The sequence below is a fragment of the Hibiscus syriacus genome, unplaced genomic scaffold, assembly GCF_006381635.1.
Source record: "Hibiscus syriacus cultivar Baekdansim isolate YM2019G1 unplaced genomic scaffold, ASM638163v2 tig00007099_pilon, whole genome shotgun sequence".
In the NCBI taxonomy this organism is placed as follows: domain Eukaryota; kingdom Viridiplantae; phylum Streptophyta; class Magnoliopsida; order Malvales; family Malvaceae; genus Hibiscus; species Hibiscus syriacus.
The window spans coordinates 73,125-131,965 of NW_024062127.1; the positions used below are offsets into that span (position 1 = coordinate 73,125).

General features: G+C 37.3%; 9 protein-coding genes and 2 pseudogenes across 11 annotated transcripts; 4 read left to right on the top strand and 7 right to left on the bottom strand.

Moving 5' to 3' along the window:
- Positions 1–33: 33 nt before the first annotated feature.
- Positions 34–1,270, bottom strand: LOC120201261 (transcription factor MYB16-like). The gene is made up of 3 exons (XM_039201901.1): positions 985–1,270; positions 762–891; positions 34–688 (listed from the first exon to the last, which is right to left on the bottom strand). The coding sequence occupies exons 1-3, from the start codon at positions 1,130–1,132 to the stop codon at positions 34–36; spliced, it is 933 nt and encodes a 310-aa protein (XP_039057832.1). The 5' UTR covers positions 1,133–1,270.
- A 1,823-nt stretch (positions 1,271–3,093) lies between these two features.
- LOC120201262 lies at positions 3,094–5,014 on the bottom strand (annotated as a pseudogene).
- Positions 5,015–5,946: 932 nt separating this feature from the next.
- LOC120201272 (anaphase-promoting complex subunit 2-like) lies at positions 5,947–18,585 on the top strand. Its single transcript, XM_039201913.1, has 15 exons — positions 5,947–6,352; positions 6,425–6,737; positions 6,832–7,121; positions 7,317–7,388; positions 7,505–7,749; positions 8,175–8,591; positions 8,702–8,903; positions 8,989–9,103; positions 9,203–9,285; positions 10,018–10,137; positions 17,023–17,111; positions 17,186–17,267; positions 17,718–17,909; positions 17,987–18,055; positions 18,139–18,585. The coding sequence occupies exons 1-15, from the start codon at positions 6,116–6,118 to the stop codon at positions 18,259–18,261; spliced, it is 2,649 nt and encodes an 882-aa protein (XP_039057844.1). The 5' UTR covers positions 5,947–6,115; the 3' UTR covers positions 18,262–18,585.
- Positions 18,586–19,693: 1,108 nt separating this feature from the next.
- LOC120201263 (ribosome-inactivating protein cucurmosin-like) lies at positions 19,694–20,680 on the bottom strand. The gene has a single exon (XM_039201902.1). It carries the CDS (start codon positions 20,678–20,680, stop codon positions 19,694–19,696), a length of 987 nt encoding a protein of 328 aa, XP_039057833.1.
- A 6,514-nt stretch (positions 20,681–27,194) lies between these two features.
- LOC120201264 (ribosome-inactivating protein alpha-trichosanthin-like) lies at positions 27,195–27,929 on the bottom strand. The gene is made up of 2 exons (XM_039201904.1): positions 27,481–27,929; positions 27,195–27,435 (listed from the first exon to the last, which is right to left on the bottom strand). Exons 1-2 carry the CDS (start codon positions 27,927–27,929, stop codon positions 27,195–27,197), a joined length of 690 nt encoding a protein of 229 aa, XP_039057835.1.
- A 2,309-nt stretch (positions 27,930–30,238) lies between these two features.
- On the bottom strand, positions 30,239–30,775 carry LOC120201265 (ribosome-inactivating protein SNAI-like). The gene has a single exon (XM_039201905.1). The coding sequence runs from the start codon at positions 30,773–30,775 to the stop codon at positions 30,239–30,241; it is 537 nt and encodes a 178-aa protein (XP_039057836.1).
- A 1,591-nt stretch (positions 30,776–32,366) lies between these two features.
- Positions 32,367–33,338, bottom strand: LOC120201266 (ribosome-inactivating protein cucurmosin-like). Its single transcript, XM_039201906.1, has 2 exons — positions 32,890–33,338; positions 32,367–32,844 (listed from the first exon to the last, which is right to left on the bottom strand). Exons 1-2 carry the CDS (start codon positions 33,336–33,338, stop codon positions 32,367–32,369), a joined length of 927 nt encoding a protein of 308 aa, XP_039057837.1.
- Positions 33,339–38,515: 5,177 nt separating this feature from the next.
- LOC120201255 lies at positions 38,516–39,285 on the top strand (annotated as a pseudogene).
- Positions 39,286–41,494: 2,209 nt separating this feature from the next.
- On the bottom strand, positions 41,495–44,913 carry LOC120201273 (RNA-binding KH domain-containing protein RCF3-like). Of its 2 annotated transcripts, none has more exons than XM_039201915.1 (8): positions 44,822–44,913; positions 43,962–44,603; positions 43,140–43,502; positions 42,791–43,045; positions 42,420–42,683; positions 42,165–42,214; positions 42,003–42,070; positions 41,495–41,922 (listed from the first exon to the last, which is right to left on the bottom strand). In XM_039201915.1, exons 2-7 carry the CDS (start codon positions 44,550–44,552, stop codon positions 42,025–42,027), a joined length of 1,569 nt encoding a protein of 522 aa, XP_039057846.1. In that variant the 5' UTR covers positions 44,553–44,603; positions 44,822–44,913; the 3' UTR covers positions 41,495–41,922; positions 42,003–42,024. The 2 variants fall into 2 exon arrangements, with proteins under 2 accessions (XP_039057846.1, XP_039057845.1); XM_039201914.1 differs by having other exon boundaries at positions 41,495–41,930.
- A 6,885-nt stretch (positions 44,914–51,798) lies between these two features.
- LOC120201277 (methyltransferase-like protein 7B) lies at positions 51,799–53,357 on the top strand. The gene is given in 7 exon segments (XM_039201918.1): positions 51,799–52,101; positions 52,191–52,286; positions 52,387–52,605; positions 52,698–52,794; positions 52,876–52,938; positions 53,047–53,181; positions 53,184–53,357. Coding segments are annotated over 7 exon segments (963 nt in total). The 5' UTR covers positions 51,799–51,810; the 3' UTR covers positions 53,246–53,357.
- A 409-nt stretch (positions 53,358–53,766) lies between these two features.
- LOC120201276 lies at positions 53,767–56,559 on the top strand. Of its 2 annotated transcripts, XM_039201917.1 has the most exons (5): positions 53,767–53,847; positions 54,428–54,941; positions 55,029–55,098; positions 55,431–55,471; positions 55,557–56,559. In XM_039201917.1, exons 2-5 carry the CDS (start codon positions 54,777–54,779, stop codon positions 56,349–56,351), a joined length of 1,071 nt encoding a protein of 356 aa, XP_039057848.1. In that variant the 5' UTR covers positions 53,767–53,847; positions 54,428–54,776; the 3' UTR covers positions 56,352–56,559. The 2 variants fall into 2 exon arrangements, with proteins under 2 accessions (XP_039057848.1, XP_039057847.1); XM_039201916.1 differs by having other exon boundaries at positions 53,774–53,847; positions 54,428–55,098.
- The last annotated feature ends 2,282 nt before the right edge of the window (positions 56,560–58,841 follow it).

The window sequence follows — 58,841 nt, forward strand, 5'->3', positions numbered from 1 at the left end:
ACCCCATAAATATAACTACTCGACCTCATTAGATTACGAGCAAAATACAGATATATCAGATGATAAAGAGTTCACCAGATCATGCACGTTATCCCAAACCATCGGTACATCCAAAGCCGAACCTTCGGCATTTTCATAATTTTCAACCCTAAATGAGTCCTCAAACCATGCGTCGATATCGCTAATCGTTTCCTCAATTTCATGCAGTTGGTTCGATCCATCAACGCATTTCAATGCATCAAACCCCAATTCACCATCCGTGTAGCTAGTGGCAGTATGTCCAACGGCGGAGAAACCGAACCCCCGGTTGGGGAAGGCGAGCATGCCTGCAACTACACCTTGCCATGCTTGGAGTACGTCGAGGCACCTAGGTCGACCGATCCAATTCGGATCGAGCGCAGGGTGCTTGTTCTTCGGGTGAATCGGATTCGGGTTCGGGATGACCTGTTTCGAGTCACGGACCATCCTAGCCTCGGCCTCGAGCCGAACACTCTCCCACTGAGTCATGTGGCTTAGATTCGAACTGTTCTTGATCAAACCAGAGGGAGTGGCCGATGCCTCTACGCGGGGCTTGTGAGTCATTGGATCGATCCCTAGCTTTACCAGCCTTTTCTTGATGTGCGTATTCCAATGGTTCTTGATCTCGTTGTCGGTCCTGTTCGGCAAGTGAGCTACCATGGCCGACCACCTAAGTAAATTCGGACAAACCAAAAAACATGAACATCGAATGTTAATAACAATAAGCGAACTGCTATAATTACCTGTTTCCAAGAAGGGCATGGAGTTGAATGATGGTTTGTTCTTCTCGTAAACTAAAGTTTCCTCTTTTAATATCAGGTCTTAGGTAATTAATCCACCTCAACCGACAACTCTTCCCACATCGTTGAAGTCCTGTATACATAAACCAAATCGAAAACCATGCAAATTTTAAACAAGATATTACATATAAAGACTGACAAAATGATTATAAGGCTAAACAATTACCAGCTTTCTGAGGCAAGGCACACCAGTTACCATGGCCGTGTTTTTTAATGTAAGCCCTTAGTATTTCGTCTTCTTCAGCTGTCCATGGACCTCTATTCAAGCCGGCCACCTTCTTATTGTCATTGTTCAGAGACGACCGCCACCGCATTTTGGCCGTAAACCGAAGCGAAACTAAATAACAGGCTGCCTGAGAATTGGGAGTTGAGTGAATGAATTTTGATTTTCTTGTACTGAATGGTTAAAAGAAGTGATTTGTTGAGAAGAAGAACAAAAAGGACAGGATATGAAAAAGAGAGGAGAATTGATTGGAAGTGAAGAGTAAAATAGTGATAGGAGGCAAATATATAAGAGACGATAATCAACTGGGGTGGAATTCCAAATAAATTAGTTCAACTACTTGATGAAATATTGACGATCTAGATAAGTACAAGCGATATATATTCAAAAATAAATTCTCAATTTTTCAATATTAAACATTCATACCTCTAATATTTATAATACTCGAATCCGGATCAAAGATACATGTTCAAAATATTTTTAATTAATTGATAATGAGCACACGCTCTATAGAACAACTGTGGACCTTCTTATCCATATTTGTTTCCGTGTTCGTTGTCGGCCGGTTCATCAAGCCAAGCTGTAGCTGTTTAAGATATAGAGCTCCTCTTTTCAGGAAGAAGGTTCACAATCCAAAACAACGATTAAAAATGGCTGTCCCTTTTTTCCCATATGTATGGGGTAAGGGGGAGGTAAGATAGTAGGCTGCCTCCAACACCAGGTTGAGAGCAGCTTCCGTAGGAGACCTCCAAATTATGAAATGCCCTCCGTGGGACTTGATCCCACGACCTCAAGGTTTAGAACCTTGTGCTCTACCAACTGAACTGGATGGTCATTTCCCAAAACAACGATTAAAGTATGTACTAATTGAGGTCGAAACGTAGCGATAGTATCACTTAATATTGAAATTCGAGCCAATATATGTCCGAATCGGTGTTGATATGTAATGAAGAATACCCCAAATCTTGAAAATCGAGCTTAAAATATAGGTCTGAATTGAGATTGAAACGTAACGGAGAATATCCCTAATCTTGAAATTCGAGCCTAAAATGTATGACCAAATTGAGGTGGACCAATCTATACTAGGGAGGGACCTTAATTATCATAAGGTGCAATAATGGAATATTGGAAGGAACGCATATATTGTCTTGATCACTTATCTACCGAAATCATAGCAGCTGCAACTTAAGCATATCTCAAAAAGGTTAAAGACATGTGTTATAGTCGATGATGAAATTATAAAATATCTAAATTTATCGTATTATGATTTTTTTTTTTATAAAATAGAAAATTTTCGAACATATGAAATTAAATATTCTTTGTTGAATTTTCTTCACACTTCCGTATAATAGGAAAAATATATTTTTTGGATCAATGTGTTATTTTTAAAGTGTGTGATCCTAAATTTTGAGATCATATGACGTATCACAAATTACACTTATTAATGGACGAGTCTGATAGCCCGTGTGATACAAATAGACTCACCAGGAAATCTGTGTTGAAAATAATTAGCATCATATATATAAGTTTCAAGATTTATTGATCTAGGTTTCTCTTGTGCATGAAACGTTCGAAATGATCATTAATCGTTACATTGACGTTCAAAAATAATTAGCAGTCTGGTTCAGAATTATGTTCGAAATGAAATGATTAATCATTGCATGCATGCATAAACTATGCCGATTCGCAGTGATTGACAAAACAAAACGGCCATCGTACTGCACAGTATTACAAAATGGTGATACATTATTACTCTAACATCCAGCCACTATGGCTACCATTATCGGCTATTGTGTAGCTTCCATTTGATGCTTCAACTTCCATTGATGAAAACGAAACTGGAATACCAATCAAAGCATCTGATTCTGATGAGACCTCCTTAAAATCTGCAGCTGCCGCCGCTACGTTATCGGTAGACCATGCATTTTCTGATGCGTACGTCGTCAACACTTGCGTTAATGCCATCGACGACAACGTAGACTCATCCATCCAGTCTTCTAGTTCTTGCATTTGATTAGTACGTTTCCATTCATCCACGTAAACCAATTCATTTCATGTATATAAATGATCGGCGGCATTACAATCCGCGACGGTTTCGCCAATCGAAACTTGAATCGGAGCACTCGAGGAGTTCAACATCGAGGTTGGAGAGCCAATGTTGTCTTGGTTTGGGAAGTTAAACAATCCGGTAACCATACCTTGCCATGCTTTGAGCACATCGAGACACTTCTGTCTCGGCTTGCTTATAGGTAAGGGATCACCGGATCAGTCCCGGAGTGGATCTTCGGTTGGGTTCGGCCGAGATTCGGCAAATCACGTGGCATATGGTTTACATTCGCATCGTGACATCCGTGGCCGAACGAGCCGAGTGCATCGACCCGAGGCTTGTGGGTCACGGGATCAATCCCCATCTTGATTAGCCTCTTCTTCAGATGAGTGTTCCAGTGGTTCTTGATCTCATTATCAGTTCTCTTCGACAAATGAACTGCTATAGCTGACCATCTAAAATTATAAAACCAAAACAAAAAAACACAATTCAAAGCTCCACGTGTTTCTTTTTAAGATCAAACAAGAAAAAAAGACTGGAATCTTAATGATCACCTGTTGCCAAGAAAAGCATGGAGCTGAATAATGGTTTGTTCTTCCTGGACTCTGAACATTCCTCTCTTGATATCAGGTCGTAGATAGTTAATCCATCTCAACCTACAACTCTTACCACAACGCTTTAACCCTAAAAACAAAATAACCAAAAGATTAAACGTGATAAAAAGAAGATAAAATTTAAGCTCATAAATCAAATCACCTGCTTTCTCAGGCAAGGAGCTCCAGCTTCCAAGTTCCATGGCCATGTTGTTGGATATAAGAGGTGAGTCTTTGGTCTTCTTCAGCAGTCCATGGCCCTCTTTTCAACCCTTACTTTTCATGGGATGAAGTAGAGCGACCCCTTATCAGGAAACCCGATGAGTGGAAGACGATCGAGACTGAGATGAGCTTGATTTTAAGCCTGGTTTGATCAAGTTTTGGCCATGCATGGATTGTGAAAAGATACGTTTATTGTAACACCCTTATCTCGTATATGTCTCGTAATAAATATATCATATCAACTCAACTGACATTGACTGAACTTAAGTTGTTTAAAATTTTTGTTTCATTTAATAATTTCCTTTTTATTTTTAAAAAAGTTTTTTCCTTAATCATATAAATTTATAAAAATATTGTTTGATCATTGAAACTAATCCGATTTCAGTCAGTAATTAGGTAGTTCAGTGTTGTTTCATATCCAAATACAACTGCCTAATACCGCTCAATTTTAAACCATTTAAAATATAACATTTATATTATTCTCTCACAAACTCTTTTAAAATAAATATGATAAAGCAACCCAACAGATATAATATACATGTCACTAATAAGTCAAAGTTAGGATGTCTAACTGATACTGTCACTAGGTTTGATTTTCCATAAGATGCTAACAAACTCATCACTTCACATCCACTACTTTATTCGAAAATACGCATGAAAATCATCACACGTTAAGTAAAACTTAACGAGGCAGAAATATAGCTAAAACATAAAATCCATAAAATATAAATAATAAATTGGAAATTTAAATAAAAAACAATTAAAACTTCAAACCGAACTAGTCAGACCATTTTCCTTATGAAAACGTTAAAATCATCATCTCATGATTGTATCAAAAATCATGTAATTCATCATTAAATATCATAAATAGTTTTTTTTTCTTTTCATTCGAACATATTTCATAACTTTCTTTTCAATTATATGTTATTTTCTTTTATATATTGTCATAACATTCACACTTATTGTTATAGCTCAATGTATATGTAAGAGAATACAATGTATGTAAGTATAAGTAGCACACTCGACACAACACGATGTCAAATCATAACTGAAACTGCGATATGATGCACTTCAGTGCTTTTATAACCTGAGCACTAACAGTGCTAAACATTGATACGCGAATGTAGTAGATCTGATAACTGATAATTGATAAGCACTCACTTAATGGCATGTCAAATGTACATACGACTCTCAATGCAACATACAATGAACTTATATTTATCATCATAAAATAATTTATTAATCTACGTTTGATAACTGTAAAACATTTGATAACTGAAAATTATCTAATAACTATAAATATCTGATAACTGAAAATCATATAATAACTGTAAATATTTAGAATTCATCATCATAAATATCATACTTGGGCAATCCATACCCAAAATCATTCATAAAACTGGATGAAAAATAAAATATTATAAGAGGGTAAAAAATGTTATTAATCCATTGATTTATGTCAAATTAGTTTGAGGAACGTGGATGGATTAAAATCACAATTGGAATAAAAGTGATTCGATTGAAAGAAATCAGAATTCCATATATTTTTGAAAAAATATCAATGTACGCTTTATATTATTTTTTTCTCAATATGACCCTCCAACTCAGAAAACAAATCCAATGTAGCCCTTTGACTAACTTTTTTTTTTGTAGTTGACCGCTATGGTGCTGGCGTGACAGTTCACAGTGCTGACATGACGGTCTATGATGCTGATGTGGCAGTTAATCTGCCATATTTGAGTTACCATTTTAGTTAATTTGTCATATCATCCGTCACATTATCAACCACAGTGGACTGCCATGTCAGCATCATGAACCGCCATGTCAGTACAGTGAACTGCCATGTCAGCACTATATTAGTCAACAACGAAAGAACATCGGTCAAAAGGTTAAATTGGATTTATTTTCTAAGTTGAAGGGTCACATTGACAGAAAAATAATTTGAAGGCCACATTGGTTTTTTTTTTCAAAGTGCTGGAACCTATGATGCATTTTGCCATTCGATTTTAAAACACAAAACGACACATTCCATGCGTCGTTTTGGTGGAAGTAGAGCAACGCGTTTCATGGGCAGTGGCGGTAAAGAAGAATTCTAAAAGGAAAATGGAACTAAAAATTCCAGCGTTCAGTTCCAAGCTGAGGCAGTAAGGCTTAAGCTAGTGTTTTCGAAGCAAGGAGAAAACATTGAGTTATTTTATCATAATTATCGTCAATGATGGAGGCATTAACTTCTTCTCCAGTGGGCAATCTAGGGACTTTGATGAGTCCCAATGACGACACCCTCCAAGAAATCCTCCAAAGCTACGACGGTTTCTGCGCTGCTGCTAAATCTCTCCTCAACGGCTCGAGCGATCTCTCCGTCGAACACGACTTCGTTTCCCACGTTCAAACTCTCTGCAAAAACGGCCTCCGTAGTCTCGCTCTGGACTATTTTCTTAGGTCACTCGAGGTAATAATCGATTAAGCTATATAAGTCTCTTTCCATATCAGTTTTTGTTGATTGTATTTTCTTTAATTATAGGAAGCGTTTGAGAAAAATGGGGCGTCGAGATTTTGGCTACATTTTGAGAACTATAGCAAAATTGAAGAAGATTTAGATAAGATTGATGAGGATGAGATTCAAACAGTGCTTTGCAATGCTCTGGAGGAGATTTGTTTAGAAAAAGAAAATAAAGAGAAATGCTTGTTAATGTTAGTTCATGCTTTACAGTCCTATGTGGATAATTCATCTGATGAAAAGCCCAACTTTGATGTGGGAAAAGATTATCTTTTTTCAAAGTATCAATTAATTGTTTCTTCCATGCTTATGGCCAACCTTCCTCGACATTTCCCCAGTAAGAAATTACAAGCTTTTTAGTAAAAAAAAGTTTTATGCATAACTGGGTTTATTATTTGATTATTAGCTGATAATTTCATTGATTTTGTTAGAGGTGCTTCACTTTTATTTTAAGGGAAGGCTTGATGAGTTGAATACCATAATGGATGGAGAATTGAATGAGGAAAATGAGCAACGAGATAGAGATGAGATGGATTTGGATGAAAAGATTAAGTATCGAACTGGTGAAATGGACATCGACAAGTGCTATTCCCATGACAAGTTTCCCGAGAACAATAAATTGGTGAAGAACATTGGGAAGGTTGTTCGTGATCTTCGAAATCTTGGATTCACATCCATGACTGAAGATGCCTATGCTTCTGCTATCTTCATGCTTCTGAAGGTGGGCTTGTTATTTATTTTAAAATATGTAATGCACAGCTTATCTCATTGAGCTCAATATAGTAATCTGATCATTTGCTATGGAAATTTGTATGTCTTTTTTTAATTATTCTTTTTAAGAAAATGTTATGTTATGTCATGTTTCAAGCTTTATAAATTTATATTATTTGAAATAGCATTCCTTATTTGCATACAGGCTAAAGTACATGATCTGGCTGGTGATGATTACCGGAGTTCTGTTTTGGATTCCATTAAGGGTTGGATACAGGTTGTTTTTGATGTTTATGAATCCTTCACATTTTCCCTTTTCATTGAAAACAACTGTAAGAAGTCATGGTTAAGTTACTGGGAGATTATTTCTTACATTTGGAGAATATTGCACAGGTTGTTCCTCTGCAATTCCTGAATGCATTGCTTGCCTATCTTGGTGATTCTACTGGTTTTGCCCAACATTCACCTGGTAGCAAATCACCTCTGGCTTCACAGCTATCTTCATGCTATTTTGGAGCAAATACTCCATCAGAAGGACTTATTAGATGGAAATTGCGGCTAGAGTATTTTGCTTATGAAACATTGCAAGACTTAAGGATTGCCAAACTGTTTGAGATTATTGTTGACTATCCTGAGAGGTAACACTTTTTCTATTCAGTTTTCATTTTTCCTGCAGTTCAACCAGGTGAATCTTGATGAGTTTGAATAGTTCTCTTTCCAAGGAAGATATAGTTCTGACTTTTGCGGGCAGGGTGAGGTTTGATAGGGACACAGTTACATCTCGTTATGTAGCTCAAATCCTTTTGCACCGAAGGGGGTAAAGAGAGAATTTTTGCATTGATTTGTAACATTCTTAAAAGAATTTCCCCCTAGAGGGGTTGTCCCCTCCCCCACCCTTTCTCCTCCCTCTGGATTTGGGGTGAAAGAAGACAGAGGGAGTTATATATAACTTACGGTACTGCCTTTTTGTTTTATTTGTTCATTGCTTGAATGGATGTTGGTGATGCTATATAAAATATTAGTAGAAATTCCTCAATGTTTAAATTATTCCGGACTATTACAGTTCTCCTGCAATTGAGGACTTGAAGCAGTGTCTTGAATATACTGGACAGCACTCTAAGCTGGTTGAATCTTTTATTTCTGCTCTAAGATACCGCTTACTTACTGCGGGTGCCTCAACCAATGACATATTACATCAATATGTTTCAACAATCAAGGCACTCCGGACCATAGACCCAGCTGGTGTTTTTCTTGAAGCTGTTGGTGAACCAATAAGGGACTACTTGAGGGGAAGAAAAGACACCATAAAGTGCATTGTGACCATGCTTACAGATGGCACTAGCGGTAATCCAAATGGATCTGGAAACAGTGGAGATAGCCTTCTTGAGGAATTAAATAGAGATGAAGAAAATCAAGAAAATGTTGTAATCGACGATGATTTTAATACAGATGACAAGCAAGCTTGGATTGATGCACAACGGTATGTATACGGCTATAGCTGTTATTGACAACTATAATTTACATGTATGTGAGCTATGCTGTCATATTTGTCATGTTGACTTGCGACTCTGAGAGTTCTTTCTTGTTCAGCTGGGAACCCGACCCTGTTGAGGCTGACCCATTAAAAGGTAGCCGAAATAGAAGGAAGATTGACATACTTGGAATGATTGTTGGCATAATTGGTTCAAAGGACCAACTTGTTAATGAATACCGTGTTATGCTTGCTGAAAAACTTCTGAACAAATCGGATTATGACATTGACTCGGAGATACGGACTGTAGAACTCCTCAAGGTTGTTATTGTAATCATTCTATTCTATTTTCCCCTGTTCAATGTTTCTTTTAAAACTTGCTCTTTTGCATATTCTTGTTTTTCAGATACATTTTGGTGAGAGTAGCATGCAGAAATGTGAAATCATGCTTAATGATTTGATTGATTCCAAGAGGACAAATACCAACATTAAAGCAACCATTAATAAAACATCTCAAATAGGTATTCCCTGGTTTTGTAGAAGTTTTAGATATGGATAGCTTGGGAGCTACTTATTCTACCTTCTATCCTAATCTGTTTAACTTTTGTTGAAATTCTAAGATCCACATTCATCAGAGGCTGGTATTTCCTTGGATAATCTTGATGCTACAATCATATCTTCAAATTTCTGGCCTCCAATCCAGGCATGTGCTTCTTTGATATTGGTTATTTTTTGCATTCAATTATTAAAAGTTATTTTGCACTTTGTTATTGGTGGTAGGAAAAGGTTTAAAACATCTCAAAATAACATTTACAATATGCTTTTTCCCTTTCGCCTTTCGGCTTTAAGTTTATTATTTGCCAAAGCCTAAGTGCTCTTTTGGCGAAGATATTATTTGATCAGAGGAAGGGCTAATACATGATAGTTAGAGCTCTGTTTGATTTGTGCTTTTACTTTTTGGTATTGCTCCCTTATATTCAATTCATGCTATTTAGAGAAGTAAAAGCATTAAGAAGAGCACCAACAAAAAACAGCCTAGGGAATCAATTATACCAAAGAAATTGAGAGAATTGAATTTTTAATCAATCTTCTTAACGTGTAATCTATCATGCCACCTTTTGTTTCATATTTTCCTCTTTTTCATTTCTCCTTTGATGTTCATAAAGACCATATCTGTGAAGAGAACATAAATTGATGGCCTGAAATGGGGTATAATTTTAATGACTTTGTAAAAATATGCAAGAGAAACCTGTGGAGGATGGTGTTTGTCCAAAGAAGGCAATTCAGATGTAGAATATGGTTGTGTCCAAGAAACTTGTAGTTTCCTTGTTGCCCATGCTTATGTAACTTACCAAAATCCATTTTTTTTGTTGAAGTAATCTAGTATTTCAAATTATTTTGGTATACTTTTCATTAATGTTCTGAAAATTTTCAGGAAGAAGCCCTTATCATTCCTGATTCCGTTGATCAACTGCTCTCTGATTATGCAAGAAGGTTTCATGAAATCAAAACTCCTAGAAAGCTACTTTGGAAGAAAAATCTTGGAACGGTCAAGGTTAGGTCTCTTAAAGTGTAATTTGTATAACTTAAAATCCATAAAAAAACAATGAGTGAGAAAAGTAGAGAGAGAAAAAGAGCGAGTTTGTTTGGTAGTTCGTCCTCTGGTGAGGAATGGACTGTCTTTGTTGACAATCTTAGTACGAGAGTTACTAGATTTGAGTTAAGAGAGATTTTTAACCATTATGGAAAAATAGTGAGGGTTTATATTCCAAGTTTTATGTCTAAACCAAATTATAAGTCATCCACATTTGCCTTTGTGCAATTTGCGAAGGAGGTAGGTTGCAGAAGAGCAGTTCATAATGTAAACGGTACGCTGATTGATGGGAAGAGAGTCTTAGTGGGGATTGCAAAGTACAAGAGGGGCAGAAAAAGAGAAGCATAGGTAAAAAGAAATCAGTTGCATGGTTTTAAGCTGGGTAGAGAGGTTAATGGTGAACTGCAGGCTGAGTTGGAGAAACCGAGAAGTTTGAGAGATGAAAGATCGTATAAGGAGGTTGTGAATGTGGTCAACAGTAGGAGCGTGGATCCAGGTAATATGGTGAATAAGGGAGGTCAGAAGAATGCAAATGGAATAAGAAATGTTTGGGATATGCATATCCCATCAGATGATTTTTGCTGGGTGAAAAACTCCTTAACAGGGGTTATCAAAGATCCCTTTCAGCCTGATATGGTGAAGAGAGCTTTGGCAAAGGAGGGATTCCAGGTTAAGATAATAAGGTGGGGATATATCAGGAATGCCAGCATTATTATGTACAACACAAATGAAGAGTTTTTAGAGGCATGGTCGAGTCTCCGAGAGAAACTATACTGCTGGTTTGATTGGGTAGATCCGTTGTTGAGTGAAGATGGAGTTCCTTTGGCTTATTGCTTGGTCGAGTTGGTTGGTTTACCGCTTCTTAGTTGGAGTGTTCCTTTTTTGGAGAATCTTGGTGAAAAATGGGGAAAGGTTGTGAGTATCCTGGAGGAAACAAGAAATAGAGATGATCTTTCTTCGGCTAAAATGTTGTTAAGGGTTGCAAGCCCTTTTGATGTACAAGAATCGGTTATTGTGGGTTCTTATGGCAGATCCTTTAAAGTTAAAATTAATGTGGGTACCAGGTGTAATCCTATCTCTGAAGATTTTGGAGTCGTGAGGCAGAATTTTTCATATAACAGCTGCAATAACGATGTGTCAAAGGGGGACGATGGTAGAAACTTAGAGAAGGAAGAAGACAACAGGGAAAATTTAGAAGAAGGATTTCGGTCAAAGGTAGACATGTGGCTTCAGACCAGTCTAGAAAGGAGGATGTCAGAAGAAGATGGGGAACATTATTTGAAAAAGAAGTCTGTCACTCTGCCCAATGTTAATGGGGTGTCAGACAAATTTGAATTTGATTTTAACTATTGTGGGGACTATGCAGGAATTGGGCTGCGAGAGGCTGTGGACCAGAGTATCCAAGCCCATTCTGATTCAAATGGGGAGTATCTTTCTCCTATAACAAAAATTTTCCCAACGGGCCCTGCTGTGAAGTTGAATTGGGCCAGGGCAGTAAATAAAAAAAATGATCAGCCTTTGTCTGATTTTCAAGAGCAAGATACAGATGTAGTGAGGGATGAAGCTATAGATAACAATAGAACTGTTCAAAAGAAGTTGAGAATGGTTAAGGATGTCAATCAAGTGATTCTCAATGCGGGTAGTGATTCTTCTTTTTGTGAGAAGAAGAGAAATTCAATGAATTTTGAGGACTGTGAAGAAATTGAGCCTTTAAATCCTAATTTAATGCAGTCAGCTCCTAATCAGGAATCCTCACAGTTTTCTTCAAGAGGCAGAACGTTGATTCAGCATAGAAGATTTCTTTCTTCTAAAAGTGTGCCAATAGAGAGGAGGAGAATGGCCAGCTATAGAAGATTTTATAGTAGATCGAGGGTGAGAAATCACTGGGTTGGAAATGAACAGAAAGAACTCTTGTCTAGAAAAGAAGACTTTCAGCAGTTTTCTTCAGATAAAATGGGAAGTGGGTTGGAAAAGGCTATTAATTCTGCTAATAATCAGAACTCTTCTGTGGTACCATTTATTAGGAATAGCTCCTCAGAGGTTGTGGAAGTAGGTATTATTCCCGCTACAGGGACAAAAAGAACTAAAAGAAGGGCGAGAAGAGTTTTAACTAGGGAAGCAGTGGATCTGGTTAATTCACCTATTGTCTTTTCACCTCAATTCTCGAAGGTGGTGGAGGAAGCAATGGTTACTTGGGAAGTTTGTCAGGTGTTAGGCCTTTCGTTCAAGGAAGGTAAGAAGACTTTCATAGAAAAAATTTTAAGCCTGGAAGATGGGTCTGACTCAGCAAGGGATGGATGATTTGCAGAGTCTCACTTTTTTGCTGTTTGGAGAGTTGGTTTTTGGTTGTGGGAGTGTTGTTTTTTGATGAATAGATTAAACATTTTATCTTGGAACATTAGAGGGTTAGGGAGGAGAGAAATATATTGCTGTTGCAAGGCTAGTAAAGAAGGTTAGACCAGTTCTGCTTTTTATCCAAGAATCAAAGTTAGAAAAATGTCATGTATCGATTACTAGGAAGATTGGAGGAAATTTCCTAAAGGAGGTGATGGTGTCTCCAGCACAGGGGTCAAAGGGTGGTTTGATTTCTATGTGGAATGAAAATGTGTTCAAAGTTACAAATAAGCATGTGCACAATAGGTTCTTGGCACTGGTGGGAAATTATATGAATGACCAAGAGGAATTCGCTTTTATTAATGTCTATGGTCCTGTTATTGAATCTGAAAAAGATGAATTTTATGGGGAGTTGTTAGATTTTGTTCGTTTGTTGGATCTACCGGTTTGTATAGGGGGTGATTTTAATGCGTATCTTGATCCGCAAGAAAAAAATGGGAAATCACAGAATTGACATACAATTGATATTTTCAGATCTTTTGTGCAACAGGCAAATCTTATTGATTTGCCGATGTCAGGAGGGACTTTCACATGGTGTAGCAATAGAGAAGATTCTACATGGGTTAGACTAGACCGCTTCCTAATTAGTGGTAGTTTCCTAAACAATTTTCCTAAGATCTCACAGTCCCTTCTATCAAATTCTATTTCTGATCACAATCCAATTTTGTTGGAAGATGTTAGTATCAATTGGGGCCCTAAACCTTTTAGATTTTTTAATTACCTTTTAGAGGAAAAAGGTTTTGGTGGATGGGTAGAAGACTTGGTGTTTGTTGAGAAGAAGAAGAGGAATAATGGGGGGATTTTTAGGATGCTACAGGCTGCTAAAAAACAGATTAAAAGATGGCCTGGAGGTAATCAATTTGGGTTGTCAGATTCAATTTCGATGCTTGAAGGGAAGATACATGAATTGGAAAGAAAGTCTCAATGTCGAATCTTATCTAAGGGTGAATGGGATCAGTGGGTTGACTGCAAAAATGAGCTGTGGAGGTTGTTTAGGATCAAGGAGAGCATTTGGTATCAAAAGTCCAGAAGTAGGTGGATTAAGGGTGGAGACAGAAATACTAAGTTCTTTCATCTAAGTGCTATGAGAAGGAATAGAGTAAACTCCATTCATTCATTGAAAATTGATGGAGTTTTAATTTCGGATGCGGGAAAAATAAAAGAAAGTGTGTATAATTTTTTTCAAGTCTGCATACAACTCCAATTCGGCCTTGGAGGCAGAGGACTTGAATTTGGATTTTGCACAGTTAACAACATCTCAATGCGCATATTTGGAGGAATTTTCGGAACAAGAAATATGGCAAGCAATTTCTTCTTCGGATAGTACTAAAGCTCCTGGACCGGATGGTTTTACCATGGGTTTTTACAAGAAATACTGGAAAATTCTTAAGAATCAGATCATGGAGTTTTTCTCAGATTTCTATAAAGGAAAGAAGTGGGTTCATGGAGTTAATCATGCATTTATTACCTTGATTCCTAAGAAAGGTAATCCTGAGTGTATTGAAGACTATAGACCTATTAGTCTTGTGGGCAGCCTGTACAAAATTCTGTCAAAAGTTCTTTCCAAGAGACTAATATCGTGTATCGATGATATTATTAGTCTGTCACAGTTTGCTTTTATTCTGGGAAGGCAATTGTTAGATTGTGCATGTTTAGCTAACGAAGGTATTGATTCTTGGAGGAAGCAAGGACTTAATGGGGTTGTATTTAAAGTGGATTTTAGCAGAGCCTACGACACTGTGGAGTGGCAGATTCTGCAAAAGTTAATGATAAAGATGGGATTCGGCGAGAGGTGGTGTTCTTGGATCAAACAGTGCATTTCAACGGCTTCTATCTCGGTTCTAGTGAATGGTTCTCCTACTGAAGAGTTCCCTATTGCTAAAGGTTTGAGGCAAGGTTGCAGCCTTTCTCCTCTTTTGTTTAACATGGTTGGGGAATTACTACATTTGATGCTGTTGAAAGCAGTGGACTTGGGTCTTTTTCAGGGGTTTTCTTTTGGAAACAGTCAAAACTCTTTTACTTTGTCTCACCTGCAGTTTGCAGATGATTTAATTATTTTTTGTCGAGATTCAATTACTCAGATAAAGAATGTTAGAAGAGTTTTGAGGATTTTTGGTTTATTGACGGGGCTCCAACTGAATTTAGCAAAAAGCAAGCTGTATGGGATTAATGTGGAGAGTGACATCCTTGATGTTTGGGCTAGGGATATTGGCTGCTCTGTTGATTCATTCCCGACTGTTTACTTAGGTCTACCTTTAGGGGAGAAAAAGAACTCGGCAAAGCTTTGGGAACCGGCCTTTGAAAATTTCAGCAAGAAATTGGCAGGCTGGAAAGCTAATTCTCTATCTATGGCCGGTAGGCTAGTACTTATTAACTCGGTTTTATCTTCCCTACCTATTTTTTTACCTATCCATTTTTAAGATGCCTTCTACTATTTCTCACCGGTTAAATTCCATGATGTCGAATTTTTTATGGGGTGGAGGGGATGGAAAGAAGAAAATTCACTGGGTGAGTTGGGATAAAATTTGCAAACCGTTGAGTGGTGGTGGTTTAGGCGTTGTTGATTTGAATGTTTCAAACCGAGCTTTGTTGGGTAAGTGGATTTGGAAATTTGCAAATGACAAAAATTCGATGTTGAAGAGATTCTTATGTTGTAAACACAATGTCAGCTGTCAGACCATGGATATTAACAAGGCTATTTCTCAAAATGACTCTTGGATGTGGAGGGGAATTGTTAATAACTTCATGAAGGATGATACCATCGGAGGTTGTCTTAGATCTCATGCAAAGATACAAATTGGGAATGGGAAATCTATATCCTTTTGGTGTGATACATGGCTTGGGGAGTTTCCTTTGAAATTTCTTTTTCCAAGAATTTTTCCCTTTCTACTAATAAAACGGGTAATGTTGCAGACTTTGGGAGTTTTGATTCAACCGGATGGGAATGGTGTGTGAAGACTAGGAGGAATCTATGTGATTGGGAGGTGGAGCAGTTGGTAGAGCTGTTGGATAGGCTGAAAAATGTTAAACTTATTGAGTCATTGGATGATGGGTTGTTGTAGAATGGGTTGAATGTCGGGCTGTTTTCTGTTAAAGCTTGCAGGAAAGCTCTTTATAATTGTAATGATGAATCTTTATTTTGGAGTAACTGTGTATGGTCGGGCTTAGTTCCTCCTAGAGTAGAATCCTTCATTTGGTAATTGTCCCATCAAAAAGTTGCTGTTAGAGTTGAATTGTTGAGAAGAGGGGTTCCTTTAGGGGAGAACATTCTTTGTCCACTTTGTAACCTGCAGGATGAATCAATCCAGCATCTTTTCATTTCATGTCGAGTTTCGTGGGAACTTTGGTATAAGATTATAGGGTATTGGGGTTTTCGGTTAGTTTTACCGCCAGACCCTCCTTCGCTGCTTAGTTCTTGGGCTGATGTGAATCCTAAATCTGCTATGTGGAAGTTTATTCCGGGGGCAGTCTTGTGGTCAATATGGAAGATTAGAAATGAGATCATTTTTGAGGAAAAGAAGTTGGATAGATTATCATTGTTTTTCACTGTGCGGTTAAGGTTAGCCAAATGGTATTTGGCAAAATATCCACTTATCCCTATTCAGGTGGATTCTTTAATTGCTGACCTTTCTTTGGCTGATAATCTAACAGAGTTCATAGGCATGAATAGGAAGGCGATTTGTTGGAGTCCTCCTCCAGTGGATTTTTTTAAGTTGAACGTGGATGGGGCTGTTAGTACGGTTGGTATGTATGTTGGAATAGGGGGTATTCTCAGAGATTGGAATCGGGATATTCTTTTTTCGTTTTCAGAAAGTGTTGGTCCTTCTCCTACTATCCTAGCAGAGCTGAAGGCTATCAAAAAAGGAATTGACCTATTTGTTTCATCACAATGGGCTTCGAAGGGCAAGCTAATTATTGAAAGCGATTCAAAGATAGCAGTGGATTGGATTAAAGACCAAGCTCTTGCACCTGCTTTTCTGTCAAACTTTGTCAAGGAAATTGTGTCTATTATTTCTGCTATTTAGGCTCTTGTTAGGTGGATTCCTAGATGGTGTAACTGTGAGGCCGATAAGTTAGCAAAGGAAGGAATTGGGTAATTTTTGTCCTTGCTTAGGCAGTTGTGTAAGCCTTAAGAGCAAAGTACCCTCAGGACTGTTTTTAAGTTTTATGTAGTTTGCAAGACTGTTTTTAAGCCTTATGTATCTGGTTTATTATCAATAAATTGATGCACTCTTTTTCCTCCTTCCGCTAGTTGATCCTACCTTAGGGCAGAGGACCACTATGAGGGAGGTTTTTAATGAGGCATCCTATTCCTCTAAAAAAAAAAAAAGTGTAATTTGTGAATGCCAATGATTGTTCTTTCTGGTATCAATTATTCTTATTGCATTATTTTATTTTCCTCCTTATATCACGTGCCTAACATTTATGCTTATATCAATGAAACTGTTCTAGTTGGAGTTGCAATTTGAGGATAAGACAATGCAATTTACAGTCGCTCCTGTGCATGCCGCAATAATAATGCAATTTCAGGACCAAACAAGGTACTTTCAGCAATCTTAAACACTTTGCATCTTATCGTTCATATAATAGTGGTTTGTTTGTTATTCACTTTCAGTTGGACCTCTAAGAATCTTGCTGCTGCTACTGGGATCCCTGTTGATGTGCTGAACAGGAGAATAAGTTTTTGGTTAAGTAAGGTATGTTTAAGTAACTCATGCTCTTCCATATCAAAAAATAGTTCCTGTTCAAAATTATGGATTATACTTTTGGCACTCAATAGCCTGAGGCTACCCCTTGATTTTCAATGTGTTATTATATCGTAATGCAAAAATGTCTTTGCCGCTCATGATATTGATAATGGAGAAAATTTTCTTTGCAATTGTGGTTTGTAACTTTATTAGTAAGTTGATGCAAATCTTCCTTCTCTTAGTTGCAAGCTTTTTAGTTATTTATTCTCAAGTTAAAGTACATAAACTGCTCTGGTTTGATTTGTTGTCGGTACAAATTTCTTGGTATTTTTCTTTGCAAGTAGAAGCTAAAAGCTTCAAATAGGCAGAAATTTGGTATTGTTTGGTTATCAAAAGGAGAATCATTGGAAATTGAAGTCCATATACAAAATTATTTTCCTCACTAAATCTTCTATCCAGGGAGTTCTTACTGAATCAGTAGGAACAGATCCCAGCAACCATGTGTTTACCCTAGTCAAAGGCATGATTGATGCTAGTAAGAACAGTGGTAATACTGGAAATTGTGAGGAGCTTTTAGCCGGTGACGAGGAGGCAGAGAGATCCGTGGCTTCTGTTGAGGACCAACTACGTAAAGAAATGACTGTATTTGAGGTATGTGGTGCTTATAAATAGTTTTCCACGCCATTTTGCTAAATGATGCTCTCTAACCAAAAGTTGGATCATTGTAGAAATTCATCTTGGGTATGCTCACAAATTTTGGTAGCATGGCATTAGATCGAATTCATAATACTCTCAAGGTAAGATAATTTTAAGATGCCCCACGCTATAAGTTGAATATGAGTAACATAATTGCTAACCTAACACTCCATTTTGCTTTTAGATGTTCTGTGTAGCAGACCCTCCATATGATAAATCACTCCAACAGCTGCAGAGCTTCTTATCAGGTCTAGTTTCTGAAGAGAAATTAGAGCTCAGAGATGGAATGTACTTTTTGAAGAAGTAATTCGCTCATATAGTCACCGGCCATCAACTGTTAAGCATTTAACAGGTAGCACCGGTAAGGATAATCTTAGAAAGATGAAGAGTGCCATCCCCTTTCTTAAGTATATTTGACAGTCATTTTATGAAGATTATGAGATGCTTTTTCGATTCTAAAATCATCTCCGTTAAAGGCGGTCCTGCTCTACTTCTGACAAGATTTATACAGGGAATGACATAATTTCGGGTTGTTCTTGAGATTGTTCATGTTGCTAAGGGATGCAATCTACTGTGTTTAGAGAAATTATTGAGGTCGAGAGACTAGTGTAATTATTTATGTACCCGTTTTAGTTTTTTCGACTCACAATTGAAGTAAATTTGTTCTTATGTGTAAATGGTCCTGTATAATGCAAATCTTTCGAGGCATGTTATTAACCTTTGGTATAATTATGGTTTTAGTCCATGGAATTTGGAATTTGTTTCATTTTTTTAATTTGGTCATTTTCTCATGTAAATTTAACTAAACTTTCACTCTGAGTGTCAGATGGTTATGAATTTGATATCTTTTAAGTTAGACTAGGAGTGTATTCGGTTTGGTTCGGTTCGGTTTCTGAATAAAAAATAAATCGAACCGTCCTTTGTCAGTTTTTGAAAATGGGAACCGAAATCGAATGACATAAAAAACAAATTTAAAGCTTAAATTGAATGCAAGTATACAAATTTAAATTTATTTAAAAAATATTATTAGTTTTAATATTTTATTTATTTAAATTTATCTTATAATAAATTCAAAATAAATTTGTTTTGGATACTTATTTTCTTTTATTTTTTTAATTTGGTTCAATTTTATTCAAACGGTTTTCATATAGAAAAATCAAAATCAAAACCGAATCGAATCGGATATTTATTTTTTAAAATTGAAATGAAATCGAACTAAAAATTAAAATACCTGAACCAAATCGAAATGATTTTAAAATTAATTTGAAACAAAATTAATATGATTTTATAAAATTAAAACTTAATTTTAATGATTTTAAAATTATCAAAATTTGAACCAACAATTTAGTGAGATAAGACGTTAAATCTCTTAAGTAAGGTCAGTGGTTCAAATCCTCGCAATTGTGAATGGAACAAACTGGGCCATGAGTATCGTCATTGCCTTTGCAGTATCCGCTCCGGATTAGTCGATCTATAGATTGGATATCGATAGTTATAAAAAATTATCAAAATTTGAAATGCTATAACAGATATTGAAATAAGACAATAATATTTTTATTCAGATAGCTCTAATGTAGCTGGATTACTAAGATCTAGCATTTATTTATTCATTCAGTACATATAGATAGGATACATATATGCTAAGATCTAGCATTTATTTATTCATTCAGTACATATAGATAGGATACATATATGCTAGGGCATTGCATGTGCTTTCACTTTCATGGTCACACTTTGAACTAAATCTGAGTAAGTGCTTGGTCGATAAACCGATCGAGAAGGGCGGCAGCATGATATGCGGTCGGAGAATCTTTTAGCAGTACCGCAATAACGGGACGCACAGCAGCCACATTACTGTAAGTAAGGTGAGCAACGGTGACACTTTTCACAAAACTTCCATCCGGCTTTGCAGATTGGACGGCGGTGGAGAGCTGTCCCCAGTTGGTTTGATACCCCTTCATTAAACCATCTGGTTTTAAACTTTTATCAGCCCCACCGGCAACAGCCGGTGCCAGTGCAGCTATTTGCTGCTGGATGACTTTATACCGGGCCGCCTCAGAAATCATCTGGAGACAAACTAGAAGGCTTGACGCCACCTTTTTAATGTCGGCTTTTGGCGTGTAATGGTTCAAGTTCTCAATCTTTTGGCGTAGCTCGGCAAATCCCAGTGGGATTTGATCTCTGTCTTCTCCAGCTTTACCCTGGAGGGTATCATAGCTGCCATCGAATTTAAGATCGGTTCTTGTAGTGCCTTGGAAGAACAGATTTTGTACGGCCACGGGAACAGTGTTAAAGAAGTAGGACGCTGCTCCGTCTCCCGGTCGGTAACCCAAGATGTACACATTGGTGACATCAATAACTAACGACACGTTTTTGTTGTTTTTTCCCTTGTTGTTAGTGAAGAGTTCGACCACAACGTACCGGTGGAGATCATTAGGTTTCAGATCGTTGGTGGAAGGCAACACCGGTATCCCTTGCACCGAACTCGCATCGACTGTCAGTGCGCTTCTCAGACCGTTCATAAACACATCGTACGTGCTTTTGGTGGCGTCCGTGGCGGTGAATCTCACCTTATAAATGGGGGGTTGTTGTGGTTCCACCGCGGATGCCCAGCAGGCCAATAGCACTGCGATAACCAACACCTTCATGACTTGCTCAGCTTCGATTTTTATGGGAATAGAATAGACAACCTGTTTTGCTTTCCAAATGGGAGGAGGACGACGCATTATTATAGATAAATTATTTAGCACGCGTCAAATTGTGATTGGCTGTTTGCCTAAATCTTATCCATACGTGTAGTGGCAATGACACAATGTATAATCATAGGGCTTAACAAATATATATATATATATATATGGCATGCATTTCACATTTATGAAAGCTACTTGCCTTCGCAAGACAATGATAAACCCGAAGGAAACAAAATATATATATAGCATGCATTTCACATTTATGAAAGGATAAGGACCGGGACTGTATATATATATATATACAATCCCGATCCTGATCCTTTTTGGGCCGTAAGTAAAATAGTAGAATGTGATCTCTTAAAAAATAATATATAATAGAACAAAATAAAAATATATGATCGTATTTCTATTAAAATAATTTGTTGGTTAAGTTGATACATAATTTCTTTTCCTTTTCTATTTTTGTCTTAATATGTTTTTTTTCTTTTTATTTTTCTCTAGAATTATTTTTATATCCAACATTGAGTTCTTGGCCATTGCTTAACCCGGACACTCTTCGGTATATATATATATATATTTCTTTAATACTAAAATAAGTGTTTAAACTGTACCATTTTTTAATAGATGTCTAAACTACTTTTTGACTCATTCGATGTCTAATGTTATAAACGTTATTATTTTAGGTGCCCGGGTTGTCAACGGCGTTAATTTTCTCCGTTAAGTGACACGTGTCACAATATGATATTTTGAAATTTATTTTTTAAAAATATATTATTATATTTTATAAAAATACCCCTAATTTCTCTTAAACTATAAAAAGTCCCAGAATCCTTAAATCCACAAATCATAACCTTAACCCACCGCCACCGCTAACGTAGTCCATGTCATCCTCTTAGTTATATGATGTCGTATTTACCGGTGATTAACTGTCGAAATTGCGTGGGATCACGATTTTCATCCTAGGATTTGAGGGGTATGAAACGTTGATTCTCCGTCGGTCACGATTTCATAGGGGTTTTAGTAGTCGGGGGGAGGTGAGGTCGGGTGCAACTTCATCGACGGTAAAGGGCAATAACCGACATGGATTTAAGGGTTGAAATGAAGATTTTCAAAGTTTTGAGGTTATTTCAAATTTTTTGTGTTTTCTTTTAATATATATATATATATAATCTTAATTCTTTTAATTTTAAATAAAATTTTTAAAATTACCAGATTTTGACACGTGTCACTTAACGGGAAAAATTAACACCGTTGATGGTCCGTACACCTAAAGTGATAACGTTTATAACATTAGACACCGAAATAAATCAAAAAATAGATTAGACACCTATTCAAGGTACAATTTAAACAATTATTTTAGTATTAAGCGGTATATTTTAAAAAGGCTTAACGTATGAATTAATTCTTAAAGTATATTGTTTTTTATCGTTCAGTTTGGTTTAGGTAAGCTTATTATTATTATAAAACTCTTCTAATAGAGAAAAAGACATATACGACCGGAATAACACCCCACCCCTAAAATGACAAACAAAACGAATCTACATCCAAAAATGAAAGAGCACAGACACACAAAAAACATGTCAGCGTTCCCATTGCACACGTGTGAACACACATATATTCATTTGTAGAATTGCAATGCGAAAAACAAATTTCCTTACAACCTATTCGAAATATTTAGGAATAATGCAAAGAAATACCCCTAACGTTTAACAATATATACAAATTTATCCCTATTGTTTTTTTTGAAACATTTGACCCCACAACATTTAATTTTGATTCAAAAGTTCTCCCGTTTGATGGAAACCGCCAGTCAACTGACGGTCAACGGATTCAGATGACTAAGCAAGCACAGGTGGACAACGATGATGATGTAACGTGTCCACGTCACTAATATATACTGACGTATCCACGTCAGCTTTTTTTGTTTAAAATAAATTTTAAATTAGAATTTTGTACCAATAAAAGAGCAACATGTGTCACTCTCCTATTAGTGCGTATTGGCAAGAATGAATAACAGGATCCAAAATGCGAGGAATGGGACTCGAACTTGGGGCAAGGGCATGAAATGGGATGACCCTTGCCACCAGGCCAAACATGCTACTTACTTATTTTGTGTAACAAAATCTTAATAAACCCATAATAAATGTTCAGGTTAATAAAACAAAATGATATGCACGTTTTAATATATCAAAGTCTTCAAACGGATTTTCCCCCTAAACCTTCGGGTTTAGAAACCCCAATATTTCAAATCATTTATCCTCTCAAATTCTTCATTTTCCTTCAAGCAGCAGCCTCAAACCGACTATAGAAGCGTATATTTCGAAGGTGAGTTGATTTGTTTGACTAGAATCATAAATTATTTCCTCAATTTCGAATGGGTTTTCAATGAATGTTAGCATGCACATGGAGGGACCCAAACTATGTAAAAAACAAACAATGGATGCAAGAACATGGATGGACCACTTTCCCAAAAACAAACAAACAAACATGCAGTCCCTACCACTCATATACCCTATAAAATGCAGTCCCCCACCAATGATATATGCATTCAAATTGTGCTTTCCACCTTCGATTCATTACTGGAAACCCAAATAATAAAGGCTCAGCCATAAATATATACCCTTTCATGCAAAACCCAAACAAAAAAAAACTTTGTACAAATTTTCACATCAATTTGTACAGTTATTAACAACCCACAAGTTAGAAAACCCAAATATTTTACAACTGATTCGAGACAAAGGCCTAAACCAAAACATTTAACCAAACCCATTATGCCTAAACAAACCCAAATATTCGAGGTTTTCTTTTAAAAGCTAAACTCGCCTTATATTGTATTTTGAGATGGAGAGATTGAATGGAGAAAAGATCCGAAATTCATTCTTGATTCAAATTTGATAGAGATGAAATTGAAAGGGGATATGCGATTATGGTTTCAGATTGATTTGCATTTGGGGATACTTGGGTTTGGGGGAAATCATTTTGAAGCCTCTAATATATTTGAAACACGCGTATCGTTTTGTTTTATTAACCTGAACATTTATTATGGATTTATTAAGATTTTATTCCACAAAATAATTGAGTAGCATGCTTGGCCTGATGGTAAGGGTCATCCCATTTCACGCCCTTGCCCTAGGTTTAAGTCACATTCCCCACACTCTGGATCCTTTTATTCATACTTGTCAATACGCACCAATAGGAGAGTGACACGTGTAGCTCTCTTATTGGTACAAAATTATAATTTAAAATTTATTTTTAAACAAAAAAAAAAGCAGACGTGTCAATTCCACGTCAGCATATATTAGTGGCGTGGACACGTCACTTCATCATCGATGTCCACCTGTGCTTGCTTAATCATCTGGATCCGTTGACCGTCAGTTGACGGACAATTTCCATCCAAGGGGGGCCTTTTGAATCAAAATTAAACGTCGTGGGGTCAAATGTTCCAAAAAAAAACAATAGGTGCAAAATTTGTATATACTGTCAAACGTTAGGGATATTTGTTTGCATTATGCCAAATATTTATCATAAGTTTAACTTTTATAATATACATACATTCGTCTTCGTTCGAACACAAATTCGTATCTTTCATTTTATATTTCAATTATTTCTTTAAATTAATGATAAAAGTTACAAAATGACATTTAAATGTTTGTTCCAGCATTAAATGATTTTCCGCCCAAGACCACCTTATGAATTTTAAGGGACATAGTTGCTTCCGACATCAGTAGCGGAAGAATCAGGACACCCTTCTCTAAAACGATTTGACAATCTTTTTTATCCATCATTTATTTATTTAATTTCAATACATATAAATATCTTTGTATTCCGGGTGCATGTCATGGCTGCCCTTGGAACCAAATCTGACTAGATCGTTGGGCGCTGTAGTAATTGACAGTAATCTGAGGAAGGGTTGCACTGGTATCTTCCACGTCCATCACATTTGGAGTCACTAGATGCAAAATTGATCCATCGCTCTGAAGTCGCCACCGCTCCTCGACATATCCGTCGCACGTTCCCACGGCGACCAAGCTCCCACCCGCGTCTCCGTATTTTAGACACCCATCTCGGTTCTTCAGTGGCCTGATCGTGTCATCTGGATATATTGCCCACTGTTGTTCGATATCTTGACGCACACACGTCTCGAGCCACACTTGACTTCCGCTCGCTAGCCGTTTTCATACTCCGTCATTAACCATCTGGATAGTACCTTCCATAAGCAAGAGGGTCGCAAACCGTACATATTTGTTGCTGGAGGTTTCTCGATCGCACAGCTTCCGAAAGCATTTGGATGGTAACAATGAGGGCTCTTGCAAAGATTGCACGATTCTCAGGCGTGGGTTCGTAGATATTCATGTTCTGAATGTGTTGGCTTAGTTCGTCGATCCCCAGAGGTATTTCCCTTCTGTCACCGACTCTTGCAGCAGCTTCAAGTGCCCCATAACGGCCAGTAAATGGAAGGGATTCTCTTCGAGTGCCAGGGAACAAAGCGTTACGTACATCATCGGCAACGTCGCTGAAAAAGTAGTAACGATTTCTTCCTCCCGCTTGAAAACCCAAGATATACACATCGCTGACACTCAAAGCTAATGTCACCGTTCGCTCTCCTTTCGATAGTTCCACAAGAACATACTGTTGAGGATCATCAGGCTGCAATGGAGGTGGCAACACCGGTATATCCGGATCTATCTGCACGGGCAGTCAATGCATTAAACAGATCCTTCATAAGAATCAAATAGGAGTTCCTGGTGGCACCCTTGGTGCTGAACTTCACCGTGATTATGTTTACGCCTGAACCCAACGTGCTTAATAGACTGTGATCGGTGAAGATGGTGCTCTCGTTTTAAGTCGTAGTGTTGTCTTATTTTTCTATTGAACTATAAAATATTTAATTAAGGCATTTAATTTTTTAAATTATTTTTTACTAAATCATTAAATTATTAATGACATGATGCGGTCGGTTAAATCTACGAGATAATGTGTTAGAATTATTTATTTCACGAGATAACGTTCTCCCAAGATTAATTGCTGAAGTATGGTGAATTGCACAGTGTTGGCCGTAGGTCGCCATGCCTTCCGGGCGACCTACGACGTGGCAGCACAACCCAACCCATAGGTCGCCATGCACTCCCAGCGACCTCCTAGGTCGCCATGCACTCGGGCGACCAAGGAGGTCGCCATTCATGCCCGGCGACCAAGCTTTTAACCCTCTGCACGCCTTGCATGTCATAGCTGGGAGATTCCTGCCCGACGACCAAGCTTTAACCCTCTGCTCCCTCATGCATGCATTGCATCCATATAGCGGGAAGTGCAGAAATATCACATGGCCATGCAAGGAGACAAGGTCGCCGGGCGTGCATGGCGACCTCCTTGGTCGCTGAGAGTGCATGGCGACCTATGGGTTGGGTTGTGCATGGGACGTCTGAAGCTGCCACGTCGTAAGTCGCCCGGAAGGCATGGCGACCTACGGCCAACACAATTCGCCCTACTTCAGCAATTAATCTTGGGAGAACGTTATCTCGTGAAATAAATAATTTCAACACATTATCTCGTAGATTTAGCCTGATGCGGTCATTACTTTCTATTTTTTACAAAAAAAAGAAGAATATAAATTCTTTTATTTATCATCGTTCACGATAAGAAGAAGAATATCAAAATATTCATATTTTTTTTTCTTTTTTCTTTTTTTTCATGAATTATCTTTTACAAACTCACTCAAGATCGATAAAAAATCATCTAAATTTTTATTTTCTAGTATTTCAATGTCATTGAATCTTACATCACATCCAAATGTTATATAAGTTTTATTTTATTTTGGAAGGGTCACATATGTCCTGTAGTAGACCAAATTTATCAATTTCACTTCTATTATATTTTCACATCAATTTTGTTTTTAATTTTTTTTAATTTCATCAATTTCTACCTTTGACTGTCTTGACTAATAAAACCGTTACTTTCTGATGATGTGGACGCCAATTGTTTTCACCTCAGGTGATTTTGATGATGTGTCAACCTGATGATGTGGCAATAAATAAAAAATATTATTATTTTTAAATAAACACTGAAGAAAGGCCTCGACGGCAATGGTAACAAAAGAGTGTTCTTATCAAAGACACAACAAACCAACAAACAAGAGAAACCGAAATCAGATAGCTCTAACAGAGATTGAAATAAGACAATAATATTTTCATTCAGATAGCTCTAATGTAGCTGGATTACTAAGATCTAGCATTTATTTATTCATTCAGTACATATAGATAGGATACATATATGCTAGGGCATTGCATTTGCTTTCACTTTCATGGTCACACTTTGAACTAAATCTGAGTAAGTGCTTGGTCGATAAACCGATCAAGAAGGGCGGCAGCATGATATGCGGTCGGAGAATCTTTTAGCAGTACCGCAATAACGGGACGCACAGCAGCCACATTACTGTAAGTAAGGTGAGCAACGGTGACACTTTTCACAAAACTTGCATCCGGCTTTGCAGATTGGACGGCGGTGGAGAGCTGTCCCCAGTTGTTTTGATACCCCTTCATTAAAGCATCTGGTTTTAAACTTTACCAGCCCCACCGGGAACAACCGGTGCCAGTGCAGCTATTTGCTGCTGGATGTATTTATACCGGGCCGCCTCAGAAATCATCTGGAAACAAACTAGAAGGCTTGACGCAACCTTTTTAATGTCGTCTTTTGGCTTGTAATGGTTCAAGTTCTCAATCTTTTGGTGTAGCTCGGCAAATCCCAGTGGGATTTTATCTCTGTCTTCTCCAGCTTTACCCTCGAGGGCATCATAGCTGCCATCGAATTTAAGATCGGTTCATGTAGTGCCTTGGAAGAACAGATTTTGTACGGCCACGGGAACACTGTTAAAGAAGTAGGACGCTGTTCCGTCTCCCGGTCGGTAACCCAAGATGTACACATTGGTGACATCAATAACTAACGACACCTTTTTGTTGTTAGTGAAGAGTTCGACCACAACGTACCGGTTGAGATCAGTAGGTTTCAGATCGTTGGTGGAAGGCAACACGGGTATCCCTTGCACCGCATTCTCATTGAGTGTCAGTACTCTTCTCAGATCAATCATAAACGCATCGTACCTTCCTTTGGTGGCGTCCGTGGCGGTGAATCTCAACGTATAAATGGAGGGTTTTTGTGGTTCCACCGCGGATGCCCAGCAGGCCAATAGCACTGCGATTGCCAACACCTTCATGGCTTGCTCAGCTTCGATTTTTATGGGAATAGAATAGACAAACTGTTTTGCTTTCCAAATGGGAGGAGGAGGACGCATTTTTATAGATAAATTATTTAACACGCGTCAAATTGTGATTGGCCTAAATCTTATCCATACGTTTAATGGCAATGACACAATGTATAATCTTAGGGCTTAACAATATATGTATATATACACACCATGCATTTCACGTTTATGAAAGCTACTTGCCTTCGCAAGACAATGATAAACCCGAAGGAAGCAATATATACACCATGCAAGACAAAATGATATGCACGTTTTAAATATATCAGAGGCTTCAAACTGATTTTCCCCTAAACCTTAGGGTTTAGAAACCCCAATTTTTCAAATCATTTCTCCTCTCAAATTCTTCATTTTCCTTCAAGCAGCAGCTTCAAACCGACTACAAAAGCGCATATTTTGAAGGTGAGTTGATTTGTTTGAATCGAATCATAAATTATTTTCTCAATTTCGAATGGGTTTTCGGGTTTTGAGTGTTTTGACTTTGTGCGGGTTTCGAATGGGTTTTCCATGAATGTTAGCATGCACATGGAGGGACCCAAACTGTGTAAAAAACAAACAATGGATGCATGCACATGGAGGGACCCAAACTGTGTAAAAAAAAAACAATGGATGCATGAACATAGAGGACCACTTTCCCAATAAAAAACCAAACATGCAGTCTCACCACTCATATACCCTACAAAATGCAGTCCCCCACCCATGATATATGTATCCAAATTGTATTTTCCACCTTCGATTCATTGCTAGAAACCCAAATAATAAGGCTCAAACCCAAATATATACCCTTTCGTGCAAAACCCAATTCGAAAAAAATAGTTTGTACAAATTTTCACATCAATTTGTATGGTTATTAACAACCCACAAGTTAGAAAACCCAAATATTTACAACTGGTTCGAGACAAAGGCGTAAACCAAAATATTTAACCAAACCCATTATGCCTAAACAAGCCCAAATATTCGAGGTTTTCCTTTAAAAACTAAACTCACCTTCTATTGTATTTGAGATGGGGAAATTGATGGGAAAAAGATTCAGAATTTGTTCTTGATTCGAATTTGATGGAGATGGAATTGAAAGAGGATATGTGATTAGGGTTTTAGATCGATTTGCATTTGGAGATACTCGGGTTTGGGGGAAATCAGTTTGAAGCCTTTGATATATTTGAAACACGCGTATCATTTTGTTTTATTAACCTGAACATTTATTATGGGTTTATTAAAATTTTGTTACACAAAATAATTGAGTAGCATGCTTGGCTTGGTGGCAAGGACCATCCTATTTCACGTCCTTGCCCCAGGTTCGAGTAAAATTCCCTGCACTCTGGATCCTTTTATTCATTCTTGTCAATACGCACCAATAGAAGAGTGACATGTGTTGCTCTCTTATGGGTACAAAATTTTAATTTAAAATTTATTTTCTTAAAAAAAGCGAATGTGTCAGTTCCACGTCAGCATATATTAGTGTCGTGGACACGCCACATCATCATCGTTGTCCACCTATGCTTGCTTAATCATCTGGATCCGTTGACTGTCAGTTGATTGACAGTTTCCATCCAACGGGAGACTTTTGAATCAGAATTAAACATTATACGGTCAAATGTTCCAAAAAAAAACAATAGGTGCAAATTTGTATATGCTGTCAAACGTTAGGGATATTTGTTTGCATTATGCCAAATATTTATCATAAGTTTAACTTTTATAATATACATACATTCGTCTTCGTTCGAACACAAATTCGTATCTTTCATTTTATATTTCAATTATTTCTTTAAATTAATGATAAAAGTTACAAAATGACATTTAAATGTTTGTTCCAGCATTAAATGATTTTCCGCCCAAGACCACCTTATGAATTTTAAGGGACATAGTTGCTTCCGACATCAGTAGCGGAAGAATCAGGACACCCTTCTCTAAAACGATTTGACAATCTTTTTTATCCATCATTTATTTATTTAATTTCAATACATATAATATCTTTGTATTCCGGGTGCATGTCATGGCTGCCCTTGGAACCAAATCTGACTAGATCGTTGGGCGCTGTAGTAATTGACAGTAATCTGAGGAAGGGTTGCACTGGTATCTTCCACGTCCATCACATTTGGAGTCACTAGATGCAAAATTGATCCATCGCTCTGAAGTCGCCACCGCTCCTCGACATATCCGTCGCACGTTCCCACGGCGACCAAGCTCCCACCCGCGTCTCCGTATTTAGACACCCATCTCGGTTCTTCAGTGGCCTGATCGTGTCATCTGGATATATTGCCCACTGTTGTTCGATATCTTGACGCACACACGTCTCGAGCCACACTTGACTTCCGCTCGCTAGCCGTTTTCATACTCCGTCATTAACCATCTGGATAGTACCTTCCATAAGCAAGAGGGTCGCAAACCGTACATATTTGTTGCTGGAGGTTTCTCGATCGCACAGCTTCCGAAAGCATTTGGATGGTAACAATGAGGGCTCTTGCAAAGATTGCACGATTCTCAGGCGTGGGTTCGTAGATATTCATGTTCTGAATGTGTTGGCTTAGTTCGTCGATCCCCAGAGGTATTTCCCTTCTGTCACCGACTCTTGCAGCAGCTTCAAGTGCCCCATAACGGCCAGTAAATGGAAGGGATTCTCTTCGAGTGCCAGGGAACAAAGCGTTACGTACATCATCGGCAACGTCGCTGAAAAAGTAGTAACGATTTCTTCCTCCCGCTTGAAAACCCAAGATATACACATCGCTGACACTCAAAGCTAATGTCACCGTTCGCTCTCCTTTCGATAGTTCCACAAGAACATACTGTTGAGGATCATCAGGCTGCAATGGAGGTGGCAACACCGGTATATCTCCGGATCTATCTGCACGGGCAGTCAATGCATTAAACAGATCCTTCATAAGAATCAAATAGGAGTTCCTGGTGGCACCCTTGGTGCTGAACTTCACCGTGATTATGTTTACGCCTGAACCCAACGTGCTTAATAGACTGTGATCGGTGAAGATGGTGCTCTCGTTTTAAGTCGTAGTGTTGTCTTATTTTTCTATTGAACTATAAAATATTTAATTAAGGCATTTAATTTTTTAAATTATTTTTTACTAAATCATTAAATTATTAATGACATGATGCGGTCGGTTAAATCTACGAGATAATGTGTTAGAATTATTTATTTCACGAGATAACGTTCTCCCAAGATTAATTGCTGAAGTATGGTGAATTGCACAGTGTTGGCCGTAGGTCGCCATGCCTTCCGGGCGACCTACGACGTGGCAGCACAACCCAACCCATAGGTCGCCATGCACTCCCAGCGACCTCCTAGGTCGCCATGCACTCCGGGCGACCAAGGAGGTCGCCATTCATGCCCGGCGACCAAGCTTTTAACCCTCTGCACGCCTTGCATGTCATAGCTGGGAGATTCCTGCCCGACGACCAAGCTTTAACCCTCTGCTCCCTCATGCATGCATTGCATCCATATAGCGGGAAGTGCAGAAATATCACATGGCCATGCAAGGAGACAAGGTCGCCGGGCGTGCATGGCGACCTCCTTGGTCGCTGAGAGTGCATGGCGACCTATGGGTTGGGTTGTGCATGGGACGTCTGAAGCTGCCACGTCGTAAGTCGCCCGGAAGGCATGGCGACCTACGGCCAACACAATTCGCCCTACTTCAGCAATTAATCTTGGGAGAACGTTATCTCGTGAAATAAATAATTTCAACACATTATCTCGTAGATTTAGCCTGATGCGGTCATTACTTTCTATTTTTTACAAAAAAAAGAAGAATATAAATTCTTTTATTTATCATCGTTCACGATAAGAAGAAGAATATCAAAATATTCATATTTTTTTTTCTTTTTTCTTTTTTTTCATGAATTATCTTTTACAAACTCACTCAAGATCGATAAAAAATCATCTAAATTTTTATTTTCTAGTATTTCAATGTCATTGAATCTTACATCACATCCAAATGTTATATAAGTTTTATTTTATTTTGGAAGGGTCACATATGTCCTTTAGTAGACCAAATTTATCAATTTCACTTCTATTATATTTTCACATCAATTTTGTTTTTAATTTTTTTTAATTTCATCAATTTCTACCTTTGACTGTCTTGACTAATAAAACCGTTACTTTCTGATGATGTGGACGCCAATTGTTTTCACCTCAGGTGATTTTGATGATGTGTCAACCTGATGATGTGGCAATAAATAAAAAATATTATTATTTTAAATAAACACTGAAGAAAGGCCTCGACGGCAATGGTAACAAAAGAGTGTTCTTATCAAAGACACAACAAACCAACAAACAAGAGAAACCGAAATCAGATAGCTCTAACAGAGATTGAAATAAGACAATAATATTTTCATTCAGATAGCTCTAATGTAGCTGGATTACTAAGATCTAGCATTTATTTATTCATTCAGTACATATAGATAGGATACATATATGCTAGGGCATTGCATTTGCTTTCACTTTCATGGTCACACTTTGAACTAAATCTGAGTAAGTGCTTGGTCGATAAACCGATCAAGAAGGGCGGCAGCATGATATGCGGTCGGAGAATCTTTTAGCAGTACCGCAATAACGGGACGCACAGCAGCCACATTACTGTAAGTAAGGTGAGCAACGGTGACACTTTTCACAAAACTTGCATCCGGCTTTGCAGATTGGACGGCGGTGGAGAGCTGTCCCCAGTTGTTTTGATACCCCTTCATTAAAGCATCTGGTTTTAAACTTTTACCAGCCCCACCGGGAACAACCGGTGCCAGTGCAGCTATTTGCTGCTGGATGTATTTATACCGGGCCGCCTCAGAAATCATCTGGAAACAAACTAGAAGGCTTGACGCAACCTTTTTAATGTCGTCTTTTGGCTTGTAATGGTTCAAGTTCTCAATCTTTTGGTGTAGCTCGGCAAATCCCAGTGGGATTTTATCTCTGTCTTCTCCAGCTTTACCCTCGAGGGCATCATAGCTGCCATCGAATTTAAGATCGGTTCATGTAGTGCCTTGGAAGAACAGATTTTGTACGGCCACGGGAACACTGTTAAAGAAGTAGGACGCTGTTCCGTCTCCCGGTCGGTAACCCAAGATGTACACATTGGTGACATCAATAACTAACGACACCTTTTTGTTGTTAGTGAAGAGTTCGACCACAACGTACCGGTTGAGATCAGTAGGTTTCAGATCGTTGGTGGAAGGCAACACGGGTATCCCTTGCACCGCATTCTCATTGAGTGTCAGTACTCTTCTCAGATCAATCATAAACGCATCGTACCTTCCTTTGGTGGCGTCCGTGGCGGTGAATCTCAACGTATAAATGGAGGGTTTTTGTGGTTCCACCGCGGATGCCCAGCAGGCCAATAGCACTGCGATTGCCAACACCTTCATGGCTTGCTCAGCTTCGATTTTTATGGGAATAGAATAGACAAACTGTTTTGCTTTCCAAATGGGAGGAGGAGGACGCATTTTTATAGATAAATTATTTAACACGCGTCAAATTGTGATTGGCCTAAATCTTATCCATACGTTTAATGGCAATGACACAATGTATAATCTTAGGGCTTAACAATATGTATATATACACACCATGCATTTCACGTTTATGAAAGCTACTTGCCTTCGCAAGACAATGATAAACCCGAAGGAAGCAATATATACACCATGCAAGACAAAATGATATGCACGTTTTAAATATATCAGAGGCTTCAAACTGATTTTCCCCTAAACCTTAGGGTTTAGAAACCCCAATTTTTCAAATCATTTCTCCTCTCAAATTCTTCATTTTCCTTCAAGCAGCAGCTTCAAACCGACTACAAAAGCGCATATTTTGAAGGTGAGTTGATTTGTTTGAATCGAATCATAAATTATTTTCTCAATTTCGAATGGGTTTTCGGGTTTTGAGTGTTTTGACTTTGTGCGGGTTTCGAATGGGTTTTCCATGAATGTTAGCATGCACATGGAGGGACCCAAACTGTGTAAAAAACAAACAATGGATGCATGCACATGGAGGGACCCAAACTGTGTAAAAAAATAAACAATGGATGCATGAACATAGAGGACCACTTTCCCAATAAAAAAACCAAACATGCAGTCTCACCACTCATATACCCTACAAAATGCAGTCCCCCACCCATGATATATGTATCCAAATTGTATTTTCCACCTTCGATTCATTGCTAGAAACCCAAATAATAAGGCTCAAACCCAAATATATACCCTTTCGTGCAAAACCCAATTCGAAAAAAATAGTTTGTACAAATTTTCACATCAATTTGTATGGTTATTAACAACCCACAAGTTAGAAAACCCAAATATTTTACAACTGGTTCGAGACAAAGGCGTAAACCAAAATATTTAACCAAACCCATTATGCCTAAACAAGCCCAAATATTCGAGGTTTTCCTTTAAAAACTAAACTCACCTTCTATTGTATTTGAGATGGGGAAATTGATGGGAAAAAGATTCAGAATTTGTTCTTGATTCGAATTTGATGGAGATGGAATTGAAAGAGGATATGTGATTAGGGTTTTAGATCGATTTGCATTTGGAGATACTCGGGTTTGGGGGAAATCAGTTTGAAGCCTTTGATATATTTGAAACACGCGTATCATTTTGTTTTATTAACCTGAACATTTATTATGGGTTTATTAAAATTTTGTTACACAAAATAATTGAGTAGCATGCTTGGCTTGGTGGCAAGGACCATCCTATTTCACGTCCTTGCCCCAGGTTCGAGTAAAATTCCCTGCACTCTGGATCCTTTTATTCATTCTTGTCAATACGCACCAATAGAAGAGTGACATGTGTTGCTCTCTTATGGGTACAAAATTTTAATTTAAAATTTATTTTCTTAAAAAAAGCGAATGTGTCAGTTCCACGTCAGCATATATTAGTGTCGTGGACACGCCACATCATCATCGTTGTCCACCTATGCTTGCTTAATCATCTGGATCCGTTGACTGTCAGTTGATTGACAGTTTCCATCCAACGGGAGACTTTTGAATCAGAATTAAACATTATACGGTCAAATGTTCCAAAAAAAAACAATAGGTGCAAATTTGTATATGCTGTCAAACGTTAGGGATATTTGTTTGCATTATGCCAAATATTTATCATAAGTTTAACTTTTATAATATACATACATTCGTCTTCGTTCGAACACAAATTCGTATCTTTCATTTTATATTTCAATTATTTCTTTAAATTAATGATAAAAGTTACAAAATGACATTTAAATGTTTGTTCCAGCATTAAATGATTTTCCGCCCAAGACCACCTTATGAATTTTAAGGGACATAGTTGCTTCCGACATCAGTAGCGGAAGAATCAGGACACCCTTCTCTAAAACGATTTGACAATCTTTTTTATCCATCATTTATTTATTTAATTTCAATACATATAAATATCTTTGTATTCCGGGTGCATGTCATGGCTGCCCTTGGAACCAAATCTGACTAGATCGTTGGGCGCTGTAGTAATTGACAGTAATCTGAGGAAGGGTTGCACTGGTATCTTCCACGTCCATCACATTTGGAGTCACTAGATGCAAAATTGATCCATCGCTCTGAAGTCGCCACCGCTCCTCGACATATCCGTCGCACGTTCCCACGGCGACCAAGCTCCCACCCGCGTCTCCGTATTTTAGACACCCATCTCGGTTCTTCAGTGGCCTGATCGTGTCATCTGGATATATTGCCCACTGTTGTTCGATATCTTGACGCACACACGTCTCGAGCCACACTTGACTTCCGCTCGCTAGCCGTTTTCATACTCCGTCATTAACCATCTGGATAGTACCTTCCATAAGCAAGAGGGTCGCAAACCGTACATATTTGTTGCTGGAGGTTTCTCGATCGCACAGCTTCCGAAAGCATTTGGATGGTAACAATGAGGGCTCTTGCAAAGATTGCACGATTCTCAGGCGTGGGTTCGTAGATATTCATGTTCTGAATGTGTTGGCTTAGTTCGTCGATCCCCAGAGGTATTTCCCTTCTGTCACCGACTCTTGCAGCAGCTTCAAGTGCCCCATAACGGCCAGTAAATGGAAGGGATTCTCTTCGAGTGCCAGGGAACAAAGCGTTACGTACATCATCGGCAACGTCGCTGAAAAAGTAGTAACGATTTCTTCCTCCCGCTTGAAAACCCAAGATATACACATCGCTGACACTCAAAGCTAATGTCACCGTTCGCTCTCCTTTCGATAGTTCCACAAGAACATACTGTTGAGGATCATCAGACTGCAATGGAGGTGGCAACACCGGTATATCTCCGGATCTATCTGCTCGGGCAGTCAATGCATTAAACAGATCCTTCATAAGCATCAAATAGGAGTTCCTGGTGGCACCCTTGGTGCTGAACTTCACCGTGATTATGTTTACGCCTGAACCCAACGTGCTTAATAGACTGTGATCGGTGAAGATGGTGCTCTCGTTTAAGGTCGTAGTGTTGTCTTATTTTTTCTATTGAATTATAAAATATTTAATTAAGGCATTTAATTTTTTAAATTAATTTGTTGTCACTAGATCATTAAATTATTAATGACATCACGTAGTCGTTACTTTCTATTTTTTACAAAAAAAGAAAGAAAGATAAATTCATTCACTCATCGTCGTTCACGATAAGAAGATTATCAAAATATTCGTATTTTTCCTTTTTTTCTCCATTAATTATCTTTTACAAACTCACTCAAGATCGATAAAAATTCATCTAATTTTTGATTTTCTAGTATTTCGATGTCCTCGAATCTTACATCACATCCAAATGTTAGTATAAGTTTTATTTTATTTTGGCTTAAGGGTCACATATGTCCCGTAATAGACCAAATTTATCAATTTCACTCCTATCGTATATTCACATCAATTTTATCATCGAAGTTGTTTAATTTCATCAATTTCTACTTTTGACTGTCTTGACTAACAGAACCGTTAGTTTTTGTTTATGTGGACTCTAGCTGTTTCCACCTCAGATAATTTTATTGACATGTCAACCTAATGACGTGGCAATAATAAAAAATAATATTATTTTTTAAATAAACAGTGAAGAAACAGTTGGAGAAAGGCCTCGACGGCAATGGCAATGGCTATTACAAAAGAATGTTCTTATCAAAGACACAACAAACAAGAGTAAAACCGAAATCAAAGCAAAAATATTGCAGTGTCTAAAGGACTAACTCCCAAATATGCTGCACCATCGAGCAAAGGACCAGAAAAGCAGTCCTAGGACACCCCTTTGAAGCAACAACAGAAGACCGAAGGAAAGGTCTCTGAGACGATGTTCAAATGAAAAAGCCTAGCCTGAACCACAGCCAACAGCCATTTACACCATAATGATAGCAACATAAGGTAAGTAGATGCTTCTTAAGCCACAATGAGCTTCAACGGATCGCCGGCAAAGAACAAAACAGAATACGAGGGCGCTGGCACACTAGAAATAGCCCCCTACAACATAAATCAACTGAAAACGCAAATAAACTCCACATCCCTCTCGATGCCATCTTTGACCAAAGAATCCGCTTCAATATTCAGAACTCTCGAAATATGCTTTGACAATCCAATAATTACTTCGAATCTGCTCATACAAGGATATAACTAACTCTGCAAACAACAAATTAACTTTCAGATGGTTTAAAACCCACTCTACCACAGGGAGGCAGTCACACTGAATAATAAGACAAAAGTTAGAAACCCAAACCGAAGAAGCAAACAAACTAATAACGCATGTAATTTCTAACAATTCAGTTAAGTTGGGTTTGGTCAGGGTATGAAGCCGAGGCTACCGGTGGTGGCGGTGCATGCCACAGTCGGTCAGAGCAGGGGTGAACGACAGTGCATGGTGGGAGGAATGACACGAGTTTTGTTTTCATGGAAGTTGCGTTTTCAATCCAATGAAAAAAAAATTGATTGTGTTTGATTAGGGATTAGGGGGAATGGAGATTTTTGTGTAATTGTTTATTTAAAATAATAATATTTTTTATATTACCACATCATCAAGTTGACACGTCAACAAAATAGTCAACAAAATAATCTGAGGTGGAAACAAATGGCGTTCACATCAGTAGAAATTAACGGTTCTGTTAGTCAAGACGGTTAAAGGGTAAAAATTGATGAAATTAAACAACTTCGAAGACAAAATTGATACGAAAATATAATAGGGGCGAAATTAATAAATTTGGTCTACTACAAGGACATTTATGACCCTTAAGCCTTTTATTTTTAATTAAGTCAATCAAGAGCAACTAAAAAAACTCCTAACAACCGAATTAACTCATTTTTTACTTGTTCAAATTAAGAAGTTTAAAGTTGATGAAATAATATAAGAAGGTGTTAATTACGAAAAAAAATAGGATTCGCTTTATGCTACGTTTGATTACATATATACTAATATAGTAATATAAGAAAAAGTTTAATTAATATATGGATTTTAATATTAGATATCGTATTATGAAAAAATACAACCATAGTGAGACCATATCTAATGATGACATTATAAAAGTAGAGGATCAAAAAATAAAAAAATCAAAGAAGAGGGACTAAAACCATAGTTAGACCATAAATATTGATGGGCCCCGGAAAGCTAAGGTCCATGTTGGATCAAGGGGGCAATGTACGGTCAGGATTCAAAATCCACTCACATTTTGCTTCCACACACATTATCCAAAAACCATGAGCTCCTTCACCAATTCAACATTTTCCATCCATGTCAACCACAACTTCCCCACATCTCAAAACCACCAATGCAGCAAGCTCTCCCTCCCCGTGATCCGAGTGTCGGATCAACCCCAACAAAGCAATGCGATTGATATCGGCAACCGGAGAAGACTCGTAACAACGTTTCTTGCTATTTCACTAGCAGCATTAGGACAGCAGGGCATGCCGGTGGCAGCGGCGGAGCATTGGGGCACACATTCATTTCTCGGGGAACGGTTTTTCGAGCCCGGTTTTTCACCGGAGGACACCGTGGCGAGGATCAAACAAACTGCGGAGGGGTTGCGTAGCATGCGAGACATGTTGGACACCACGTCGCGTAGGTAGGCCATGTTTTATATTAGACAGAAGCAGGCTTATCTTTCTCAGGATTTGAAGAATGCCATGAATACATTGCCCCAAGGTCGTAAGGATGTGTACGTCAAAACAGCAAATGAATTGGTGGATAACATGGCTGAGGTACGTACGTTCGTAGATTATGAATCAGTTGAAATGGCAAACGACGATTTCTTGATAGTTAAAGGTTTTTCCTTTCGATTTTCGTAGTTCAATTATTACATCCGTACATCGAAAGTATACGAATCGTACTTGTACAAAGAGAAGACATTGAAATCCATAGATGATCTAGCGGCATTGTTGGGGTAGAACCGGTGCCAGCAGCTGGAGAGATACCTGAGCAATTGGCAATTTGTTTTTTTGCAGCTATTGTTCATACAATTATAATTCCATCACAGAACAAAAGCCTCGAGCCAGCTTCATGTAAGATGTACTGCTTGGAATAAGCTTTTGAGTTATAACAATGGCTGGTGACAGATAATTAATTCATATTCGAAAGTTAATACTCGACCTTTTGAATTTCAAAGAAAATTTACGAATTCATATTTCAATCCTACAAAATTTGTAGTTATCAAACCCTATTACAATTCATGCTAGTATAAAAAGTTCTAATGGTTGCTATAAAACTCCACCTAAATGGGAACTCATGCATATGCATGCACTCATATGCGTATCCAGACGAACTGGTTCATGCATGGAAGGCACACCATACATTAAATAAGTATTCAAAGTAAACATATAGCCCTGGGAACAGTAAATGTAAAATTAACAATCGGACAAACCATCAGGTAACAAAGTATTTATATTGTTGGTTTTTTTCTCTAAAAAAAAAGAATTTTTCGGCTGCCAAGGATCATCGGAAACTCCCCAGTCGATGCAACCTGACTTTTGTCATAAAACTAAAGCTGCTAACTCCTACCATTATGGAACACATCAGTTCAATTCCAATGATCATATCATTTTCAAATTAAGTTAGGATTTCACATTTCAACTTTATGGTTCTATTATAATGGACCAACTCTATTTAGTCTCTGTTATCACAAACGGAAGCAGATTGTAATTGACTACAAAAGTCACTTACCAGTTGGTACGTACAGCTTACCAGCTCCCAATTAGAGGAAGCCAATGATATAAACCACCTACCAAAGTAGCATAAAGAACTACAGTTGATGGTCCATCAAACAGGATAAAAGGAGGAAGCGATAACCAAGAATAAACCTACCCATTGAATCATTCCATTTCAGGTTTAGGCATGGTTTTCAGAATCGGATTGGTTAGCGAACCGGTCATGCTATTGGTTCATTGGTTCAACCGGTCAAACCGATCTGATCGGTCGGAAGAACCGGACGACGTCATAATTATTTAAAAAATTAAATAAAAAATACCAAAAATATTTAATAAAAAATAATTTTTTATATCACAAGTCATAACATATATAAAGTTAAAAACCATAAAATCAAGTAAAACAAAATGATTCAAATTAACTATAACATAATATTTAAGGTAAAACATATTAAATAATAAATATAATTATATAACTATAATTAAAAAATAAATTTGGGATTAAAAAAATCATAACAAAATGATATTGTTTAGTTTAATTTTTTTTTTAAAACAATCTCACATGGCTAAGAAACATAGAAGAGCATCCCAAAAGTCTAAAGAGTAAAAATATGAGAACAAAACAATCTCACATTGCTAAGAAACATAGAAGCGCATCACAACTAACTTCTATAAATAATATAGGTAATTTGGCATTCAAAATCATGGAACCTTTTGGTGAGCATTGAGTGAACTATTCTTTCACTTCAATCAAGCTCGAATTTTAGGCTTCAATCGAGCTTCTATCGAGCTTCTAATTTTTTTTTGAGTTCAAGCCTTTTTGAATTCAAGTTTCAATATTATATTTCGAGTTTGAGTTGAACTTGATAATTTTTAGCTTGTGAGTTTGAGTTGAGTTGAACTTACTTTTTAAGTTTTCAAGTTCGAGTCGAGCTCAGCAATACTCGAGTTCGACTTGGCTCGTTTAACAAACGACATTGTTTGGTTTATTATTTTTTTTTTAAAACAAAAATCCCGATTTTTCCCGTTTTTCAACTGGTCCGGTTCGAGATTAAGGGGTTCTGGTCGGTTCACTAATAGCGGTTCAACCGGTTTAGATTGAACCGGACTAAGCAACGGTTCCCGATTGAACTGACCGGTCCGGTATGATTTTCAAAACAGAGGGTCTAGGTCTCTTCACAAAACAGCCCTTCAGTGATTTACAAGTTCATACCACTCTTATTTACTTCCCACATTTTAAGCAAACTCAAATCTCAGATCATGGTATTAAGGAATGATTTTTAAAGCACTGTGTTAGACGGAAACATGGCCTTTCCTCTTCAAGAGAAAAAAGGGACCAGTACAACCCCACTAAACTCCAGAAAAGAACCATTCATTTTAGGTATATGTAAAATTTAATCAAGAAACCGAAGTGTGATGGCATTTACACCCAACAAACGATGAGCTAAAACTATATTGCTCTTAGGATTACGGCAACCTAACCTTTCCTACCCGATGCAGATCTCAAACCAAATGCATAAGTGAAAAATCAAGTAGGTCCTACATTAACTCCCACATTATAAAAAATTAAAATCAATTCATCAGCCAAGGTGCCAAATGTCAAGGATACAAGTCTAAGGGTTTTTACACGGAAAGCAAATAATTAGAAACTCGTTACAGAGCCTGAAATCATGAAGTCCAGGCCAAAAATGATTGAATGCTAATATGCATCATTAATTGATCTTATTCTTGGTCACCCAAGACAAGCACAATGGTGGCCAAAGTAGAACATAAGTTTCTCAAACCCAATTCGTCTGGTCTTCTGGTATAGGCTGGCTTCATCGAAAAGGGGAAAGGTCTGGCTTCAAAATTTGTTACAACTGTTTAGATAGGGGAGAAAAGGCAACAAGTGGGGGAAGGTGCAGTGGAATCCTTGGCACGGGATGGCTGGAAGGGTTTAAGATATCATTCTGCATATCTTCATGCAAAAGAATCAAAAGAGCTGGCATATCAACACCCAAAGTAAACAAATGAAATTAGATGCATTTACCTTTGGAGTCTAGAACCCAGGACTAATACCCATGCTTCCTATGTGAAACTTGGTTTACACTGGACAACCTGGTGACAGATAAAAATCAGGCAAGTTGTAACAATTGATATTAGCGAAAATCACAGGTGATCAAAATTTTCTAACTAGATAGGTAAACGTTACCCGCGACCAGGATTCCGACCACCATGATTTCCATAGATGTCACTTCCACTCTGGAAAATGATAACATAAAACATTCAGAGGAAGTAAAATAAAACGTGAGATAGAAATTATGCATGCAGAACATCATAAATACGCAACGGGATGGATAGTTCTCACATACAGATGTTGCACTTTAGAAAACACCTGGCTGCAATGACCAGATGCATCTTTACAAGGAAATGTTAAAGGAAGAACTAAATGAAAAGACAAGCTTACAAGTGAACCACTATAAGTTCCTTTATTGTCACTTGAGGACAAATCAGGACTGTATCCCCCTGAGTAAGAAGGGTATCCACGATTACGCAGTTGACCATCTTTGTTACCATACTTAGGACCATCTGACATGTCTAATGACATGGGAATGTAGGGAAGGACGGGCAAAAATGCGAGAGATGATCCTTCTCTTTCAAATATATTGGCTCGCAGGCGCAACAGTACTTGCGAAAAGGCATTGCTAGCAACATCCAGACTTCCAGTAATCTGTACCACATTCAAAGATTAAATTTTCATCGACTAGAAAAGTCTGATTATGATATTGAGCGATGATAAAGGAAGAGTGGTGCAGACCAAAAGGTATATATATTCACCTGCACCATCTCTTCATCTTCATATGCAACTTTGGGAAGGTTTTCCTTAGATAGTATGCGAATACTAGCCCTAGTAGCATTCCTCATCCCAGATATTATTGCCCCACCTTTACCAATAAGGCACCCAACCTGTGAGCTTGGGACAAGTAAACGAGTGGTGATTACAGAATCACCCGACTCTCTTTCTGTTTTTTCACTGCATCGTGATTGCAACCGCAAAGCAGCATTTATGGTAGGGGATGGGTCTTCAATAAACTACAGATATAAATAATTCGGCATGTCAAAAATTTCTACAATATAAAATCCTCAATGATAATGTAGCTAGTTTTATGAACTAATGTATTCTTACTTCAGCCGCATATATTAATATAATGCAATCATCTCCTTCAGCCGCAGAGCTATCAACTTTTATAGATGCCCCAGACTCCTGTCTAATCTGTTTGATAATACCACCACCTTTTCCAATCACACCCCCAATGTTTCCAACTGGGCAAACCAAACGAAGAGAAAATTCCCTTGAAGAACCATCATCTCTTCTGGAAGAATAGTTTCCATAAGAACCAATAGGGGGAGCATTCATGTACATCCCATCAGGTGGATTCATGTTAGATAGAGAGGAGAGAAGCAAGTGCTGGGATCTTGAAGGATTATCATGAAGGAGAGATGCCACGTGATACAGAGCCTTCCTCACTACTGAGGGCTCTCCAACTATCTGAAATCCCCACAGAGAAATTCAATGAGTAAACAAGGTCACGAGATGGTTCAAAATCCCCTAATAAGCTGGCAACTCACACATCTTTAAGGAGGGTATTAAATACAGTTACAACATAAGGACACATTTTAAGGTAAGAACTGCCTGGTTAGAAGCCTAACTGAGATCAATCAACAGATCTTCCATATCCCACCATTTACAACAAAAGAACAGACAGGAATATGAACTCTTTCCTTTCTAGAAAGAAAAGCTGAAATTATGGGTGCGAAGTATCACCAAGATACAGCTAATTTCCTTTTAAAGAAGCCTCATTCAAACAATTCTCATGACTCATATCCATACATCTCTATCATCCGGCTTACATCTCATTCAGTTAAACAGCCACCATCCTTTCCCCTATTTATTAAAATAAAGGCATAACACACATAGTATCTTTTCACAAAAGAGAAACAACATTACCTGAAGAAGCTCATCAGAACTCAAAGCACAATGGGGCAAATGCTCATTACTTAAAACCCGAACCTGAGCATGTGTTTTGCTCCTTATAGTTTGAATCACCTGTCCACCTTTCCCAATAACACAGCCAATCTGATCAGATGCCACAAGCATTCTCACAGTAACCACATGTGTTTGCTCTTCAAAATCCTCATCGGCAGGCAACTCTTCCGCAACAACCCTGTCATGTACCCTAAACAAAGCATCCTGAGCAGGCGAAACAAGTTCATCATCACCGTCACCAAAGGGATTTGTTTCCTCACTAGAGCTATAAATCATAACAACCCTCTCCTCACAACCCGGCATAGCTTCGCAAATCCTAATGTTCGACTTACTATCTGACCTTAGCTGTTTCACAATCTCACCGCCTCTCCCTATAATACTCCCAACCCTTTTGACATGACATAAATAACGGTACACGGTGTCCTCAGGCCCAATCCCATGCTGCTCATTTTCCTCACCTCCATTCCTTCTTTTACTCCCTCCTGCTCCATTTCCAGCGTGATCAGGCTGAAAATGGGATCTTTTACCGTAATCATTTCTTTGACCAGCCATAACAACCGCCTTAAGTTTCAAATTATCGATCTCTACAACAACTTAAATTAACTGCAGCACACCAAAATCAAAAATTGAATTCAGAAAACAAACAAACAAACAAAAAAGACTAAATTCCTAAACTTTCTTAAACTCTTAAACCGTAACATGGTAATTAGAACAATAACAACAATAGTCAGGCATTAAAAAACTGAACTAACAAGCAATAAATAGAAATTATAGAACAGATCGAACATGAAGCATTAAGTGAATAAGTGAAGCAAAATTACGGAGAAAGGTCGGAGCGTATTTATTTTCTATATCGGGAAATAAGAAAGGAAGTCTGGTGATTTTGTTCTTTGAGAAATATCTTCGCTTCGATTTTTTTTTTGCCCTAGGGTTCGAAGCGGTGACCGCGCATCCACGTGACTGACAGATACTTTGCATTAAGAGCTTTAAATTTAAAAAGATTCGTAACCAGAAAATAATTTCAGTGATAAAAAATATCTTGTAATATATAATTTTAATTAATATTTTTAGATTTACGAAAATAATCAATAAATTCGTAACGCGATCTCTAATTTCGTAACTCAATTTCTAAATTCGCAACGTGAATATGTAAATCGCATTACGATTTTACGAATTCGCGTTTTGATTTTCCAAATTCGCAACGCGATTTCCAAATTCGCAACACTGAATTTCAAATTCGCAACTCGATTTCTAAATTCGCAACACGAATTTTAATTTCGCAACATGTTTTATTTTCGCAACACAAATGTTTTGGGTATATAACTATGCAACAACAGCAACTCATAACCTAAATTCCTAAATCGCAACTCAATCTATCTCTATCTATCACTCTCTCCGGCGACATCCGTTCTTATATCCAACGACATCCTTCCCCATCTCTAATTTTTTTTACATAATTTTATTTCTATGTAATTTTTCAATGATTTTTCTTCCAAATTATCAACTATCAACTTAATAAAGGTATGTTCTTCTTTAAATTAGTGATGATATGTAGTTTATAACTCGTTTGTTTAGTAAATTAATTTACAATTTGTATAATGAAATCATCTAATGTTGATCATGTCTGGATAGATTTGTGTTTTGGAGAGTCATGGGAGAATGTTCATGGTGTTTTACGATAAATGTTTTTACCCATGAATTTGACTTTCGTGTTGCGAAAGTGTACCTTCAACAGGTCTTTTTTGCCTTCAACATAATACAGATTGAAATTTAAAACAACAAATCAACTTTTACAGATCAATTAAACAAGCAAAAAATAAGAATTATTTACACATCAATTAAACAAATCAACTTTTACAAATCAATTAAACAAGCAAAAAATAATTCTTATTTCCTCATCAATTAAATAAATCAATTTTTACAAATACATCAATTTCACGCAGCTCACTTCAGGATTAACCTGCAAAAACCAAACATTTGCTCAAACAACACTTTCTACGCATCTAAAACCAACAAATAGCAAATTATTGAATTCTAGGTATTTAACCAAACATTTTCAAACCAACAAATAGTATATATGTTAACAACACTTGCTCAAACTTACCAAATGTTTATGCACACTTTCAGCACGCGGACGCAGGTAGACAGCATCTCGCATATATCGCTCTAGCCGTAAAATGCCGAAACCACAAGCCTACTGCACCTCCATCTCTATCTGTGGGAGGTAGAAACTGTTTACTTCATGTCGTCAAACGTTCTAAGCACATGCATACGAGAGGAGCACAATCTCCTCTGGTTCCCTGCGTTTATTGTGGCGCGGTCTCGTCTCTGCTCATTGTAACTTTGAACTTCTTTGGCTTCTTGTTTCCAGAATTAGTCCAATAATCAATCGCATCCAAATATTTAGCCAAATGAGCGCTCAATCCCTTACAAATAATATCTCTCAAATCAGACAATTATATGTAATTCAACATGTTGTCATATACCATTGTCTTCAGGGATGAGAGCTGAAGCTCGACGAGAAGCCAATGACGACGTTCCAAAACAGAGATAAACACCTGTAATCATAAATAATAATTCAATTGCGCACATCAAATTTTTATTTATGAACACCTTTAAAATATTCAAAAATAAATACTAACCTTATCGACCTCCCACCACGCAGGATAAAGTTTAGTTTTTCTATTACCCAACACATATGAAGTGTCTCTCTGATCCTTCAAGTGAGCTACGTGAAAAGACATCGGCATAATATTTTTTATTTTCTTCAATTTCCTTATTATCAGAAGACGTGACACACATGCATCAATATGTTGTTTTATAAAAAAAAATACATATATTAGTGAATTTCATAAATTAAAAAAAATTAATCAAAATGCAATATAAGAAGAATATAAGACTTACCCCCCGTCGAAATAGCTATTGTCTTCAACCCCTAATAACACACCCCACCAAGACTGATCAAGAAACAAATGCATATCATTGTCGAGTTTTCATATGTCAGCGTAACACCCCTGGCTCCGCTCATGTAGATAAAAATCAACTGCGGTCTTCGCCCAAAGGGTATTATACAGAATTGTGTCCGATAGTGTTCTCTTCTTCACTTCAGATACTGGAATGGTACTGATCGATAACTCATACGAAAGCCAACTCTCATCCATCATGTCGGGCACTTGAGGGGGTTTATCAATATGTCGACATATTATGCCAAGTGAATCGGGCTCTCGAACGGTGGGAGAGAACTCTTGAACGATGACAGGGGCCTCTTGAACGGTGGGAGGGGCCTCTTGAAGGATGATAAGGGCCTCTTGAACGATATGAGAGGCTTCTTGAATGATGACAGGTGAATTAGGCTTCTTCTTACGGAGTCTTGGCACTATTGGGGTGAACGAAGACGTAATGACACATGCACGATGTCTGATGCGTGAACCCCGTCGTGCAAGAAAAACCGACGTAAAGCATCTACCTTATCGGGCCGCTAAAAATAAATTAATACATAAATTAGTAAACAAACAAATAAATAATGCCGAAAAAAGGTTATTTGCATATAGTATTAAACAAACTTACCTCATTCTGCAACGATGCAACAATCTCATGTAGAGCAACTACCTTATCACATAAAGCACCATTGTCATCGCGTAAAACCTCTACCTTACCACGTAAAGACCGTACCTCATCACGCCATGCATCATTGTCTTCACGTAAAGTACCGACCTCCTCACGCAAAGCATTGACCTCATTACGTAACTCCCCTAACTCATCCCGTGGAGGTGGAGAACAGGGAGATAAATGTCGTGGCATCTTTGTCGGTCACCTATCATGAGGTGATGGTAGAGAATAGGCTCGATGATGTGACAGAATAGGTGATGGCTCTCGTTGTGGATGTGTATAATAGACTCGATCAGGTGATGGCTCTCGAAGTGGGGGCTGCTCATCATCCGTGCCATCAAAAAAATGCTTACTATCTTGCCACCAAACAGTGCCAAGCTCAGCCTCTGTGGGTGTCAGCTTCTGTAATAGATAGTTGGCCTCCTAACAATATAAAAGCTCAAACAAAGTTAAACGTCTACTAGTAATAACTTGTTTACAAATGGTAGTATTTGTGTTAACTTACATCATTCATCGTCGTATATGATAGTAACTCTTCCCAATCCAATAGTTGGATCCTCCTCTAGGAAATAGCCCTAAGAATATCATTTGAATTTTTAATTGCATATGTCAGCATCCTAAGAAAAGCCTTAAATATCCAAATCTAGAAACAATATAATACACAAGCATTAGTAATTGTTAAATAATTAATTATAATTTTGGAAACATTATATAGAAATTCTTACCTTAAAGGCCCAAATAAAACCTGCCAAAGTGTATTTGGAACCATGGCCACGCAAACTTTTTCTGTTCTCAAAGGCATACAACAACTTTTTCCAGGTAGCTTTCCATATATATGAACCCCACGGAAACATGTTCCATGCATTTAGGTCCTCTACCAATAATATTAGATCCTAAAAAATAGGTTGTCTGGTCTCTTTGCCTAAAATGTCGATATGCAAAAGTTATAAATGATATACTTTGACAACATCGAGGTCATCCATCCGAGTAAAACCATCTTTAACAAATAATCTTTTCAAGTCGTCGACGTGTAAACTCGGCTTCGGCTTTTCCAGGTCAGGAAAAACCTGAGATAAACATGATGGGCGGGCGATATGACTAGTGTATGGACCTACATCATCATGTCCGAAGTGTAGACCAGTGATTAAGCAAAACTCCTCCTGCCCAAAACAAGTATATGCCAGAGGAAAATGAAATCATATCTCTTTATCACCACGTTGTATCCTCTCGGGTAGATCGTTAGTCATGGTCTGAAGAAACAAATGGGTCAACATAACATCTCCACTTGGATGTTGTACTTTCAGCCATGGCCCGAAGCTAGTATCCTCAAACAATTTTCTTTGTACAGGTGTAAGCGTCGACGAAATTGTAATGGCTAGGCTTAATTTATTCCTTAAGGTCAATGAAGCCAAAAAAAATTTCAATTTATTCCTTAAGGTCAATGAAGCCAAAAAAATTTTCTACAAAAACAATAAACATACCAAGTTATATATACCAAAAACTACAAATTATAGACAATAAACAAACATGATATTAAATAGTGAAAACAAAGCCAAATATGTTTCAAACTTCCACGGTATTCACCCAAGTCATTATTCTATCATAGTTCACAAAATGCATCAGATAACATTCCAGAAGTAAGAACTTATATAAACATTTAAAAGGACAACATATAGATTTAGTGCAGGTTCAAGGACGACATAAAGAGTAGTAGTTTATTCTTGAAACTTAAATTCGCAACACTGTGAAGTTAGTATTTGTCTTTGTTTTTTGATTGAAGTAATGCAATTCATTCAAGTTTCAATTTGCAGAAGAAGAATAGTTTCTGAAACTTAAAATAGCAACGCGAAACTTAAATCGCGTTGCGATTTTCATTTTCATGTTGCGAATTTAAGTTTCAAATAGTCTTATGCAAATTGAAACTTGAATGAATTGCATTACTTCAACCAAAAGACAAAACAAAGACAAATACTAACTTCATAGGGTTAAAGACTAAACAGTTTAGCAGTATTGGCAGCAACTGAATGAATTTACTAAGCAATCTAAGTGAAATGGTTAATCTATTATTGAAATTACTAGTAAATTTATTATCAATTTAAATATGAAAAATATATAATAATAATACAAAAATTTCAAAATAAAAATAATTAAAAAAACTAACACTCGGTTGTTGATTTTCCATTTATGACCGTGAATGGTTGTGAGGGTGGCTCTGAGAGATGGAGATAGACGGATTTCGCCGGAGATGGGGACGGATGTCACCGTAGAGAGTGAGAGATGGAGATGAGACTGAGTTGTGGTTTAGGGTTTTAGGTTATGATTTGCGATTATACTGTTTAAATTTGTGTTGCGAAATTAATATTGTGTTTCGAATTCGAAAATAAAATTCGCGTTGCGAAAATAAACGTGCTTTGCGAATTTGACTTCTGTGTTGCGAATTACAAATTCGCGTTGCGAAATTGGAAACTGAGTTGCGAAATTAGAGTTCGTGTTGCGAATTTGAGATCGCGTTGCGAATTTGTTGGTCATTTTCGCAAATCCAAAAAAAGTTAGTTAAAATCGTATATTATAAGGCATTTTCGGTTACTGAAGTTATTTTCTCTTGAACATATATATAAGGGTGACACATCTTCATATATTAAATTAAATAAGGGTAAATTACATCGTTAACTTTAATCTCTCTTATTTTATTCATTGTACTTTTAGTTTTTCTATTTTACTTATTGAACTTTACATATTGAATCATTTTGTTCACTCTACCATAAACTCTCTAATGGTGTGATGACTTGTCATTTATTATTATTATTATTTAATATAAAATAATAAGAATATAAAGGGTAAATTACATCATTCCTTACTGAACTATAATTTTGCTCCTATTTTGCTCGCCCAATTATAAAGTAAAAATAAAAAGTGGCAAGATGCCACTATCGCCCACCCGTTAACTACTGTAGATTGTGGTTGTTCGGTCCTAAATTTCAGGAGTTGCTTCACCTTGACTCTTTAAGTTCGAATTTGACCTCCATTTTATTGGAACTTGCTCTAAAGTCCATGAATTGGAGATTAAAAGTGAGGAAGCCGAAATAATTGAATCGATATTCATGAATTTTGGGACATTTTCCAGTGAAACTACCACCAGATTTGGACTCATGGGGTCGAGACGAACCGACCCATGAATTTTGAGACATAATGGCCATCATCAATAACGGTAGACGGTGGCCGGAATGAAAAATATCATGGTGGCCGACGGCGACAATCGATCACCTTATTTGCAAAGTAAAAAAATGAGGGAAAAAAGAGGATTCGAAACGACGTCGTTTTGGCGCATATTTGATTTTTTCAAAACGACGTCGTTTTGATGTCTGTGTCATGCCATAAATTGTTAAAAAGTTAACGGCAAATTGAGTAAAATAATTAAATTTGTAAAGTTCCGTGAGCAAAATAGAAAAATTAAAAAGTATGGTGAGTAAAATAGGAGATAGAGTAAAATTCAGTGAGTAACGATATAATTTACCCATAAAATAAATTCAATCATCCAATTAAATGATGTCACGTGACACCATTTGATTTGATGAGTAAATTTATTTTAATTTATAAAAAAATATGACTAAATTGAAATGATATATAAACATGAAAGACTAACTGTATAATTGTACCAAAATATTTAATGGACACGTCAACATTTCCGTTAGATGATAATGGTTAGTGGTTTGATAATTACAATTAAATAGTTAGTGATCTGATTAACAAAATTGAAAGATCGATCGCAAAAGTAAAATGGATAAAAGGTTAAGTGATCAATGATATAATTTATTCTAATAATATTAAATTAATCATCACATCGTAAATTTTTATCTTAAACTTAATTTATTATTTATAAATCGATTTAATATGTTTCAATTTTTTAAAAAAAATTGATAAGTAACTTATATAGATAAACTAAATTAAAATCTATCAAATTTAAATATATGCTCAAACTATATCTATTAAAATAAAAAAAAAATTGGTTAATTCGATTGCTAAATCAATTCGTACAAACACATTTAATAATAAAGTTAATCAGATGATTTATTTTTAATTTAACTAAATAATATTTTTATATAAAGAAAATTAAAAATAAATTAAAATAATTGAATATATTATATATGAATATAAAGATAATTATATATTATAAAAAATATCTTGAAAATTTGTGAGGTTGATGATGGCCATGAGTTACAGAACAAAGCCAGTGCTTTTGGCAGCCATTCCTCAACTCTCAGCTGACGCTAAAAAACCGAAGATGTTGAAACTGGTTCAACCTGTTGCCACAGTACAAACCACCCAAAAGAGCAGCTCAGCCGCTGCAATTCCCAGCAAACAGCCACCGTCTGCCGTCAGATTCTGTTCCTGTTGTGGAAGAAGACATTTCATTGAAGCAGCCACTACCGCTTTTCTTCAAATTTCCCCTCCCAAATCCAATGCCTCCGCTTTACACTCTGATGATTACTTGGTAGTACCCTTTCTTCATCTCTCTCAAAACATATACAGACATGTATATAACTGGTTATATGATTTCTTGGAATATTTTTCTTTATTTAGGCTTTGCTCAACAAGATTCACCCTCCAAGACCTGATTGGTATGAGGAGTTCTATGCCTCTGTTATGAACACAAGCATGAAATCTTATGAGGCAAAGGTTAGTTAGTTTATGCTTTTCTTCTCATATACACGCATACATACATACGTATATATATGCGTGTGTGTGATTGAATTACTAAGACTTGTTGAATCTCAAGATTGCAGGTTATAAGTTGCAGCTCTTCGGGAAAATAAAGGGGAAGGCCAAAAGGGTAATGGAGATTGGTATTGGAACAGGCCCTAATCTCGAGTACTATGCTGGTAATGATGAGGTCCAAGTTTTTGGATTGGATCCTAACAAGAAAATGGAGAAGTATGCTCGAGCATCGGCAACCGCGGTCGGTATTCCGCTGAAGAATTTCCATTTTATAGAAGCCGTAAGTTGCATCGATGGCATAAGTGATGGGAAAATCGATGCCTTTTTCTATGTAATCGGAGACTAAGAAACAAAATGCTGCATTTTGTACAGGTTGCGGAGGCTGTTCCACTAGATGATTCCTCCATCGATGCAGTTGTAGGAACACTCGTATTATGTTCTGTCAAAGATGTTAACATGGCACTTAAAGGTAGTTTGAATGTTTGATGCATCAAAAACTAGTGATTAGCTCATGCATGAACTACTTTAGTGAATTGTTAACTTTGATCAGAGGTGAAGAGGGTGCTGAAACCAGGAGGGCTTTTCCTGTTTATCGAACACGTCGCTGCTAAAGGTAATAATCGGAACCGCTCGACATAACGACATTCGAATATGAATTGCATCGACATGTAGCCAAAAGGAAAAAAAAACGATAGATTCATGTTTTGAGATGGTATTGCAGATGGAACAAGCCTCAAGTTCTGGCAGACTGCGCTTGATCCTTTGCAACAAACAGTTTCAGATGGGTGTCACCTTACCAGAGAAACGGGGAAATACATAACTTCAGCTGGGTTTTCGAGTCTGGAACTAAACATGGCTTCCTGGATAATGATACCTTCTCTTTAATAAGTCCGCATGTTTATGGAGTTGCTTGCAATTAAAGCCTCGACTTTTACCAGTCATGTTGTATTCTCTAGTGACCAATGCTCGTCTTGGAGGGGGCATTTTGTAAATGAGTCTTACTGTTGCCATTAAACTAATAATTGCTTGCAATCCGGTGCAAAGAATATGATTACCTAATCTATCAGGTAGGTATGAGTTTATTCCAATTTTTAAATAAGCTGCTCTTAATTAATCAATCATATTTACTTAATCGATCACTCTATATATATTATAATATCGCTCCACGATTCACCATTTGGTCCTCCAAGTTTCATCAACTCTGTAATCAAGTCCTCAACATTGTCAAGCTCTTCAATCAGGTCATCGCAGCTATGATAAGTACTCTATATCCTGCACAATTTACGAGCAGTGCTCTTTAATAATACTCTTAAAAAGTAGAAAATGAAAAGAAAAAGAGAACAAAACAAAAAAAATTGGGATAGTTTTAGAATTACGTAAAGAAAGGAGGTCCTAATGTGAAAATAGAAAATGTTCACCTCAAATTGATCCCCCCCCCCACAAAAAATAAAGTAGGGTTTGTTTTCACTCTCCAAAATTCCCCTCGCATTTCTTCCCGATTGCATTTCGTCTCCTTGAAATCGTAAGCTCCCACTCTCTCTTTATTCTTTTGTTCTCTGTGTTTTTTTTAATGTTTTCTCATTAATGATAATTTAAATTTTTGGTTCTAATTACTTGCATAATCGCAGCATCCTTTAAGCCTCTCTGAACTGTTCTTCAAAGTAATTTTGTTCATATTTCTTGTTTTTGGTTTCTTTGCTACTATGTAGTTACTAGTTACTTGGTTTCCATTAAGTTTTCTTTTTCATTTTTCTCCGAAGTGCAGAAATTATGAATTTTTTGCATTTTTAGGCTGTTTGATTCCTAGCTTCATGAATATGTCACATGGAAATATAGAATTTTATAGTTATTTTACAAGATAATTCTGCTTAGTTCGTCTGAAATTATTAAAATTTATTGCTGCCATTTCTATTTTGGGAGCAACTGTATGGAGGTCGGATAGTGGATGTTTAGGAAATTATATGATGAAAGTCTATTTGATCATTAACTTGGAGGGACACTCTGTTCCTTCTCATTTATTTTATTTCATTGCTAAATTTACGGCTGTTTAGCGCCATGATTTTTACGTCTTATTGTACTTATTTTACTTTTTTTCCTGCCAGGTTTCTGTTTTGATGGTAGTGAATGACTCACAAAAGGAACTGCGGAGGGGATTTGACATGCTCTAGTGATATGTATATTTAGCATATTTCACTGATGAAGTTAGTGTGTTCCTTAATGAATTAATTCTTATACTTACTGAATTTTGGGTTTTAACTTCAAAATGGTCACCGAGAACGTAACATATCTCAAAGATGTGATTCTTTGAGTTATTTTTTGGGAAGCTTTGTAAAAGTTGAAAGCTTGTAGAGTTTAAACTCGTGAGGTTTACAAAAGATAGCTAAGACGGGGTCGCTGTGTTGTGTGGCTGCAAGGCCACATGGGTCAAATACGCCCAGTAGAGACTGGTCCATGGGCCCTCAAGAGCCGTATTGGCGAACTAATACTAGTTTCTCACCACCCCCTTCAAGATGGGATTTCCATTTTCAACCCGATGGACTGTCGTATGGTTCGTATGATGGGAGGCAATTGTATGAATCTTCTACATCTCCAAACAGCAAAGAAAGTAGGGGCTGGGTGAGGAGAAACCTTCTTTACAATTATCAATGTTCTGCATCTGATGGTGTTGGGCCCTTTTTAAGTAGACCATCGGACCTTTCACAGGGTCCACAGTGGACACCTCCAGTAATACAAGAAATCACGCTTGATGATTATGAAACTGCAGTGAGAAGAGGTAAGCTAGTTAAGAGTGACACTTTGATTGTTAAACTGTATTGAGGTTCACTTTGATTGTTCAATGTGAAAGAGAAATAAACCTTTGGCTTCTTTTATTGTTATAGATTGTAACTCTATCTATTGCTTTCTCATTGCCTTTGAGTTGAATAAATGTGATGTTCAACAGACTAGCCAGCTACTATATTGTAGGGTGGAATGCAGTGGTCCGAAATACTCTTTTAATGTGCTTGGAATTTGAAAATTGAATTTTGGAGACAAGCATGAAATAAGTTTGAATCGTTTCCATCAGCTTTGACTTAAATCAACTTATTGTTGTTTTTTCCTTGTTAGATCATGTTGGTGGGCAGTTACCCTTCACTGATATCGTTGAGGTACCTTATTCTCATATTCACACCCGTGTTAAGCTGAGAATGTCTCCCTAGAATTTGCATTCCTTAAGTTGATGGAATTTTGCAGGAGACTTCAACAAATGCAGACAGTGGTGTCTCCACTTCATCTTATTCAGACAGTAATGAGTCTGAGCCGATGATCAAGCAGAGCTTGTCATCTCAACGAAACGTTTCAAGTCGGTATTGCTTCATGTCCAAACCTATTCACCCCTTGTCCTTTCCCATGGAGACTCCTATCACAGAAGCCTCGGACTCTGCAGTTGCGGGGCTTTCAGATGATACAACCACGCCACAAAGAGATGCCCATCGCTGGAGCAGTGCTAGCAGCAGCAATGTTATTGCAGATATTTCTGAGCCATTTGAATCTGTGATGTTTAGTCGATCATGCATCCCATCTAGTGGTTTTAAATGTAGTTTGTGCGAGACATATCTCTCACAGAGATCTCCTTGGAGTGCTCGTAGGATTGTAAGAAGTAGTGACATGCCTGTTGCAGGGGTTCTTTCATGTGGACACACTTTCCATGCAGAATGTTTGGAGCAGACAACACAAAAAACCCGTATAAGTGACCCTCCTTGTCCTGTATGTTCCAAACTTGAAGAGCAAAATTCTCCAGAGAACCGAGTCTTCTCTAGGTTTAGGAATAGTATCTCAAGGCTTAGACCATTTTCTGAGGATGGGCCATCAGGGTCTTGGAGTTGTGCACAGGTGGGAGATTGTGTTCAAGGGGTTGTGCAGCCTCCCCCACGTAATAGTGCTATGTTATTGCTTAACCAAAGTCACATGAAGAAAAATCTCTTCATGAAGGTTAACTCAAGTAGAGAATTCCCCGGTAAGCTGAGTAAAAATGGTCCGTCTTTGTAACTTTTTGGTGGGAAGTCGATCGATCAAGGTGCGGTCATGTGCTCAAAGACAATTGCAGGTCCAAGCATGAAGAGTTGAAACTTATCTATTAAGATTGGATTGTTTCTGAATGACCTTTGATTGAGTAAAAATGGGACTGGAAACTAGGTGTTGTGTATATATTATTTTGTGGAAACTAAGGTTGAAATCTATCAATTTCGTTTGTATCGCTCGATTTTTAATGTTATTTCTGTTTTGGTCACTTAATTATAAAAAAATTCAATTTCATCATTGAATATTTAAACCTTGTTCATTCAAGTCATCTGATCGTTATTTTTTAACATCGTTTAAAAAATTATGCAAAAAGCTCCGGAAATTTTAGTAAATTTATGCTGAAACTCTTGAAACTTTTAAGTCTCAAGTTTAAATTTTTGGACTTCGAATCCGAAAGGTGAGAAGGTATAGAAGAACAATATTATATCTCAGTTTCATGCAGATCAAACGGTGAACGTTACAAATTGAATCAACATCAAATGGAGATTTTGTTTGAGCTTTGTCAATTTTGGGAAAAACCAAAGTAAGAAGAAGAAAAGATAATGTTTTGGATCAAATGGAGCATTCATAGGATTTTAAGTCCCTAGACCCCAACCCAACATTTGTCGCATATGGTAGTCCAAGTCTGGATTTCATCTTGGACTCACCATACCAAAAGCTTTACAAAGCAGAAGGCCACTCCATGTCATTTGCTGCAAAAACTTGCAATGAAGGGTTAACATCAGCACTGTAGTTGTCAATCGTCGATGCATAAACCCAACTTGTATCCCAGTGGAGTGGGGATGAGGTTCACACCTCCACACTTTCTAAAAAGAGAGAAGAAAATGGCTCCCCTAGCCATTGAAATTTCTTACCCTGGTCTATTCTTGGGGACCATTCTCTCATGTGGTCTGTTGGTATTATCTTAGACAACTGCACATTGCTAAACACAACCAACATGACACTTCATGGTTGGTCCTTATTTGATGCTTGCCATTCCTTTCTCACGGCCATGACCCTTCTTTGCCGTTTGGTCCATGCTGAGGATCATTGACTAACCCAATGTTATCCATGTTCATTAATAACCCCCTTGTCACGTTCCTTCAGTTTTGGCAAAATGACACAAATTCCTGCAATTGTATCCAATCCCAACCAGAAATGAAGACAAATAGTCAAGACTGAAAGATGATGAAAATCCCTACTTGACATATGATTTCTTATATGCCTAACAACCTGTGCTAATACTGACAGATTATTGCTTCTTTCATGGTAAGTAGTCCCCAGCCCGCACTTATAGCTAAGGGTGCTTGCAAAAGTGTAGATTAGGGTTGTTAAAACTGAACTATTTTAGTGCTTTACAACATCATTACTCTGCTTGCCATTTAAAGCACCTATTCTGAGCTTTCGTTTTTGTTATCAGTGATGATGCTACACGTTGGTATATAGAGCTGGATTCAATTAGCATGATAATGACCCCTTTTCATCTTTTTTTCTTCTGTCATTTGTCTTAGGTTCTGGTTGAATATTCATGGATTCTGGTTTTTTCCCCTCTATAATCATGTTTCTTCCACCATTGTCAAAAGTTGTTACATCATTTTCATGGAGAAAAATCGGCAAAGAGGATTAACAAAGCTAAACCCAAACATTTAACATCACATTGGTTACTAAAACTTGATCAAAATACAGTTTGATATGTAGATCTTAGCCGTTGCACTTGGCTATACAAGTCTGCTGAGAATAGCAGCGGACAATTTTGGTTAGCTAAGGCTAAGCCACAGCCGTAGGATCGGATAGGAGGAGGCTGAATTAACAGTGTTATTGGCAAACCCAACTCGTTGTCAAATGGACCTTTAATTAATCTGGGCCACTCTTTCTCTACTGCACTGCACATGGTTTCAACATCATAGGGCTGTAAACGAGTCTAGTCGAACACGAGTATTCCTGAACTCGAAATCATAAGTTTAAGTTTGAAAAGTTCGAAATGAAAAAAAAACTTAAACTTAACTTGAATGAAGCCTCAAACTCAAATTCGAACCTGAACTTAAATACATGAAAATCATATATTGTTTTTTTAAAATCAACACATAAATGTTAATATTATTAATAATTTATTAATTAAAAAATAAAATCTTAATATATCATATTTTTTAGTTTCTCGTGAGCTTTTCGATTCGAGTATCAAGTAGCTCGTTCCGAGTCGTTAAGATCTCGAGTTGAGTATTTATCGAGTATTGACTGAATCGATCTCGAATAGCTGACGATATGTCTTGTATCATTTACTGCCATTATCCACTCTTTTTTTAATAAAAAACTACTATAAGTTACAAAGTCAGTGGAAAATAAAATTTTCACCACTAAAAATACAAGTTTTGTTTGGTATGAAAAATAGAAATGAAGAGGCATTGCTAGCAACACATAATGATTAGGGTTTTTTCCTTACATGCCATCATTAACAATTGAGAAAATAACCTCAGTGAC

Excerpts from the sequence above, each read along its gene's own strand:
- LOC120201261 (XM_039201901.1), bottom strand. The coding sequence starts at position 1,132 with ATGCGGTGGCGGTCGTCTCTGAACAATGACAATAAGAAGGTGGCCGGC. Across the intron at positions 892-984 it reads TGCCTTGCCTCAGAAAGCTG|GACTTCAACGATGTGGGAAG; the intron begins GTAATTGTTTAG and ends TTATGTATACAG. Across the intron at positions 689-761 it reads CATGCCCTTCTTGGAAACAG|GTGGTCGGCCATGGTAGCTC; the intron begins GTAATTATAGCA and ends GAATTTACTTAG.
- LOC120201272 (XM_039201913.1), top strand. The coding sequence starts at position 6,116 with ATGATGGAGGCATTAACTTCTTCTCCAGTGGGCAATCTAGGGACTTTG. Across the intron at positions 6,353-6,424 it reads ATTTTCTTAGGTCACTCGAG|GAAGCGTTTGAGAAAAATGG; the intron begins GTAATAATCGAT and ends CTTTAATTATAG. Across the intron at positions 6,738-6,831 it reads CCTTCCTCGACATTTCCCCA|AGGTGCTTCACTTTTATTTT; the intron begins GTAAGAAATTAC and ends TGATTTTGTTAG.
- LOC120201263 (XM_039201902.1), bottom strand. The coding sequence starts at position 20,680 with ATGCGTCGTCCTCCTCCCATTTGGAAAGCAAAACAGGTTGTCTATTCT.
- LOC120201264 (XM_039201904.1), bottom strand. The coding sequence starts at position 27,929 with ATGCGTCCTCCTCCTCCCATTTGGAAAGCAAAACAGTTTGTCTATTCT. Across the intron at positions 27,436-27,480 it reads CCCGTGGCCGTACAAAATCT|CTATGATGCCCTCGAGGGTA; the intron begins GTTCTTCCAAGG and ends ATTCGATGGCAG.
- LOC120201265 (XM_039201905.1), bottom strand. The coding sequence starts at position 30,775 with ATGAAGGATCTGTTTAATGCATTGACTGCCCGTGCAGATAGATCCGGA.
- LOC120201266 (XM_039201906.1), bottom strand. The coding sequence starts at position 33,338 with ATGCGTCCTCCTCCTCCCATTTGGAAAGCAAAACAGTTTGTCTATTCT. Across the intron at positions 32,845-32,889 it reads CCCGTGGCCGTACAAAATCT|CTATGATGCCCTCGAGGGTA; the intron begins GTTCTTCCAAGG and ends ATTCGATGGCAG.
- LOC120201273 (XM_039201915.1), bottom strand. The coding sequence starts at position 44,552 with ATGGCTGGTCAAAGAAATGATTACGGTAAAAGATCCCATTTTCAGCCT. Across the intron at positions 42,215-42,419 it reads GAACTTATAGTGGTTCACTT|AGTGGAAGTGACATCTATGG; the intron begins GTAAGCTTGTCT and ends ATCATTTTCCAG. Across the intron at positions 42,071-42,164 it reads GGTCGGAATCCTGGTCGCGG|GTTGTCCAGTGTAAACCAAG; the intron begins GTAACGTTTACC and ends ATCTGTCACCAG.
- LOC120201276 (XM_039201916.1), top strand. The coding sequence starts at position 54,777 with ATGGGCCCTCAAGAGCCGTATTGGCGAACTAATACTAGTTTCTCACCA. Across the intron at positions 55,099-55,430 it reads TGAAACTGCAGTGAGAAGAG|ATCATGTTGGTGGGCAGTTA; the intron begins GTAAGCTAGTTA and ends TTTCCTTGTTAG. Across the intron at positions 55,472-55,556 it reads CCTTCACTGATATCGTTGAG|GAGACTTCAACAAATGCAGA; the intron begins GTACCTTATTCT and ends GGAATTTTGCAG.